Below are 72,089 nucleotides of genomic sequence, written 5' to 3'. Positions count from 1 at the left end.
AAATTCATTCTTTACAGATGAAGGACACCGAGAGCTTCTACGAGGCGTGGGAAAGGTTCAAAAATCTACTTGCATTATGTCCAAACCATAGCCTACAAGACTGGGCGGTTGTCGAGAAGTTCTACAACGGAGTGACGAACGCAACTCAGAGTATGCTCGACACAGCTGCAGGAGGTAACCTACTGAAAACGAAAGATACGGATGAATGCATTGCCTTGTTTAACGGTTTAGCCATGAGTGGATACCAGCGACCACCAGTTAAGAGTACCAAAACCATTGATTCCCTATCACGCGGCATGCATTCGGTTGACACGAGCACCGCACTTGCGGCACAAGTTGAAGCGTTAGCAAAGATCGTGAAGGACTTAAAGGTGAAAAGTAAGTTATGCGAGATCTGTAGAGGGGGACACGATACCGTTCAATGCCCCGTAGGTTTCCAGGAGGAGGCAGTCGACTTCGTTAATAATCCAAACCGAAATCAACATTGTTTCAATTCTTATAATTCGGGGTGGAGAGGTAACCAAAATTCCAACTGGAGGAACGAAAATCAGTACGGCTTCCAGCAACGTCAGAGCCTATTCCAGGATTCCGGTGAGGGACCGAGTAGTGGGGAGAAGAAGTCCACGTTAGAGGTGATGATGGCACAGTAGACACAGATGCTGTCGCAACTCATGACTCGAAAGGACTCCCATCACAAAGAAACTCAAGAGAAATTCCCGGAGCACGAGTCATTCATGAGAAATCAAGGAGCGTCAATTTAAAATCTTGAGCGTCAGATGGGAGAGATAGCAAGTCGTCTAAATGAGAGGTCGCCAGGTACACTTCCAAGTAACACTGAACAAAATCCGAAGGTGTTCGCGAAGGCTGTGACGACAAGGAGCGGTGCGGGGGCACATGGCGAACCCGTGATTCGAGAGGCGACGAGAGGAGTCGTTACGAGCCTGCGGTAGATGTAGAGGAGCAGGTAGATGAGGAGATTCAGTTGGAGTCTCCACCGGCCAGGGTGCATCAGAGGCACAGCCCAGGAAGTACAGCACAGGCCGAGAACCAACCATTACCCAGCACACCACCGAGAGTCTACAAACCTAGACTCCCATTTCCCGGGAGAGTCCGCAGGGATAGAGACGAGGAGCAAAACTCCAAATTTCTTGATCTTCTGAAGCAACTTCATCTTAATATTCCTTTCCTTGAGGAACTTACGCAAATGCCCAAATACGCAAAGTTTCTTAAGGATATTCTTTCAAACAAAGAGAAGTTAGCCGAAGTCTCTTCCATTCCTCTGAGTGCTGGTTGTTCTACAGTCTTGCAGAGAAAGTTACCAGAAAAGATGTCCGATCCTGGGAGTTTCACAATTCCCTGCATCTTGAGTGATAATACGGTCGTCCATGCGCTGGCAGATCTTGGTGCCAGTATTAATCTCATACCGTATTCCGTGTATCGCAAGTTGGGACTAGGCGAACCGACGCCTACCCGTATGAGTATCCAGCTTGCTGATCGTTCTGTGAAACACCCCCGAGGGGTGGTCAAAAACATGCTTGTTCGTGTAGACAAGTTCATCTTCCCGGTGGATTTTGTCATCCTGGACATGAACGATGACGATAGTGTCCCGCTCATCTTGGGCCGACCATTCCTTGCCACTGCACAGGCATTGATCGATGTCTGCGAGGGTAAATTAATCTTAAGAGTTGGGGATGAGAACGTCACCTTTGACGTTCGACAGTCACTGAAACACCCCAAGTCTGCTGATGACTCCTTATACTTCATTGATACAATCATGGAGCATGTCGGGGAGTTTTTCAGTGAAATTTATGGAGGATCTGCCTCCGACACCCAGATTCTCGATAGGGAGATTCCGGAGATTGAAATGGTTGCCGTAACCAATCAGTCCTTAAATGACGACACCGAGTCGCATACCCCTGAATCTGGCATGTCTGCTGAGATCGTACGAGACGATCCGATGGACCGACCTTCAGTCGAGAGTCCTCCTCTTTCCTTAGAGCTTAAGGATTTACCTTCCCACCTTGAGTATGCTTTTTTAGATGAAGAGAGGAAGCTTCCGGTTATCATTGCATCTGCGTTGACCGAGGTCAAGAAGGAGAAGTTGTTGAGGGTGCTACGAGAGCACAAGGAGGCTATTGCTTGGAAGATTATCGACATCAAGGGTATCAACCCTTCGTTCTGCACTCATAAAATCCTCATGGAGGAAAATTTCAATACTTTTGTCCAGCCGCAACGGCGGCTTAATCTGAAAATGCAAGAGGTCGTAAAGAAGGAGATCATTAAACTCCTTGATACGGGGATCATTTTCCCCATTTCTGATAGTGCTTGGGTGAGTCCAGTCCAAGTGGTTCCTAAAAAGGGTGGCATGACTGTCGTCACCAACGAGAGGAACGAGCTTATTCCCACGAGGACTGTGACGGGATGGCGAGTATGCATTGACTATCGCCGATTGAATGATGCCACCAGAAAAGACCACTTTCCTCTCCCATTCATTGATCAGATGTTAGAGCGATTAGCAGGTCAGCAATACTACTGCTTCCTAGATGGTTTCTCCGGGTACTTCCAGGTTCCGATAGCTCCCGACGACCGGGAGAAAACCACTTTCACCTGCCCTTACGGAACGTTTGCTTACAAACGTATGCCGTTCGGACTTTGTAACGCTCCGGCCACATTCCAGAGGTGTATGGTGGCCATTTTCCATGATATGATCGAGGACTCCATGGAGGTGTTCATGGACGATTTTTCCGTATTTGGGAGTTCCTTCGATCATTGTTTATCAAATCTCGAGAGGATGATGTCCCGCTGCGTTGACACCAACTTAGTCCTTAACTCGGAAAAATGTCATTTCATGGTTCGCGAGGGCATTGTTCTAGGTCATCGAATCTCAAGTGCGGGGATAGAGGTTGACCGGGCAAAGGTCGAGACCATTTCTAATCTTCCCCCGCCTACCTCTGTGAGATCAATTCGTAGTTTTCTAGGTCATGCTGGGTTCTACCGCCGGTTCATCAAAGATTTTTCTAAAATCGCGAGACCCATGACAAAACTTTTGGAGAAGGATGCTCCATTTGTTTTTCTGAGCAGTGTATCGAGGCGTTTGATCTTCTAAAAGACAAACTCGTTAACGCCCCGATCATGGTTGCTCCCGACTGGTCGTTATCATTCGAGTTGATGTGTGACGCGAGCGACTTCGCAGTCGGAGCGGTTCTTGGACAACGGAAGGATAAACATTTCCATCCGATCTATTACGCAAGCCGGATCTTAAATAGCACACAGGAAAGCTATACCACCACCGAAAAAGAGCTTTTAGCTGTGGTGTTCACTTTCGACAAATTTAGGTCCTATCTGGTTTTGTCCAAAACGATTGTTTATACTGATCATGCTGCTATTAGATATCTTTTCAGCAAGCAGGATGCTAAGCCTCGTCTTATCCGATGGATCCTGTTGCTTCAAGAGTTCGATATAGAGATCCGTGATAAAAAGGGGGCCGAGAATGTGGTGGCTGATCATCTTTCACGACTAGAGAGAGTTGATTCAGGAGATTCAGGAGTTAGGATCGACGATCGTTTTCCGACGGAGAGTCTGATGTTCGTTACTGCACAAGAGGAAGGTTTTCCATGGTTTGCTGATTTTGCGAACTATCTCGCTGACGGATACCTCCCAAAGATGTCTTACTAGCAAAAGAAGAAATTCTTTGCTGACATCAAATTTTACCTTTGGGACGATCCATATATTTTCCGCATTGGTGCTGATCAGCTTATTAGAAGGTGTGTGGATGTCAAGGAAGGATGGCAAATTTTGAGCCATTGTCATGTGGGACCGACTGGAGGTTACCACGGTGTGAATTCTACGGCAAAAAAAGTCTTTGATTCTGGTTTTCACTGGCCGTCTATCTTTAAGGATGCTCACCTGTTCGTTAAGAGTTGCGATCGTTGCCAGCGTGTCGGCAACATTTCTTCGCGAAACGAAATGCTCCAGAATGCCATTCAAGTTTGTGAGGTTTTTGATATTTGGGGTATTGATTTCATGGGACCGTTTCCATCTTCGCTTGGAAACAAATACATACTCGTGGCCGTCGATTACGTGTCTAAGTGGGTTGAGGCCAAAGCTCTACACACCAATGATGCCCGAGTGGTAGTCCGCTTTCTGAAAAGTCTATTTACTCGTTTTGGAGTCCCGAAAGCCTTGATCAGTGATCGAGGTACTCACTTTTGCAACTCGCAGATGGATAAGGCGTTGAAGCGTTATGGGGTATAAGGAGCATACGAAGGAACTGCATGACAGGAAATTGAAGGGTAATAAGCAGTTCAAGTGTGGGGATAAGGTTTTACTGTATAACTCACGATTGAGGTTATTCCCGGGAAAGTTGAAATCCCGATGGTCGGGACCGTTCACGGTTACTGAGGTTTTCCCGTATGGCACAATTGAGATACAAGATCGAAGCGGGAAGTTTAATGTGAACGGCCATAGATTGAAGCACTACATAGGAGAGCCGATAACTGATCAGACAGTCGAGGTATTCTACCTTGACTCATTCACCAAGGAATAGTCGTGATGGATGCATCACTCGAGAGACAGCCCGAGTTGTAGAGTTTGTATTATGATTCTTTTTATTATCTGTTTTTATTTGTTTTATTTTCATTTATATTTTTAAAAACATAAAAAAAATATTTAATAAAAATCAAAAAAATTAAAAAATTCAAAATCACAAAAATATGTTTATTTCTTATGTTTCTGTTTTCTGTTTTGTACGCCGCTACATGCGAGCGAGTTTGAGTTGTTACAGGTATTATTATGCGCATGGTAGCTCGGACGGCGTTTTGGAACTGGTTCACCCGAGGTTGCGGCCGCGAATGAAATGCTATACGGTCGTTCGTTTGAGTCATACACAGCTGATTAAGAATCTGCATCTAAACCAGGGGAGTAACCCGTTCTCTATTTTAATTTCTGTTCTTTCAAGTCTTAATTTTATGCTTTACGTTTTAGTTTTATTTTATTTCTTTTCCTTGTTCTCATCGAAAATGATTTCGTTCTAAGTGTGGGGATGGGAATTTATTTTAAAATACACCTTCTTTGAGACCTAGAGGTGATAAGAAGTAATATTGTCTCATTGCTTTTACTTGTTAGAATTAAGACCGCGCGAGAGCGGGTTTTTGTCTTGTCAAGTTTGAGTGTTTATGTGCAATTAGTTGGTTTAATTTGGGTTAAGTTAAATTGTTCCTCTATCCTTGGTGACATAGTATTTGTCTCCATTAGGATAGTGTGTCGGTGAGACCGAGAGGAGAGTCGACATTTGAACACGTTAATAATTTTTTTTCCGATTTATTCTTTAAATCAACTAAAATAAGTTAAAGTTTGTTAGAGAGACTGAGAGGTAATTTGACTTTCTTAAACAAGTTTTAGTTGTGTCATCTTTTATAACCGGTGTCGTGAATATTTTCAATCCATTGTCTTGTTAGTTCTGTCAACATGATTCATTCCTAGGTAGACGTTTTTATCACTGCAGTCAAAGTTTTCAAAGTATTTTGTCAAAAGTTTTCGTTTAATCAAGTTAAGTAGTTTAATCAATTTTAAGTATTAAAAAATCATTTAAATAATATTTTACTGAGTCTTGGTTAGAGTTTCGTAATTAAAAACGTTTTCACGTGTGTTCGAGTTCGATATCCGGACTTTCCTTATCTGTGCTATACGCGATCGGTACACTTGCCGTTTGTGTGAACTAGGATAGATTGTTTGGTTTTTAAAGCTTAGTTGCGATTTGCGTTTTATTCATATATATATTTTCGCACATCAATCTTCTCCCTGCTGAGACACCCGCCGCAAAGCGCGGGCACTCATACTAGTAATTATTCATAGATGTTCATTTTAAATATACACATTGGATTATACATACTATGTGTATAAATAACTAAGTATTTTATACTAAAAAGGTCAAACAGATCATTCAGATTCATAATCGTTAACCATTGACCTATACACATACATGCATATCACATTGTCATTCAAACCACTGCAATTATATATATGTATATATATATGGTTAAATTTGTTGATTTTCTCCCAGTTGGTTGGACCATAGGCGCGATCATTTACTTCACGAGCGAGATCTCTGGTTCAGGTCCAGGATGGCCCAGTTGCGTGACTGTGAGTTGAATGAATAAACGGATTATGTCAATAAAAAAATCGAAGAATTCAAAGAGCGATTCGGAACAAAAAAAATGGAAAAACTAAAGTGTATAGATTCATAAGGATAAAATAAAACTTACTAGAGTTGAGAAAACTCTATAAACTGATTCTCAACTATATGTTTTCAACTAAAGTTTGAATCTCGTGGTCCACACAATTATTTTTCTTATTTTTTGATGTTTTGTATTAAATGTAACAACATATATTACATGTGTAAAAAACATAAAAAAATGATTTTACATAGGATTTTCACAACTCAAATGAGTTTTCATTCTCTCTCGCTCTCTCTCTCTATATACATATATATATATATGGAAAGGATCAAGAAAGAATTCCTTCTTAGAAAGAGAAATATAGATCAAATAATGAAGTATTTTTAATCTAATTAAAAAAATATTTTTAATTTATTTTTTCTTTCATCCTTCTTATATGTTTTTATTCTTCACCACAAAAAAATATAAAATTAAAAAAAACCACGATGTAATGCATATGTGCAATACATCGATTTTTTTATAATGCATATGTGTAATAGTGCGCATGTTGATATTTGAAATAGTGTTGAATAGCATATATACAGTTGTTTGTATTGTATATTTGCAATAGTGTTATATTATATACAAAAATTAAAAAAAATCGATATAGTGCATATGTGTATTAGTGTTGTATTAATACATATATGCGATAGCGTGTTTTTCATACAATTATTAATGTTGTGTTTGCACATATTCAATAGTGTATACTATATAATGCATTTGTGTTGTATTATATGCTATAAAACAGTATTTTATATATGCAATACACATTAATACATATATGCATTACATCAACAATTTTTTTTAAGGAACAATATCATCTTATTATAGGAGGAAAAAAAGTCGCAAATAATATTTTAAAACAAAATTAAAAATAATTCTTTAGTAGTTCTTTAGTTCTCTCTTTAAAATGAGTTTTCTCTAGATCCCACCCATATATATATATAGGGGAAAGTTAACGTACAAATGAAATTAAAGTGCTAATTGTGATAATTACTCTGTGATTTAATTACATAATTACTCTACCTGTATATACAATTACTCTATTTGATTCTCACAATTAACACGTTGTTCTCATTGTATTTGATCCAAACCATATATATATATATATGTTTAAGTTCAAGAGAGAAATGATATTAGTGCGAGAAATGCGAGAAAATAATTATGAGCCACTAGTTTATTTTAGGTTTTAAATATTTAAAAATAAATAAAAAAGATGTAAATGCAACAATAAATGCACTCTCTCTCTCTCCAATTAATTCCAACTAATATAAGAGGAGCGGGGCTGGTGCGTGGTGGCCGGCCATCACGCGTGATGGCCTCACGCGCACCACCGCCGGTCCCCATCACGTGTGATGGGGGGGAGTGTGTGTGATGGCAATCACGCAGTGAGGGGGAAAAATATGAACGTTAGGGGGAGGGAGCCGTTGGGAGGGGGAGGTTTAAATAAAACAATTAACCAATATAAAACCAAAACCAAAACATAACCAAATCCAACTCAAAACACTCTCAATCTTCCCCTTCATTCACAACATAAAAATATGGAATTTCTGAAAGACTTGGTTCCCTTAGACACCGATAGCTCTTCGTCTTCGGACGATGACATTCTCGAATGGTTCCCGTTGTTATATAATGAACTTGAAGGCCCGAGCCGTCCAAAGAAAAAAATGGTGGAGCGTGATCGTATACATGCCCACGAAGTTCTAATGAACGATTATTTTGTGGAGGAGCAGAAATACAATGACGAGACGTTTAGGGATCGCTTTCGTTTGCCGAAATCTTTATTTTTAAAGATTGTAGCCGACGTCGAAGCAAACGAAGAATGGTTTCAAGAATCTTACGACGCGAGGGGCAAACAAAGTTTTACGGCACTTCAAAAATGCACATCCGCTATTCGTCAATTAGCGACAGGTAACCTACCAAACCAATTCGATGAATACTTACAAATGTCTGAGAGAACTTCACGTGAATGTCTACAATTCTTTTGTAACGCGATTATTAAATTGTATGGCAAAGAGTTACTACGAAAACCAACAAGACACAACATTACACGCCTTAACGCCGTGCACGAGGCTAGAAGGCATTTTCCAAGGATGCTCGGTAGCATCGATTGTACACATATCGAATGGAGGAATTGTCCACGGGAGTTACGAGGGACGTATGTTAGGGGTGATATCAAACGACCGACCATCTCATTTGAAGCGGTTGCGTCAAATATTTTGTAACATCCCAAAATTTTTCAAAATATATGATAAAAAAATATAAAATAAGAAAATAGGAATATCTTACTTTGAATAAATATAAGAAGGTGGGTTTATTCTACATTCTTGGAGGAAGAAAATGAAAACATTCCACCTTAATAGAAATAAGAAAGTGAATTCTTGTACCACGTCGCTAGATTACAAAACTTGTAAGCTCTTTATAAGAAAGACATCTCATATGATAAATATTCTAGTATGACAAGACACACTCAGTGATCCTAGAAAAGGGTGCGAAGCACCGACGCGCACGGGCTCGGGCTCGGGCGAAGTGCGATTGGCGTTTTGATGGCACACCTTTCACTTCGCACGCTTGAGAGCCGCCATAGTGTCTTTGTGGATAAAAATAAAATATTAAAATATTTTTAGACGGGTAAGTGACGGGTGAAATGACTCATTAATATATAAGATCTTTAAACGAACAGTTGGTGCTATTGTTTATAAAATAATTGATATTGAAATTAAATAAATAATAACAATTATAGAATAAAAGTGCACGTGTGATTGTGATCACGTATAGTTTATTTTAATAATAATAATAATAATAATAATAATAACATGAGAGGATAATATGAGTCAATTTTCTTATCAAGGAAGTGAAGAATATTTATTATTCTATGGATAAGATAAACTTGAAGAGTCTTAAGCAACAAGAAAAAATTGGCTATATATACATACTCTCCATTCGATGGTTTGTAAAGAAATAAAAGAAAATCAATACTCAAGTTAGGTGGGTCTAAAAATAAGCAAGACAACAAAGTAGTGGTAGTGTAATTTGGAGGCAGGTTCCATCGCAATAACGGCTCATCGTTTACACTCAAGTTACTAACACCGAGAGTTTTCCGCACTTCCTCTCATTTTCTGATATATTAAAGTACTGGTATAAAACCTCGAGTAGCTACAACGATACCTTATCCGATTGATTGAGACTTTAGTACACGAATCCAAAGCTCGGCCTGAACAAGGTGAGACTTTGTGCCATCGTGTAAATTTTTAATCTCGTGATTGTCGTTATGGCTTATCGGTTTATGCTGATACATATATATATCTTACACTAGGTGCTTCACACCAAGAAGCTCATAAACAGTAAACTTACAAGGTGAGACATTCGAGTTTTTGTACCACTCACATTTGCGTGAGACAACTGTTTTTCCGATACTGTCATGATGATTTCAAAACCTATAAAACTCATGGCAGATGGTCTAAATGTTTTCAAATATATTTTTAAAGTATTTAAATACATTACAGTGATTAAGTCTCTGTAGACTTACGGGATGGTTACTACTGGTATTGTGGGGTTTTGTATACAAGGCTTGCCTACTGGGCTATTACACGTTACTTATTGGACAAGTGTTAGCCAATAAGTAATATGACCACAGTCATAGATACGGTCGAGTGAAAAGTACCTTTCGGTAATTTGTAAGCAGGCAGGTTTAAAAACATCTTAATGTTGTAACTGTAAAAATGTGTCATTTACAAATTAATGTACTCACCAGTATTTCGTGCTGATAAAATATTTTTAAAACATGTTTCAGGTGAGATATTAAAGACAAAGGAATGATGTCTGCGGGCTTTCCAACTTATATAAGTGGCTTATCACCAGAATAAAGAAACATGTTTTGTAAATCAGGGTTATCCCTATAAAACATTTGTACACATAAATATGAATTTTATCCTAGTTTATGAAATGAAAATCATGGTGTCTTACACTCTGATGATTTTTCCTAACTACGATCCTGATGAAATTTCCGCTGCTAAATAATAAACACCGATACCACCAATCAATGTTCACGGCTCCCCTCTCGGGTATGGGGTTGGGGGCTGTGACAGAAGTGGTATCAAAGCCACTGGTTTAAGCAAGGGTATTTTGATAATACATATTCTTAAACATAAGAGTTAGGAAATCAATATGTTAACTTCTGTATGGCTCCGTTACCGGTAGCCCTACTTTAACGTTGGATTTACTCATAAACGCAGTTCTAAATATCAGAGTTAACAAAAACTTTCGCGGAATAATAAAAACCCATAACATTTTACATAACCATCAAGTCATGTCTTATAAAACATTCGTAGTCAACTAAAACAAAACATAGTCTTTAAAACATCACAACATTTCTTCGAGATGCCAGTATCTTCGATTTCCATGCCATGTGTCTTCAGTCACGCGAGCTGCCTCAACCTATTTGCCTGCGTGCATACTAAAAGTCAGCTATGCTGAGTGAGTTCTAGTTAATCACGTAACTTAGTTTTCATACACATACACGTGCCCGAAGGTACGCATTACAACATATCAAGATCAGCATTCGTCTATACAAATTCATATCTAACCATACATTATAAAGGGCGTTTCACCCTACATACCTCGAATATTTTTAGGGTCCAGTACCCTCCATCCTCGGATATTATTAGGGTCCGGTCACCCTTAATCCTCGGATATTATTAGGGTCCGGTCACCCTTCATCCTCGGATATTATTAAGGTCCGGTACCCTTCATCCTCGGGTATTATTAGGGTCTGGTACCCTTTCTTCCATAGCTTCACACTATACCTGTCCTTAAATATTTTTCAAGACAATACGTGCAATCTCCGAAGAGCGTTCACGTACCATTAACTTATCATACTTACATTATGCATACATCATAAATATTCATACATACATCTTATCTTACATCATACATAGCAATCACGTCTTTAACTACCACCTGACGGTACATGCAATATCCGAAGATCGTTCACGCACCGTCAAGCAATCATCATACATCCATCATACAAGGCATACACTTACTACTTAAGGTAAGTGTATTAACTATCACATCGAGTATGCACACAGCCCCGAAAACATAACAAGGAAGTGGGGCTAGAAACTCACCTCAATGCGGTTGCGTTCACCGTTTACGGTTATTCCCTTCTTGAGCTGTGCCCGACTAACTGTATAATAATTATACGTTTCAATAAACTATCACTACACATATCGCCTTTCTAGTTTAATTATTACCCTCAACGAACGGGGGTCCGGGGGCAGCGCCCCCGGCAGCAGGGTTCTAGGGGCGGCAGCCCCTAGCGGGGTCCAAGGGGCAGAGCCCCTGGCTGGGGTTAAGCTGTCTTAACACATTTTCCATTAGGTTTTTGAATCCTTAAATAATTTGCTACTTAAAGTCTAAGGGCTTCTTTGTAATTAAATCATTCTTTTCTAAGTCCAGGGACTGTTATTGTCATTCAGTTAAACTTCTAATTCGTTATTGGTTCATAGCAAATTGGATTATCCTAGCGAACTAGTTATTATAACGAATTGAACCCTTAACGAACTGGACTCCTTAACGAATAAGTCCATGTAGCGAATTGGACCTTCTAATTCGTTATTTCTTTTAACGAACTAATCATAACGAATCAAGGGTAATTCGTTACCCTTTTCCCTTAACGAATCAGAGACGAATCATAGACGAACTAGAGCTAGTTCGCTGTGCTATCTTAAGCGAATCAACTAATGAATCACCTTCAATTCGTTAAGTCCCCATAGCGAACTAGGGTTAAGTCACGGAATGTCAGAACATTCCCTGACATTCCTTATCCTCGTACCACTATTCTGGCGCCGCCTTTCCGGCGCCGCCTTTGCCGTAAAGCCGCCGGAAAACCGCGAACACGTCGGAAAAACGAGTTTTAACTCGTTTTTCACCGTTTTTCGTCCCGTTCGATCCAGATCTGAGCTAGGGTGACCCCTAAGCTCATCTTAGGTTCGGTTTATACCCGATTCCACCCGGATCTCATGACTTAAACGGTTTAACGGTGTTGGCTCGTCGTTTAGTGACCATCACTAACGGATTTAAGCTCATACAACAAAATACTATCATACCTTGGGTCGGGATCCGATTCTTCTTCTATATTTCGGCTAGAGAGAGGCTAGAGAGAGAGAGCTTAAGTGTGTGTGTTTGAGAGGTGTAAGGGATATGTGTAAATGAATTAAATGGAGGATTAAAGGTATATATATTTTTGATCATGGGCTTAAGCCCATGGTCTTTCCTTCATTCCACCATAACCCAAGTCCATAACCATATCCATTTACCCAACACAAGTCCATCTCGTATTCTATTCAACTAAACCGATAACGACCCGCTATAAAATAAACAAACTTTATTTTATTAATATAACCGAAAGTAGGATGTTACAACTTCTCTGTTAATTATACGGATAGGATCCTAACTATACGTGAATAATATGATATCTTTGAAGTTTGTTGTTTTATTATTTTTAATTAACAACATGAGTGGTTTAGTAGAAGTATTCTAAAATCTATCCATTACCAACGTAGATATGGGAATAGTAAAGCTAACATATGGAAATAAAAGAAAAACAAATAAGCCCATGGTGTTCTAAGCTCACGTGACGCCAAAACTAACCCAGCCTAAAAAATAAATAAATAAATAATAATAAAAAATAATAATAATAATAAAAATAAAATAAAAACACAACTAGAATAATGGTGAACAAACGATTGGCAATTTCATACTATGATGATAAATTCCTATGCACCATATCAATCTGTAACCTCCAAACATCCAAGCATGACAACAGAAATGGCGGCGGAGCTACGCCAATACGGAGAAAGAGTTGGCAGAGACGCGCAATCGACTGATGGACATCGGGCAAAGTTTTACATGGAAGTATTATCACCGGGAAACATACATCTAAAAGACAACTAACATATATTATAATATATATATTTATTATCGTATTTTCCTTCTTATATAGGTAATATATAAAATGTAAAACATAAAAGAAGCATATAAATATGAATAGAGTAAAAGTCGCAATGACGACAATTTTGATATATGCTAAATTCGCTATTCGTAAAAAAGGATAAAATTATTAGGTTATAAGTTAATTACTTAGTTGGATTCAATGTCATACTAAGAATTGACTAGTTAGTAGCCAATAATGCTTGAATCTTATGTAATAAGAACTCTCTTGAGATACGCTAATAGAAGAAATAATTACAAATTCAAGGCCTACAAAGTTGATATCAGTAATGAAAGAAGCAAACTACCTAAGGAAGCAAGGCGTAGTATATATGATTTCTGTAATCATTAGAGCCAAAGGAAATGAGCTAAAAGAAATTCCAATAGTATAGGAATATTATGATATCTTTCTAGAAGATCTACTTGGACAACCGCCTAATCGTGAAGTTGAATTTAGAATTCATATGATACCAGGAAAAGCGTCAGTTGCTAAAGCACTGTATCGACTAGCACCAACAGAAATGTTAGAATTTAAGAAGCAATTAGACAAACTGCTAGAAAGAAAAAAAATAAAAAAAATCATACGACTAAGTTTATCACCGTGGGGAGCACCGGTGTTAATTGTCACAAAAGAAAGAAGGATCGATACGCATATGCATTGATTATAGAAAATCAAGTAAGGTCACAATTAAGAATCGATATCTACAACCGAGAAATTATGATCTATTTTAAGGAGCTCGATATTTTCCAAAATCGTTTACACTTGGGATACCACCAACTGAAAGTACATGAATATGAACTCCTAAGGCTGTTTTCAGAACGAAATATGATCACTACGAGTTTACAATTATGCCATTGGATCTAACTCATTCACCAGCTAGATTTATATACATGATAAATAGGATATGGATAAGTTTATTATCATGGAAAATATACTTAATTATCCCAAAAATAGAAAGGACCATGCTAAACACCTTCATACCTTTTAACACTAAAAAAAAATGCTTTATGCTAAGGTCTCAAAGTGTGAGTTTTGATTATAGGTACAATTCCTAGGCCACCTAATTTACCATGAAAGTATTCATGAGGCTTATGCCAAAGTAGAAGCTATCATAAATGAGAAATTCCTAAAAACCCTATAGAAACTCGAAGTTTATAGGATTAGAAGGATATTATAGACGCTTCATTCAGGATTTTCCCGGATAGCGGATTTAGCGCGTAAATATGTCAAATTTAAATAGGGGATCTAAGCAAGAAAAAGCTTTTGTAATTTTGAAAAAAAAGTTTGCATTGCCAGAAGGAACCAAGAATTTCACAATGTATTGTGATCAGATTGGATGTGTGTTAATGCAACATGAAAAAAAAATTAAGAGAATTACACAACTCATGATTTAGAATTGGGAGCGATAATTTTGCACTAAAGGATCTAGAGACATTATAAGTATGGTAGTAAGTTTATTGTATTCATAGAGCATAAAAGTTTGAAACGCATTTTTGGGCAAAAAGAGCTTAACCTGAGGCAAAAACGTTGGATGAAATATTCTTAGTGAATATAATTATAAAATTCAGTATCACGCCTAATGTATTAGCAGATGCTTAAAATCATAAGCATCATAAGAAATCAACGAGTACTTGCTCTTATATTAAATATGCAAATTGATTTAATAAAGCAAGTAAGAAGTGCTCATGAAACAACCATTACTAATGTTACTAAAAGTTTAAAAGGAATGATAACAAGAATTGGAGAAAGATGATAATTGAATTTGGAAATTTCAAAAAAAAAAAAAATAATAATAATAATAATAATAATAATAATAATAATAATAAAATAAAAATAATAATAAGTAAAGCATGGATACCTATCCAAGGAAATCTATGAGAACGAATTTTCGAATAAGTAATAAGATGTATTAAGATTGAAGAAAATCTACTGGTAGATAAAAATGAATACAGATATAGCTAGTTATGTATAAAAAATTTTAACTTGTTCGCAAGTTAAAATTGAACATCAAAAGCCATTAAGATTACTTCAACAAATTAGAGATACCATGTGGAAATGGGAATTAATAACAATAATTTTTGTTACCAAATTACCTAAAACAAAGAAAGGTAATGACACAATTTGGATATTATGGACAGAATCAACTCATTTCCTACCAATAAAGGAAAATTTCAAAATGAAACAATTAGCACGATGGTATTTGGATAAAATAATTTCACCACATGAAGTTTCATTTTCTATCTGATTGAGATAGTTGTTTCACTTCTCATTTGGGAAGATTTTCCAAATAGTTATGAGAACAATATTAAACTTAAGCTTAGCATGTCATCCACATACTAATAGTCAAAGTAAAAAGACTAACATTGAAAGACATGATAAGTGCATGTGTAATATTACCACTAATAGAATCCTCCTATAATAACAGTGATACAAGAATAATTGTTGTCCCATGAGAAGCACTTTACAGACGAAACTGTTGAATTCCAGTATGTTGGGCAGACATAGAAAAAAATAAATGAAAAAATAAATAAATACTATCGGATTCTGAATTTAAAAACACGGGAAGATTGAAAACGACACGAGACCATCATAAGAGATATATGGATCATCTACGCAAGCCATTTGAAATTCAAGATTTGAGAAAAAGTGTTACCGAAAAGGTCTTCATGGAAAATACTGTTTTGATTCGGCAAGAAAGGAAAGCGGAGTCCAAGATTTGTTAGATTATATTAAACGAATTAGACCAGCAGCCTATTAATTAAAGTTACAAAAACAAAAAAAAGGCCGGTATACATGATATGTAAGCAACGAATGAAATAGACAAAAGAAAGTTGTAACTATCACATAAAGAATATAGCAACTTAAGTACGAATACTAAAAAGTCAACCAAGAATAATTCAAAAGATTTGATAAACCAAAAGTATAATCTAGTCAACATTAGTAAATATTTAGAATACATATGTAAGATAAATAGTTAAACACAACTGGCCACTGTGCTTAACAATTTACAATTACTTATGACATTTTATACCATTAACTGACTACATCATTTAAAGAGGTAAAAAAAATAAAATAAAAAAAACAAATAAATAATTCAGAACAACCACACTTAAGATCTAGAGGACGAGATTCATCCCAAGGTGGGAAGAATGTAACATCCTAAAATTTTTCAAAATATATGATAAAAAAATATAAAATAAGAAAATAGGAATATCTTACTTTGAATAAATATAAGAAGGTGGGTTTATTCTACATTCTTGGAGGAAGAAAATGAAAACATTCCACCATAATATAAATAAGAAAGTGAATTCTTGTACCACGTCGCTAGATTACAAAACTTGTAAGCTCTTTATAAGAAAGACATCTCATATGATAAATATTCTAGAATGACAAGACACACTCAGTGATCCTAGAAAAGAGTGCGAAGCACCGACGCGCAGGGGCTCGGGCTTAGGCGAAGTGCGATTGGCGTTTTGATGGCACACCTTTCACTTCGCACGCTTGAGAGCCGCCATAGTGTCTTTGTGGATAAAAATAAAATATTAAAATATTTTTAGACGGGTAAGTGACGGGTGAAATGACTCATTAATATATAAGATCTTTAAACGAACATTCGGTGCTATTGTTTATAAAAAAATTGATATTGAAATTAAATAAATAATAATAACAAATATAGAATAAAAGTGCACGTGTGATTGTGATCACGTATAGTTTATTTTTATAATAATAATAATAATAATAATAATAACATGAGAGGATGATATGAGTCAATTTTCTTATCAAGGAAGTAAAGAATATTTATTATTCTATGGATAAGATAAACTTGAAGAGTCTTAAGCAACAAGAAAAATTTGGCTATATACATACTCTCCATTCGAAGGTTTTGAAAGAAATACAAGAAAATCAATACTCAAGTTAGGTGGGTCTAAAAAATAAGCAAGACAACAAAGTAGTGGTAGTGTAATTTGGAGGCAGGTTCCATCGCAATAACGGCTCATCGTTTACACTCAAGTTACTAACACCGAGAGTTTTCCGCACTTCCTCTCATTTTCTGATATATTAAAGTACTGGTATAAAACCTCGAGTAGCTACAACGATACCTTATCCGATTGATTGAGACTTTAGTACACGAATCCAAAGCTCGGCCTGAACAAGGTGAGAATTTGTGCCATCGTGTAAAGTTTTAATCTCGTGATTGTCGTTATGGCTTATCGGTTTATGCTGATACATATATATATCTTACACTAGGTGCTTCATACCAAGAAGCTCATAAACAGTAAACTTGCAAGGTGAGACATTCGAGTTTTTGTACCACTCACATTTGCGTGAGACAACTGTTTTTCCGACACTGTCATGATGATTTCAAAACCTATAAAACTCATGGCAGATGGTCTAAATGTTTTCAAATATATTTTTAAAGTATTTAAATACATTACAGTGATTAAGTCTCTGTAGACTTACGGGATGGTTACTACTGGTATTGTGGGGTTTTGTATACAAGGCTTGCCTACTGGGCTATTACACGTTACTTATTGGACAAGTGTTAGCCAATAAGTAATATGACCACAGTCATAGATACGGTCGAGTGAAAAGTACCTTTCGGTAATTTGTAAGCAGGCAGGTGTAAAAACATCTTAATGTTGTAACTGTAAAAATGTGTCATTTACAAATTAATGTACTCACCAGTATTTCGTGCTGATAAAATATTTTTAAAACATGTTTCAGGTGAGATATTAAAGACAAAGGAATGATGCCTGCGGGCTTTCTAGCTTAAATAAGTGGCTTATCACCAGAATAAAGAAACATGTTTTGTAAATCAGGGTTATCCCTATAAAACATTTGTACACATAAATATGAATTTTATCCTAGTTTATGAAATGAAAATCATGGTGTTTTACACTCTGATGATTTTTCCTAACTACGGTCCTGATGAAATTTCCGCTGCTAAATAATAAAAACCGATACCACCAATCAATGTTCACGGCTCCCTTCCCGGGGTATGGGGTTGGGGGCTGTGACATGATTTATGGTTTTGGCATTCTTATTTTGGTGTTTCCGGCTAAAACAACGACATCACTGTTCTGTACACATCACCGTTGTTTCAGAGCGTAACAAAAGGTATCGCAGCTTTCTGTTCATATTTTGTCAACGGGAGATATTACATACGTAGCTACTATCTTTTCGATGGTATCTACCCGCAATGGTCTCTTTTTGTGAAAGCCTTTTCGTTTCCTGTCGAGGAAAATGAAAAAGCGTTCAAGAAGTTGCAAGAATCGGCAAGAAAAGATGTCGAAAGAGCTTTTGGTGTTTTAAAAGGTAGATGGTGCATACTTAGTCGACCGGTTCGTGCAATGAAAAAACACACGATCTCTAGATTGGATACCTGATCCTCCTACTCAAGTTCCCATTCCTGATGATGTGCAATTAGACTTGCGGGATGAAGATATTCACCATCGGTTGAGATGGGATCTAGTTGAGCTTATAGGTTCTTTAGGTTTTGAATTTCCGGATTCAGACGATGAGTAGACGTTTATTGTAACTTTTATTTTTTAAGTTGAATTATGTTCTAGTAAAATATTGTTTATATTTTTTAAGTTCTAGTAAAATATTGTTTTTATTTTTTAAGTTGCAAAAAAAAACAAAAAACAAAAAAAATTCCTATCACACCATAGCACACCACACCACACCACACCACCACCCCTACCAATGTTCCATCAAATGTGATGGATTTGGGGTTGGTGATGTGACACACCACCATTGGGTGTGGTGTGTGAGGAGAATTGAACCACCCCCTCCCCCCTAACCATAATAAATCTCTCTCTAATTAATATATCTAAATAATTTAACTATAATAATTAAAAGGACTATTTGTTTTTATTGGTCCTAAGTATTTCATTTTTGCCGGCGCTGGTCCCAACTATCACTTTAACTTCCGACGGTCCCAACTTTCACACATGTGTCTGCCACCAGTCCACGACTAACCGAGTACTAACTCCGTTATGGTTTAGATGACGTATCCATCCTACGTGTTAAAAAACCTTGACGTGGCTGCCTGCGTGTATATTAATAACAAAAAACCCAATTTATATGTGTTGATTGGCAGCCTCACCAAACTCTCCGACCGAGACACCCTCTCCGTCGCCTCAACTGAACTCGAATCCATCGGCTGTCGAGGGCGATGGTGGAGTCGGCCATGGAAGGCGGCGATGGCGTTGACTGTGGAAGGCGGTGAGATCTGGGTTTGGTTTTGATGGTTAGGTCACGGAGCCTGAGGCCGCCGGAGAATGAGAGAGTTGGTGAATTGACGGAATGGATTTGTGGGTATCGAGATTGAAATGTGACCGGATATTTTTGAAGAGTGGTGGTGGCAGAAGCGACGGTGACAGCAGCGGCAGCGGCGACGGCCATATGGTGAGGGGTGTTTGGGGATGAATAAAATTGGAGTTTGGAAGCATTTTGTGAAGGAGGAGATAATAGGATGGACACGTAGCTATTGATTCCAGCAGCCGGAGAGCAACGCCGGGAAACGGGGGGCCTGGGACTGGAGACAAAACAAAAAAGAGAAAAGGAAATTGGTTTTTTGTTATTAATATACACGCAGGCAGCCACGTCAAGGTTTTTTAACACGTAGGATGGACATGTCATCTAAAACATAACGGAGTTAGTACTCGGTTAGTCGTGGACTGGTGGCAGACACATGTGTGAAAGTTGGGACCGTTGGCAGTTAAAGTGATAGTTGGGACCAGCGCCGGCAAAAATGAAATACTTGGGACCAATCAAAACCAATAGTCCTATTTAAAAAGATAAAAACACTACTTTAGTTTTATTTTTTATTTACACATTCTTCATTTTATTCAACATAAATACAATTTATTCATATAATACTATTTCTTTGTATTAAAAAAATAATTTTCACTCAATTTATTAGCATATATCAACGCGTTTTTTAACACTAAATATCAAAACATAATATATATTTTTTTCAACTGGTATGCCTATAAAAATTTTTTTCATAAATAATAAAAAAAATATATCATACAAATATGTCCATTAAATGTAAACAATAAATATACAACTTACACAAAGTTATATAACCTACACTTGTTTTGAGCAATAAAAACGTAAAACGTACAAAAAGCATACAACTTACATATGTAATTCGACATCAACAATTATATAAACTACACAAAGATACGCATATCCTACACATGCGTAGGTTATATGTTTTCTTATTCTTAGAACAAGTGTAAGTTATATGTTTTTGTGTAGGTTGTATATTTTTTATTGACATTTAATGCAAACATGTGGTATTATTCATCACAATACAACTACGTGTTGATGGTATTGATATGTTGAGTTTGAAGAAATTGGTTTTGAATAAAAATAAATTAATGTATGAATAAATTGTATTTGTGTAAGATAAAATTTTCGTGTGTAGGTTATATGCTTTCGTGTGCGTGTGTATTTTATTGATGATGAATTTTGTGTGCATGTTATATGTTGTCTTATTCTATGAACAAGTGTAGATTATACGTTTTTGTGTATGTGGTATGTTTTTTGTTGATATCTAATGCAAACACATGTAAAATTGTTTTTTGGTATTATTCGTTATAATGTAAGTATGTGTTGATGGATATTAATATATTCAGTTGGAAGAAATTAGTTTTAGATAAAAAGAAATTTTAATGTATGAATAAATTATACTTGTGTAGGATAAAAATTCAAGACACGAAATGAGTTCTTAATATTTCCAATTATAATAATTTAATTAATTATATTAATTAAGTAGATAACTACTATGGTTTATTAGATATATTAATTGAAGTAAGAGAATGATTAATACTTTCTTTATTTAGCTTTAAGCATTTAAAACTTAAAACAAAACTAGTGGCTCATATTCATTTCTCGCATTTCTTGTAGTAATATCATTTCTCTCTTGAACCATCCCTATATATATATATATATATAGTGAAAAGATCCAATACACTAATGCTTATCGTACAAATACGTACGCGAATTCCGTTTTTCATGAATCAATCCATGAAATCACATCCAAACATCTCGGAATCGTCAATACATATCCAATCAATCATTGCTTCACCGAAAAAAACAGTTTTGGATGGTTAATCGATCAATTTTTCACTTTTTTTCACAAAGACGGTTTTTGAGCGTTTAAGGTTTTCTGAGCGTTTTAGGTTTTTGCCTTTGTTTTTTATCTTTGAGCGTCTCGCGTACCTACCGTACGTTAAGCATTAGCGTAGTAACTGCATCATATATATATATATATATCTTAAAGTAGCTTAACATTAATGCCAAAAACATATATTTACAAAGTTACTAATTCATAGAATTTCAAAACTAGTTAACATAATACAAAATACCTAATTTGTAGTTATTAAGTTTTTATAATACCTATATACAAATACCTATTTATTAATAATACTTAAAAGCAACTTGAAACTAATTAAAAACTACTCTAACTGATTAAGGCGTCCTGTAGAAGTGTGGATGGTGTAGATCCGGTTTGGGTATAGCTTAATCAACACGACCAAATCCACCCAGAATCGGGTCCAGGAGGCGTTAACCCACATCGCCGTTACAAAATGATAAATGGTTGGAGTATTCCATTAACAATTTTGAATTCAAGAATCAACCAACGATTATGAAAATGACAGTCACCTGAGAGTGCGATAGTGTCCACAAACAAGTCCAGTATCCATGCCATTGAGTTGATGATGATGATCAACGCCGAAGACGGAGCTGAAGGTGGTGGTTAAAAGGGATGACTGCTAGGTTTGTAAGTTGTTAACTGGCGGGGGGGGGGGGGGGGGGGGGTTGTTAATATTGACATGGGAAGGGATGTTGATCAAAAAGGCCGATTTACCCTTTAGTTTAGCAGAAATCATTAACATAGATTTAACGAAAATCCAATTGCAAAAAAAAAAAGACAACCAGGAGGAGCATAACTGTGAAAAGATCGCCACATGGTTGAAAGCGGAGTTTTAGGTTTCACCAAATAAACCGTAACTGCAATTAAATCTTTTAAATATGTTTAAAATTTAACATGACAGCTCATACGGTTTAAAGGAGTTTAAAATTGAGTTGGGTTTTGGAGACTAATTCCAAATTTAACTTCCCTCATGTCCCATCCGTTAACAAATTTCAATTCATCCAACAAATTTAAAAACCAAACAAACACATCACTAGTAGTTCATGTCTTTTAAAACTAATCTTAAATAAGAAATTTCGTCTAAATTTTCAGACAATTATCAACAACACGATCAAAATGTACTTCAATTATTAAGCAATCATATATTCATATGCCATGGCTAATAAGAGCACCCCCCCCCCCCCCCCCCACCATTATCTCTTTACCATTAACTAACACAACATGTCCAAATCCATTTCCTCTCCAAGTGAGTCTCATTTGTCAAATTCCATCTCTTCATCATCTTTTAGATCATTACAAGATTAACTATGAATCTTTTTCTTGTTTCTATTTTCTAGCAATCTTGAACAAAATACTGCTTGTGATCTTTGTGGGATTGTTAGCACTGGCTTATAAAACAGTTCGTCCACCGCCTCCAAGAACATTGGGATCACCGGATGGACCTGCAATTACTTCCCCAAGGATAAAGCTTCGTGATGGAAGACATATAGCGTATGAAGAATATGGAGTTCCAAAAGATAAAGCCAAGTATAAACTAATATACGTTCATGGCTTTGGCAATAGCAAGCATTTTAATCCTTTTGCCGCCGCAGCCTCACCGGTACGGTTTTCTTGCTAGTTTTTGATTAATCATGATTTTTTTTTCTATTAGTTTACGAACCAAACATGTATTTTAAGGGTTTTTTTTATTTTTTTATTTTACTGTACTTTTAAGCAGTTCGTTAATTATGTTAGTAAACGAAAGTTACAGAACGAGTTTGCTTGGTTGGCAAGCGAACTCCATAGAATTTGTTGACAATATGGCCAAGTTTAGTGGAATTCTACGGAGTTCGCTATGGAGGGTGGCGAACTGCTTAATAGTACAAAAATGTTTCAAAAATCTGAAACGCTGGTATTGGCAGGTTTCGAGAATCTGAAACGGTGGTATTGATTTACCCCCCCCCCCCCACCCCCAAAAAAAATGTTTGTAAGAAAAAGGTATTATCTTATTTATTTTTATAATATCATCACAATTTGGGGCAATATAGGCGATATGTGAATTGGGGACAAAAAGAGCACACTGATCGATGGCTTTTGACCACTTTTGAACCCACTCATCCCGTTTTATTTAAATACTCTCTATGCTATAAATCTTTTTGTTGAAACCCGTTTATTTATGTTCTCTTTGTATTTAAATTTTACTTTTGGTTGGCTCATACTGAAATAGAACTTTTTATTTGTTAATTATAAATTATCAATTACAGCTATGCAAAAAGATATGCTTTCAAGTATAAACTTTGGTTTGTTTGATATTCTATTTTACATAACGAAATAAGAACTTGAGTTATATGAATGCTTTGATTTTATTTCATCAGCATAGAATTTTTTTTAATATGTTCGATTTTGGTCAACCCGTGTTCTTACTCCCTACCTAAAAGTATCGTCTACTTCCATAAAAAATTCCCATTTTTGTAGGCGCTTGTTGAAGAGCTAGGGGTGTACGTTGTTTCTATAGATCGTCCTGGTTATGGTGAGAGTGACCCGGACCCTAAGCGAACTGTGAAGAGCTTGGCATTTGATATCGAGGAGTTCGCTGATCAACTGAACCTCGGACCTATGTTTTATGGGGTTGGATATTCTATGGGTGGGCAGGTCATATGGTCTTGTCTCAAGTATATTCCTCACAGGTGTGCCTAAAATCAAAATTTACAAAACCTTGTTAGTTTTAAAGTATGGTTTATAATAAGAAGGTTGTATTACACTCCTCTTAATTCTTGTACCTTCTTAGTATAAGAGCATTCTCAATCCGTTCTCTATTCATATCCATATAATTACACAAAAAATTGCTACATTTTTTTCTTATTTTCAACTAAATAATATTTTTTTATAAATTATTGGTGAAACTTACTACTTGAAATTTAACAGATCCTCTGTTTTCTTTGTTTTCTTCTTGTTCTTTCAAAAGAATTGAAATAAATGAATTTTCTTACCATAAAATAATTTGATACTCCCCTTTTTGCAGATATTGATTTTATTGATCAGTAATAATAATGTCATAAATTTTAATGTAGTATACACAACAATCATTAATTTCTTTATATTAATTTTATCAATTAACATTAACCTATTTTTGAGTTCATTTGCCTAGTGATACAAAAAGATGATACCAAAGAGTTTATCATTATAGTTCAAAAAGAATTCTTTTTTCTTATTCATTATCTATATATATTTTTTGTCTTAAGAGACTATTTATGGTTAAACTCTTCACAACTTATTAATGGATATAATCATTTTGGTATGAATAGTTTATCAGTCTGGGCATTTTTTTTCGAGTGATCGTGTGATCACTTTTTGTTCTCATTTTTCTCTCTAATTCACTTACAACCACTTTTAAAAAATATTATTAAAAAATTATAAAGTATAAATAGTACAACCCAAATTGAACTTTCACGTATAACATTTTTTCGCTTCTTTCTCACAACAGTTCAAACCACATCTGTAATTTACAAAACCCCCCTTACATATTTTTAAGGCACATGTTGTGAATGCTCTTAGGGAGGTGTGGTGCATTTAACCAATCCATATGATAATCATATGATGATTACAGGCTTGCTGGAGCTGTTCTTCTTTCACCAGGGATCAATTATTGGTGGCCTAATTTACCATCAAACTTAACCAACGAAGCATTTTATAGACAAGTTAAACAAGATCAGTGGTCTTACTCGGTTGCTTATCACCTGCCTTGGTTGACCTACTGGTGGAACACTCAAAAATGGTTTCCTTGTTTTTCTTTAATCCATGGAAACCTCGCTGTAATGTCTCCTCCAGATAAAAAAGTTATTGCAAAACTAATTTCATCGGCAGATCCACTTCAGGTACTACTTTATTTTTCTTTTTAAAATTACATAACGTTATACCCATAAACAAGATATAATTTCGCAAAAATATCATGTCACAATACTATATATGGTCTCAAATGTCCAGTATTCTAATAGTAGTAGTAAAATGCATATTCTTAATTCGTTTTGAACATAAGGAACATATCGTTCATTTTTTTTTTTGCATGATCGAGTCAATTTGAGTCATTACTTGGTTTATCATTTGAGGTTTCAGTGGGATCGGGTTTATCATTCAAAATAGAGTGGTGACGCAGCTTGTTGACCGCTTATTCAACTTTCTATTGTAATTGGATCATTTTATTTAAGCATGTATTTTCTATGAAAAAAAAAATTAAAGTTTCTTTTTGTTCAGTCAAAATTGGCTTGAAAATTTATTATGATATTCAATTGTTGAAGATAGAGTCAGAACAAAATGATGACTCGTTTACTTGTGGAAAATTGAAAAGTAATTTCTTATTACATTTTTTAAATTCCGTACAACGACATTTGACCTAAGGAAAAAAAGACATCATTCGTCTTCTTTTTTCTTTTTTTATTTTGATGTTTGTCTTCATGTATCATGGATTCATGGCACGTCTAAGAGCATCTCCATTAGGTACTTTTGTCTCCATTTCATGATTAAATTAAAAATTACTGTTTTTTCTTTATAATTTTTAATTAAATAATATTTTTCAGGAAAATTGGTTTTAAATAATCTCAACTATGCCCTATTGGTAAATAACAGTCACAACTTCACACTTGTCTGGTGGCATTCCGAACTAAATATGTATTTGTTTCTAACAGTCCGCGACTAACGGAGGACTAACCCCGTTAGTCCGATGATGATGTGGCATGCATACGTGTCAAAAACGTGCTTATATGGCAAATACGTGGCAAAATCGAGCTTACGTGGCAGATTACACAATCCCCATTACCATTACCACCACTATCACCAGTCTCTAATCACTCTCTATATCTCTCTCTTCTCTTCTCCCCCTCTACTCCAGTAACTCCACCACCACCGGCCCTCCAACACCACTTATCAACTGTCGCCACCAGCACCACTATCTGCCAGCACCTACCATCAAGCCCTAATCATATTAATCTTCATCATCTGCTTCTTTTTCTAGGGTTAGGGTTTATATGGCTCGAGAATTGGAGATCTGGCTTGATTATTTTGCGGCGGAGATAGCGGTGACGGAAGAGTGTACGGTGGCGTACATCACGATGGTGAGGGGAAATATCCACGACAGGTGGATATGTGAACTGTATGTGGAGGCAGTGAAGGATGAGACGGCGAGATCTTGTTCGCAGTCGCCGAAGAAAGGTCGTCTCCGGCGGTGGCGTTGTTAGAATTGGTGGTGGTGAATTGAGATGGCCAGTTGCAGGTGGTGGGTTCCGGTGGTGGATCTGGGTTTGTGGACTCCGGCAAGATTAGGGCAGAAATCCGGCTAGTTGGGGGTCGGAGAAGATGACCGGAAGATGGCCAGTTGCAGGTGGTGGGTTCTAGTGGTGGTTGCTGTGGATGGGCATGGCGGTGGTCGGGGTTCCGGCGATGGTTGCAGGGGTGGTGGACTGGTGGTGTTGTGGTGGCTGGGGGTTGTAAAGGGTAATAGGTTGAAGATGATGGGTTTAGTGGTGGGATGGACACAGTCAGTCGCCACGTAACGTTCCATATAATCAAGTTTTTGCCAACTGGGATGGCCACGTCAGACAAAGACTAACGGAGTTAACATCCGTTAGTCGCGACCCGTTAAAAACAAATACACAAATAGTTGGTACTGCCAGCAGGCAAATGTAAAGTTGAGACTGATATTTACCAATAGGGCATAGTTTAGATTATTTAAAACCAATTTTCCTATTTTTTATACTATTTATAATTACATTTTCTTCTTCTTCCACCCACAATTACTTACAAGTTACAACTACACTCTAAATAATAAAGCATACACTCACACAATTTAGAAAACCTGTTGTGAATGCTCTAATATTATAACAACCTTCACATCCAATCCGTCATATTTTGTGAGCGATATTTTATAATGTAGTGACTAGTTTATGGAGTTTTTAGTGGATGCGTATAGAAAAGCTAATGATATTTTTTATTTTGAAAAGTTAATATAAAATAAGAGAGAAAATGTATTAATTTTTAGTATAATTTTAGTTATGAAGATAGAGGACATCAAATCAACCACGGATTGAACATCAAATCTCATGGATAAACACAAAAACTATATATTGACCTAAGCACAATATACAAAGTTTGGGTTTAGTTTAAACGAATTTTGGTTCGTTTTAGGTCGATCATGTCATCACTCATTAATAAATGAGAGGGGTTTTTAATGAACTTTGCTCTAATCAAACAAAATTCAATTAAACTAATGAAATTAAAACAAAGGATAGGATTTTATATCATTTTGGATATCTTTTGTATACATTTTTTTTATTTTCTTATTTTCTTGCTCTATTTGTATCTATACAAAATTTATCATTGCTTTTATAGAATATTTTTTAAAATAAACCTTATGTTTACAAAATAGTGTCGGTCAACTTTGCAGGTCAACCCTTTTATTTTATAATATTTTCTTAAATGTGTTTTATGTTATAACTTAAACTAGTTAAACTAGTTACCTATATTTTATGCTATGATTTAAGAGTTAAGAAGATACTTTGTCATAAAGTTTTATAAGTTAGACGTAATTATTTATACACGCTTCTATTATTATGTTTTTGTTGAAATATGTATGTACAAAGTGTGATATAAAAAAAAAATAATTTTCTTTTGGGTAACCGGACTGTGTTCATATCAAATTATCAACTCCGGAATACACATGGCTATTTATGTTGCCATTTAGGTGTGGTAATTCCTAACATGACCCAAAACAAAAAAATATAGGTTTTGGGTCGGTGATATAACCCATTTTCTTAAACATGTTAATCCGAGCACGACCCATTTAAAAAATAGGTCAACGCGAACACGACTCATTAAAAAGTGAGTTGACCTGCTAACCCGTTTAAGATTTTTAAAAAGGTTCATTTCTTGATTTTTAAAGCTAAATACTTTATACTTATATTATTAATTTTTCATATATCGATTAACTTTTAAAGGTATAACTAATTGTATTTTTAAATTACTTTTATCTACTTCTCACCTCCAACATTTTTATTATATTATTTATAATGATCTATTCTCTGATTATTTTCATTTGTTTGTTCTTATCTCGAGTTAAATATGTAAATTCAAGTTTGTTAATTAAGATTGAGAGATAAATCCACAAAAAACAATTACATCTGTCACAAATCGCTAAAATGTTTTATATGAATAAGAGTAATTAATTGTTTAAATTGTTACTAAGTATTATTCACATTCGTAAATGAACATAAAATGGGTTGACCCGAAACACGGCGCGAACACGAAACGATTTAAATGGGTCGACAGTCGACAAGAATAACTATATGGGTTGGATTAGAGTTGAAGAATCTCAACACGCTAACCCGCCAACACAAAACACATTAACCCGTCAACCCACCAACCTAACACAATTGACACCCCTATTAACATTCATGTACAACCCCAATTAACTTTTAAAGTTTTGCCAGTAAGAATTGAGATATTTCATATTTGTACACCATGTCATAGAACTCAAAATGTATATTTTACTTAAAGTTAACATACAATTAAGCATTTGAAATTTATACACCACACACCTATTTTACTGTTTTTATTGTGTTTTTATTGTGTTACAGTTGGAAATAATCAGATCATACCCAAAACAACAAGGTGAATATGAGTCATTGCACCGCGACTTGAATATTGGATTCGGTAAATGGGATTTTGATCCAATGGATATTGAAAACCCATTTCCGAACAACGATAGATCGGTTCATATATGGATGGGGGATGAAGATCTAATCGTGCCTGTGACATTGCAACAGTATATAGCTCAACAAGTCAAATGGGTCAATTATCATGAGCTCGCCGGCACCGGACACATGCTTCCTTACGCTGATGGTGTGATTGATGAGATTCTTAAAACCCTTTTTAAAGATCAGAATTAGCTTTGTTTGGTTAAAGAATCTGGTCTTTGTTTGATGCCATGTTGGTATGGACATAATAAAATTTTGAACTATATTTAAAATGAATATTATTGTAGCAGAGCCTTTCATACTATAATTTAGTGAAGCATGTGAATTTATAAGGGCGTGAATCTAACTTGAAATTTGCGGGTTTGGGCATCGTCTAAATAATTTCGGGCCATTTTGGGTTCAAACCAGCGAACACATTTAGCTAAACAAGTTAGCCCAATAGGTCCACATGCCGACCCATTTAGCCTGTAAAGTGTAACCTAGATCAAATCAGCAAACACGTTTATCTAAGCGGGTTATGCTCGGGTCAACTCGATAGGTTCACATGTTGACTCGTTTAACCTATTTATTTTCATTTTAACTTTTAAAAATATATACCTTCTGTTAAAAATAGAAGATAAAGCATCAATCAAACTTTTAGATCTGAATGAGTCAGATCTGAATGAACATTTGTCTCATTCAGTAACAATAGTAAGTCTGAATAATTCAACCCTAATTTTAACCATTCAGATGTTTTTCTTATTGTGACCAAACAGTCTGAAGTCTGAATGAATCAGACTGAATGGTTCCATTCAGATGTAAACAAATAGCCCCTTAACTATTTTATAAACCTCTGTATTTTTTGTTGGAAATTTGTAATACTAGAGAATCAGTACACATTAGAATAACAACAAAATGAAAATTTCAGGTTAAACATGAAACCTTATATTTTGTACCAGTGTTGTGTTCGGTTTTGTGTCAAATTTTCAGGTTTAACCCGCCAATAGCGAACATGACCAATTAGAGGTGGTCAAAAAAACCGGTCCTCGAACCGGTTTGCCGGTTTTAAACCGGAAACCGGTTTTTTGTAAACCGGTTTGACCGGTTTACAAACCGGCGGTTTGTATATCGGTTACACAATTTGGAGCCAAAACCGGTTTTATAACCGGTTATAAAAAAAACCGGTTTTTTTTAATAACCGGTTATAAAAAAAACCGGTTTTTTTTAATAACCGGTTATTAAAAAAACCGGTTAACCGGTTTTTTTATAAACCGGTTTTTGACCGTTATAAAAAAACCGGTTAACCGGTTAAAAACCGGTTTTTTTCCCGTTGAGTAATGGCTATATAGCCGTTTTTTTTATTTTTTGACCGTTTTTTTTTCCCCCATTTTACCCCCACAAACATCTATATATAGCTTAGGTTGGGTATTGGTTAGATTACACTCGATTATACAACTCCAAACGCTCTAAACGTTTATTCCATACGCGATTATTTTGTTATCTCACGCTCAATTATACCACATTACCACTCCATACGCTCTTATTTCGTAGTCGATTATCATGGCCTCCCAAAGTGCTGCTTCATCCGTCAACATGGGTGCCTCGAACACGGGAGAAACGGTCGTTCGGGTCATCCCCACGAAACGAAACCATGATGTTTGGCGACATTTCGACCTATGCGAAATGTCTAACGGTAGCCAAAAAGCTCGATGCAAACATTGTTTGAAGTTTTATGGCAAAGATGCAAACTCCACTTTAAAAGCGCATGTACAAAGGCCCTTTTGCAAGGCCTTGAAGGACGAATCGGGAAGTAGTTCGCAGCCGGAGATGACGAATCAAGGAACGGTGTTTACGTACGACCTTGAAGCGGTACGTCAACAGTTTTCAAACTTTGTGATTCAACAAACACTTCCTTTCAACCACTTCGACAACCCTCAATTCACGGAGATGATGCAAAAGTATGTTCAACCACGCTACCAACACGTAAGTCGTTCGACCCTTAGAAGAGATTGTCTTAAATCATGGAAAAACGCTAAATCCGAACTAATTTCATACTTTTCAAACTTACAAACTGGTGTAAACTTAACAACGGATGTGTAGTCGGTACCTAATGGTTCGCCCGACTCATACATTTGTGTGACGGCTCATTGGGTTGACCCCGAGTCGTGGCAAATGATGAAACGAACCGTTGCGTTTCAATTGTTTGATTACCCGCACACGGGTAGAAATATTTTTAAACTCTTGGATAAAGTCATTCGACAATACAAGATTGAACATAAAATCTTTTCAATTTCGTTTGATAACGCGTCCAACAATACGGCCGCGGTTGGCCATTTAAAATTAAAGTATAAACCTATTTGTGATGGAGCGTTTTTTCATAGCCGATGCATTGCACATATTATCAACTTGGCCGTGCAAGATGGGTTAAACGTGATCGAAACGCAAAGAAACAATTTTAAAAGAATGTTACGAGATGTTTTTAGCAACAATACAACATTTTCAAGATACAAAAAATTTTGTGTAGAAGCTAATTGTCAATGGTTGGGGCCAAATTGGGATTGTCCAACAAGATGGAACTCGACTTGTGATATGTTTGAGAAAGCCATCCAACAAAAAGAATCATTAATTGCGTTTCATCAAATTTTGTCAAATAGGGGTAAATGTGCACTGTACGATCCTAGAAACTGGTTATTGATTGAGATCGTTACGAAGGTCCTTCAAATTTTTAAATCTTGCACAACTAGTTTATCCGGGGTTTAGTATCCAACAAGCCTCATTACTTTACCAAAAATTGCTGTCATGTGCACAAAGTTGAGTGAACTTCATTGTAGGGGTGCACCTTATTTTGATATGGGTGTAAAAATGAAAGAAAAATTTAGAAAATATTTTCAACAACTACCCGCTGTTTTGACATGTGCTGCTGCGTTAAACCCTTGCATCAATGTTGGTGGTGTTGAAGCTTTAATAGAAAAAATTTGTGATGAGCTAGAGTTAAACGACGATCAAAACCCCTATTATAACCAAACTTTAAAGAATGCTTTCAACACCACATTGTCAAACATGTATGATGTTTACCTTACAAAATACGGGTCGTCTTCCCAAATTCATGACTCGTTAAGAGCTGTTGTCCAATCCCAATCCCAAACCGACCTTGAAATGGGGATGTACTACATGATTTGGGAAGACGCCGGTAAACGTCAAAAGGTAAACACCCCAAGCAGTGAACTTGGAAGGTATGGTGGTACCAACTTTGTGAAACACATGACTCCGGATGAATTTAGAAGTCTTGATTTGCTGGCTTGGTGGAGAGGTAAGGAGGATGAGTTTCCGATCCTCGCCGCCATGGCCAAAGATTTACTAACGGTCCAAGCTTCCACGGTAGCTTCGGAGTCTGCTTTTTCTGTTTCTGGCAGGGTTATATCGATTAGGAGGACTCGACTCACTCCACCAGCTGTAGAGATGTCGATTTGCTACAAGGATTACTTGGACTCTTTAGATAGGGCACAACATCAACGCTCACTCGAGGGGGAAATGGACTATGAGGCGGCCTTGTATGAAGACGAGGTCAATCAAGGACACACTCAACCAATGACCGATGAAGAAGCCGCGTACGACGATTACCTAAGGAATAGCTCGGGATCGGGTAGCGAAGAAAATTAGTTAAAGAAACAGCAAACATGGAGGCAAATAATGAGTAAGAAACAGCAAGTTGTTAATGTAATCGTGTCTAAGCATTATTTAATGTTTGTATTTTTGAGTTACGAATATGCGATAACGATTTAATGTTTGTATTTTTTATGTAATCGTGTCTAAGCATTATTTAAAGTTATGTGTTTTTAATCTTCCAAGCAAAGAACCCTAACAACGAAAGCAAAGAATGGCTTCGGTCTTCCAAACTAAACCCTAAACCCTAAACCCAAAAAAAAAAAAAAAAAAAAAAACGGTTAACCGGTTAGACCGGTTATTAGAAAACCGGTTAATAAAAAAACCGGTTTATTAACCGGTTTCTAAACCGGTCCTAACCGGTTAGACCGGTTAGGGTTTTCAGATACAAAAACCGGTTAATAACCGGTCCGGTTATTAACCGAACCGGTTTTTTTCCGGGCCAAAAAAAACCGGTCCGGTTAATAACCGAACCGGTTTTTTTAAAAAAACCGATTTGTGCACCTCTATGACCAATTAACAACACCCCTAGCTAAGTAAATTGCTGGAAAACTGTGATGAGCATTGAGCATACACCAGTAAAAAAAACATATTCTAAAATGCAACAAACAACACATAAATCCTACCAAATTCATGTATAAAGTTTTAAACTAACCATAAATGTCATAAAAAGAACCATAGAATTCACATAACATGTAACAAATAGACTAAAACATTCAAAAATCAACCTAAATAAATAATAAAACCATGCTATGAATTAAGATCATCCCAAACCTTAAAATCAGAACTAGACTTATTATAACTCCCTACTCTATCCTGGCAGCCAATAATAAACGCGGTCCTCACCGAATCAACATTCACCAACGCATGAGCCCGTCCAGCCGGGCTAACCGCAACCACCACATCATCCGGCTCAATCGTCACTTGCGCAAACCCCTTCTCAACTCCCACATTCTCCAACCTAAACACAACCTTAGCCCCCCAAATCAAAAACGTCTCATTGCAATCATGGTGTCTATGGTTACCCCTCAACCCGCCCGGTTTAATCTCACCGACATGTATCAAATTACAACTACCCGCCCCACCCGATACCCCGGAGTCCAACGCGATGGAAACCGGGTCCAGCATCCACCCGCGGGTGTCTTTTGTAATTGCCGCGGATTTGAACCGGATAATATTAGCCTCTTGATCTTGATCATCTTTGATTGAGAAATTAGGGAGTTTGAGGCTTTGTTGATGGATTCTGAGGAAGACCCATGTGAGTAAAAGGAGGATTGATAGGAGTAATGGGAAAGCTTGGGGTTTCTTCAAGAAAAGTTGTAATCTTGAGAATCTTGATTCTAGGGTTCTTGAGGATTGGAAAGAAAGGGTGTGAATTGGGAGTTCTGGGTTGATTGGGGTTGATGTTCTTCTAGGGTTTGCCATGGTTTGATTGTGATGATGGGTCGGATTGGGAATAATTTGCCATGGATTTTTTGGCTTATTTGTGAAGTTTGTATCTCGTTCTATACGATGCAGTTTTGAAGGAAGTTTTACACAATTGGTGCCTCAAGTTTGGATGTGATGCAGAATTACTCTTTCTAATTACTAGTTCTTTGTTTTGGTTCACTATGAATTATGAAAACTTCGAATTTGTTTTACACAATTTGATGTTCTTTGTTTTTACACACTCTCCATCTTTTCACATTCTTTCTCTTTCTTTTTTCACCTAACATATATAGTTAACTAGGATACTTGCCCGTTTTACACACGCATTGTAAAATTTCAAACGTTATATATATAGGGTAGGGTTACATAAAAACAATAGTTTTGTGAGAGATGTAGACCTTTGGATCTAGGATCTAGTAGTTGAGATTGGTAGTTTTTAAAAGTTGTATGGTTTCCTATTTACATGGAATAGTGTCATATTTAGGTGTTTTACTTTATTTTAAAGGTCTTCTCACACTTCTCACAAAACAATTGTTTTTTATTTGAACCATTTTCTCTCTCTCTCTCTCTCTCTCTATATATATATATATATATGGGTGAGTTATTGTACAATAATCAGTTATCGTACATTAGGTACGCGAGCTTTATAAATGTCGATTTAATTTTTAGCGGTGGCATAATCGTAAATAACTTAAATCTAATTCTACGATCTAATTCATCAATTGATTCATCGGACGTCCATCCATATCAATATAATTCAATCGTCGATCCATATCAAACTAATCTACAGATTGACATCAAACTAAATTGAGTTATCTAAACCTAAAAATGTTCGTTGCCTGCGAATAAACTTCAAACACAATCGGTCATTTTTTTTTAAAATTAAACAAACGATTGTTATTTGTTCTTCAATTTTTTACCTAATCATACAAATTTGAGCCTTCAATTTTACTGTTGCAAATTATTTTGGATGTTAAACAAAACTGAAAACACTGTACATTTAAACGTTCTGACAAAAAACAAACACCTTTAAACGTTCAAGTTTAGAAGTTCTGTACCAAAACTTTAGAAGTTCTAACAAAAACATCAATCGATTATGGAATTGCAGAAATAATGCACTCAATCGAGCTCTGATTGTGGTTCAAAATATTATGTTTAAACGTTCTGAAACAAAACTGAAGACCTTTAAACGTTCAAAGAAGTTCTAACAAAAAAAGAACATATTTAAACGTTATGAAACAAAACTGAACATCTTTAAACTTTCTAATACGTTCTAAGAAGTTCTGACCAAAAAAGAACATATTTAAACGTTTCAACCTTAAAACTTTAAACGTTCAGGCTTAAAATTTTAAACGTGCAGTTAAAACCCATCACTCAAAACTCAAAATTGATCAACTGAAACTTCAAATTGATGATTGATTGGACCAATTTCAAAGTTTAATTGATTAATTAGTTCAACAATTTCAATTTCAATTGGCCAATTTTATCAACTGACCTGTGAACAAGTCGACGGAGGCAGATGGTGTACGATGGACGGAATCGTTGGATGGTGGACAGAATCGTTGTATGGTGACAGATTGTTGAACGGTCATGGTGAAGGTGGACAAAATCTATAGGAGCAGTGTATCAGATTTGATGAAAATTACAGTATTGCCACCGCGTGTTATTTGAAATCGACGGGGATACGAGTCGCGTACGTAATGTACGATTAGGGATTATTGTATTGGGTCTTTTATTTATATATATATATATATATATATATATATATATAGGAAGTGGTTATTCTAAAAACATTTAAACGTTCAGGCTTAAAATTTTAAATGTTCAGTTAAAACCCATCACTCAAAACTCAAAATTGATCAACTGAACTTCAAATTGATGATTAATTGGACCAATTCAAAGTTTAATTGATCAATTAGTTCAACAATTTCAATTTCAATTTCAATTGACCAATTTTATCAACTGACCTGTGAACAAGTCGACGGAGGAAGATGGTGTACGATGGACGGAATCGTTGGATGGTGGACGGTGGACAAAATCGTTTGATGGTGACAGATTGTTAAACGGTCATGGTGAAGGTGGACGAAATCTATGGGAGTAGTGTATCAGATTTGATGAAATTACAGTATTGCCACCGCGTGTTATTTGAAATCGACGGGGATACGAGTCGCGTACGTATTGTACGGTTAGAGATTATTGTATTGGGTCCTTTATCTATCTATCTATCTATCTATATATATATATATATATATATATATATATATATATATGGAGTGGTTATTCTAAAAAGATGAGAGTGTCTAAAAAGTGTAGAAAGAAATCTAGAGCGTTGGATCTTAGCAATCAACAGTTAAGATGGAAAGATTAGATAATTGAGGGTGTGTTTTATTTTAAAGGCATATAAAGATGTGTTAAAGAGCATAATCGTCTAATGTGTTATATTATATATGGAAATATTAATTAAAGCTTTAATTATCATATTTTCATCCAAATTTAAAACATAATACCAAGAACATCAATGAACTATATCATGAACACCAATAATTAGCACAGTAACATGAAAAAACATACATGAACCTTATTGAATTACCAGAAAAACACACTAGGACATCAAGAACACATAACATAAAACCTTGATGAATTACAGTGTGCTATAAAACATAACACCAAATTTTAGTCCAAATTTACCAAAAAAAAAAAAAAACCAAGAACATCAAGAACAAAAACACACTATATTATATCTATGATTATCAAATTTTAATATAAAATTAAAAAAAAAAACATCAATCATCATAATCTATTTTACAATGTGTTTTAAACACAACACCAAATTTTCATCGAAATTTAAAACACAACACCAGGAACATTAAGAACAAAAATACACCATGTTGAACATGATGAACAAAAACACAATAAACATCATACTAAAATATCAGTTGTAAACACTAAAAACACTACCACAATAAGGTAGAACACATCAATCCATTAAATCAATATTACAAAAAGCCTTCACAAAAATAATCCGTCAAAGAGAAAATCGAGATCTATATACAATTTATGTTCACGCTAACCCTATTATAAATCCTAAAGTCAAAATCCCAGGTGGGGTTTTACTCAATATCGATTCATCACCACCGCTAAAAAACCTATCGTGGCACCGCCACCATCATCGTCGTCGGACGCCGCGGTTCTCGACGATCCGGTCAACCAATTATTTACCCTTATAAACATGAACACCAGAATCCTTGGCGGAAGAACCTATCGAAAAGTAAAACAATTCTAATCTAGAATTAAGTTATGGAGCCTTGGAATACCCTTAACCTTTAATAGGTCAAAATAAAATAGAATTTGAGATATGAAGATGAACATATAACTGTTATTTGATTTAGTCGTAGGTTTTTTTTTAATTTGTTTTTGAGAGGAATTGGGACATGGAAGGTATTATAATAACTATTAATTCTAATTTCCAAAAATAATAAAAACCTGTGGACAATCCTATCCTTATGTATTATGTTTGATCCAATTATAACCTTTCGTTATATATATATATATATATTTATATATATATATATATATCATAAGAATTATTTACCTTGTTCTCTGCAAAACTATAAAATGTAGGAAAAATATATAAATGGTGGAATGAGAAATTGTCATACAAATCACTGAATTGTTAAAATAATAGTCGTATTAAAAAAGAGAACACAAAATTAGTTATAAATAATTAATTGTGGTCAAAATTAGTTTTTAAATCATTTGAAAGAAAATGTTTGGTTATGATTATAGAAAACATTAATTAGTGAGATTATGACTCTAAAAAACATTAATTAGTGAATTATGTGGTAATTTTATAGATGAAAACATATGACTTGAAAGCCTATATAAACATACTAGTTGAATGTCATATGGATATCTTGTATTACATTAAAATTTAATGCTAGGCTCATAGAGAATCCAGCCACGTAAAATAACTTGCCCACCCATAGAGAATCCAGCCACGTAAAATTTCGGTCCCAAGTTCAAATGATCAGCAAACTCCTCGATATCTAATGCTAGGCTCTTCACTGTTCTCTTAGGGTCAGGGTCACTCTCTCCATAACCAGGTCTATCTATGGCAACAATTTACACCCCTAATTCGTCTACAACGGCCTGTAAAGATAGTGGTTGTTACTGAATATTAAGATAAAAACAAAGAAAGGACAACGAAAAATTAGATTAAGAATGCGCACAGGTGAAGCTGCAATCGCAAAAGGATTATGTTCCTTGCCACAAAAGAAGCAATGGACGTATATGATTTTAGATTTGGCAACATATAGCTGTTGATTTGATTTAGTCGTAGGTTTTTTTTTTTAATTTGTTTTTGAGAGGAATTGGGACATGGAATGTATTATAATAACTATTAATTCTAATTTCCAAAAATAATAAAAACCTATGGACAATCCTATCCTTATGTGTTATGTTTGATCCAATTATAACCTTTCGTTATATATATATATATATATATATATATATCATAAGAATTATTTACATTATTCTCTGCAAAACTATAAAATGTAGGAAAAATATGTATAAATGGTGGAATGAGAAATTGTTATACAAATCACTGAATTGTTAAAATAATAGTCGTATTAAAAAAGAGAACACAAAATTAGTTATAAATAATTAATTGTGGTCAAAATTAGTTTTTAAATCATTTGAAAGAAAATGTTTGGTTATGATTATAAAAAACATTAATTACTGAATTATGTGGCAATTTTATAGATGAAAACATATGACTTGAAAGTCTATATAAACATACTAGTTGAAGGTCATATGGATATCTTGTATTACATTAAAATTTCTCCATCCTATACCATGTCCTCAACTAACACCTCTTTCAAAACTCAATTTAATTTGTGATAAGAATATAGTAGAACTTGATTAAGCACTACTCAAGTGGTCCAAAATTTCTAAAGATGACAATTTTCGTAATTCTTATTAAGGTGTAGATACAATACTCATAAAACTTCGGAAACAAACAGTTATGATATTCAAACCACATAGTAATCTTTCAGGTCAGCATCCTTTTAAGACAAATTTTCTTTATGTAAAATCTCTTTAAGAATAGTATCGCCCATCCCATCCTTAAATGCAAACAAGTGCCCACCAGCGATTTCATGATACTTGATCCATCCAAGTTGTTTAGCTATATGACTTTGCAATGTGGCATGCACAATCAAGTCTTCATCACCCATCCATAAATGAACAGATCCGTCATTGTTTGGAAATGGGTTGTCAAGATCGAGTGGATCAAACTCCCACTTCCCGAACCCAATATTCAAGTCACGATGGAGAGACTCAAATTCTCCTTGTTGTATTGCCTGCAATGCCATCAAATTTTCCATTAACAAACAAACACTGTATGTAGCATAGTACAAATATATGTATATTGGTGTTTTATACACACACACATATATATATATAGAGAGAGAGGGGGGGGGGGGAAATTAACGTACAAATGAAATTAATGTACTAATTGTGAGAATCAAGAAGAGTAATTAAAAATTACTCAGATGTAATTACATAATTACTTTACTTGATTATCACAATAAGCATGTTAATTTCATTTGTATTTGATCCAAACCCTATATATATATTCATAATATCCCCTCTTTAGTTGAAGGACTCTTTCGAGACGAACCTACCGTCCAATATCGTCAACCAATATTTGTTAACAAATGTCCCTCGATAAATAATCATTTGACGTGATTTTTTAGATATCACAAAATGATCATTCATGTGATTTTTTAGTTAATGTTGATACGACAAAGGGAGATCCTACCAGATTTGGATCCATGGTAGAAAGTAGCTTTATCGCAATTTCTATATCTGTTGAAGATAAATATGGGTTGCTAGTACCCGAACCACCTGGAAACCATGATTGAGTGTTCCACCAATAGGTCAGCCATGGTAGATAGTGTGCGACACGTAAAGACCATTGATCTTGTTGAAGTAGCCTAGAGTATGCTTTGTCGGTTAAGTTTGAAGGTAGGTTATGCCACCAGTAATTGATAGTTGGAGAAATAAGAATTGCTCCTGCTAGTCTGTTTGGAACAATTGATCAAAAAGAATTGAATAAACTTTTTTAGTTCATAATATTTTGTGTGTATTGAATAACATTAAATTGATATATTACAATGAAAAAGATAGTGTAAAGCTAACAAACTAATGGTAGTGCTAGAAGATTAATCAATCGAAATCAGTATTCAAACTAGAGATAAAGTAATTATAACAAGCAAAATTAAAAGTACTTAATTATAACATACCTATGAGGGATGTACTTGAGACAAGACCAAACAACTTGCCCACCGTAAGAGAATCCAGCCACATAAAATTTCGGTCCCAGGTTCAGATGATCAGCAAACTCCTCGATATCAAACGCTAAGCTCTTCACGGTTCGCTTAGGGTCTGGATCACTCTCTCCATAACCAGGCCTATCTATTGCAACGATGTACACCCCTAATTCTTCTACAATGGCCTGTGAAGATAGTCATTACTCATTACTGAGAATTAAGCTACGAAACGAAGGATGGACAAGGAACAAGTTAGAGTAAAAGAATCCACACCGGTGAGGTTGCGACTGCAAAAGGATTATGGTACTTGTTACAACCGGAGCAATGAACATATATTATCTTAGATATGGCAACATCTTTAGGAACACCGAATTCGGTATATGACAAATGTCTTCCGTCACGAAGCTGTATCCTTGGAGATGTAATGGGAAGGCCATCCGGAGATCCCAACTTGTTGGGAGGTGATGGAAGAGTTTTTTTATAAGCCCATGCAGAGAATCCCGCGACGAAGACAAGTAGTAATATCTTCAAGACTCCTAGAACCAAAAAAATAAAGAAGAAGAAGTTATAATGGTAATTGTATTAAAGTCCTTCAATGTGAAACAAGAACTGACCGAAAGAGGAATCGGAATGGGACTTTGTAGGTGGCGCTGCCGAAACCTTTTTGTTCACCGCTTCTGACATTTTTGTTGCTAATAAGCAAAATGATGATATAATATTAAAATCTGTGGGATGACAGGCATCGATCACGACTAGCTAGAACTGATATTTGCCCAACGCTCACAACGTTTATAGATAACCAAGAAACTGACTCAAAACATGATTATAGCTCATACATATGTGTGTGTGAGCATGTATACACACTAACCCTAGGAAACTTGCTTAATCTTTTTTTTTTCACAACCAACTTGTTTATGAAGTCGGCCCAACCTAAACCGCCTTGTTTTATTCGGGACTTATGCCCAATATTCACCTCCCTACTTTCTGACTCAAAACAGTTAGGCATTCAAGTATTCAACCACGAAAAGTTCCTGCATCTTCTTAAATTTGATCCTTACGAGAGCTTTTGTCAAGATATTAACCTGAAATAATAAGGCGTTGGCCATTTATCGATGATCATTCCAGGGTCTATCGCATCCCAAACCTGGTGAACATTTGAACAAATAGAGGTATTGTGTAATTCGTAGATGTTAACATCCGGCGTTGAAATGATGTTGGGTTAACGCTAGGTTCCTTCATAGGTGGTGGTGTTACCCATGGTCGATCGATCACAGGGTATCGATCGATCCTCTTTAGGTTAGATATGTGTATATACATATCTAACCTAACCATAGCTTGAAAAACAAGACATATCTCTATTAAATTTATATTGTTGTAAACTAGGACAATTGTTTAAGCTTATATTCATCAGCCAACTTGTTGATGAACTCAGTCCAACCCAAACCGCCTTATTTAATTGAGTTGGAATTAAGCCCAACAATGGATAGAAGAAACACAAAATAACAACGAAAAGAAGTTATTTATTTACCACTTGGGTATCATTAGTTTACGATTCTTGAAAGATCCTTCTACATGGACAAATTTGAAGTACTCTATTCAATATATACTCTTTACTTAAACGGAAAATAATTGAATTTGAGAGTATTTATGCATACGAACGAACTTATAAATCACCAAAAGGAATTAAACTTGGGCATTATCAGAAATGAAGCTAGCTAGCTAGACTGGTTGATGAAGTTATGGAACTTAATTACCAAATATTGCAAAGAGATGTAAGCATAAATAATAAAGATATTGACAATTTTGTACCTGGAAAACAATGGAGATAGAAGATCTTAGAATAAGAAGAGTAGATATGTTATATATGGAAGAAAGAAAGGATAAGAGATAAGTATGGCTTTTCACTTCTGTGATATAAATATGGCAAGCATGAATCTTATAAGATGAAGGTCATAATTCGGTCATTGTATATGCAAATTCAAAGTTAATATAATAGAACCTATTGAATTCAAAGTTCATGGCATGGGTCGTGTTTTATCAATCTATTCTCTGTTTGGAAGTTTCCTACATTCATTTCTTCTATATACGACAACATGCACTAATGCACCTTATTGACGGGCATTTATAATCAATCACGTCCATTTAAAATTTTCTCAAGCTTTTTAAACATAGGGTTCCAATTTTCAAACCTACCATACTTGACTACCCTTAATTCCCCTACTTAATTTTCAACCATTTTTTCTTTATAGGTTGGAGCACGTAGGTGAAGCCTATATAAAGACCCCCCCCCCCCCCCCCCAGGTACACAAACTTTTCACTCAAGCTTGTATTGATAAGGTTAAGAACTATAGAACTCTTAACTCTGCATTAATAGATGAAAATCTTACTTTTCAACCATTTTTTCTTTATAAGTTGGAGCACGTAGGTGAAGCCTATATAAAGACCCCCCCCCCCCCCCCGAGGTACACAGACTTTTCACTCAAGCTTGTATTGATAAGGTTGAGAACTATAGAACTCTTAACTCTGCATTAATAGATGAAAATCTTAGCCTTAAATGTCAGAACAATGATTACAATAAGGCTGAAATGATATTTGCCACTAGGATTCAAACTCACAATTATGATATGACTAAACTTAATGAAACACTTTTTAATTTGATAAACTAGCTGACTTTCATGAAAGATGCGTTGTAGAATTAAACGCTAAAATTGAGAAGCTAGAAATAGATTTGGCTCGAAGAAAAATAGCCATTGAAAGATTTGAGTTAGCATCTGATAAGCTTAATAGAATCATTGGGGCACATATTGGGGTGAGACAAAAGACAGGTATAGCTATGATAATACGGCTGTTTCACCTCCATTTAATTGTTGATCCTATTCTTCCGTCAGTTAGTCCTAATGGTAGTTCATCTTCTTCGGCATGTTGTGTAGAATGAAGTGAATGTATGGAAAAGGACATGGGTTATGGAGAGAAAAATATTTTAAATTCACTTTTGATTCAAGTGTGAATCCAAAACAATCGGTTGTTAACCCTGTCTATAATAATAGAACAATGAAAAATATTTTAAATGATCATGTACTTTGTGAGATTGTTGATGTTGGCACTTCTAAGAATGATTTGAATGAAAATGATGTTTCTATGTCTAATAGTGATTGTGAAACAATATATGATGAAAATTTCAACGATAGAAATGTGTAAGAAAATGTGTTTGATGAAACAAACATACCTAATTGTTCATCAAAAGATTGCAAAATTGAGGGATAAAACAATAAAAGAAATAGTTTTGAAAATGAAAAGACTAGTACATCAAGTAAATATATTTCGTCACATAAACACTCTTTCTTTCAATCAACCAATCAATATAATCATCCTCAATTATGCAATCACTTTGATAACAGCTACTATGGTTGTCATCAACAAGATTATGTCAATTCATTCTATTCAAATGTTTTTGATGATCTAGGTTACAGATCAGATAACCTATATGTTCCTATCCAAGCATCACCTTATTCACCACATGTATATCATAGTTCGGTTGAGTTCTATAGGGATACTAGAAAAAAATGTTATTTTAATTGTGATAACCCATCTCACCTTGCAAAACATTGCAAGAACTGACATAGAAAGCAAAAAAGAAATGAATAGTTAGCTTAATCAGTTTAGTTAGTTTAGTTCAGAGGCTACACCAAGCCCAAAAACAAGAACTGATCAATCTGATAAGTCTGCCTTTCACGACGTAAGATCCAAAAACAAGAAAACTAGTAAACCACCTTTTTGGATAACCAAATAGACACCAGAAAAGAAATCCAAAGATTGAAGAATCTAAGGATTTTGTTTTGAAACCAAGAAGAAGACAATTCAAAAACACTTCTAAAACCAGGATATTTGCATCTGCATGGGTTCCTAAGGACTGTTCTTCTGATTCTGACACATCCCAACACTTCATAACTTATAACCAGAAAATAATATTTGGTGACTTTACGGTCGATCTTCCCGAGACAACTAAGTCTCAGGAACCCATGTCTAATTAAACTGTTAATGTGTGTAGAGTCAGTGAAGAAGGTCTATCAACTGAATCTGGTACCTAGACAGTGGCTGCACCCGGCACATGACGAGAGACGAGTCTTTACTGTTCGACTTTAAACCGTTTGATGGTGGGCATGTTTCATTTTCCGGTGACGTGGAAGAAAACATCATAAAGAGGGAAGAGTGTCAAATGGAATCCTGACGTTTGATGATGACAATTTGGTAGAACAATTGAATCTCAATCCGCTTAGTGTCTCATAAATCTGTGATCGACAGCACTCCACGTTATTCACAGAGAATGAATGCTCGATTCTAAAACTAGGTTTCAAAGTCCCTGAGGAATAGATTTTGATGCGTACTCCGAAAAGGATTTTAGATGTTCTCGGAAAAGGATTTTGTTGAGACTAGCGATTGAAATCATGAATCGAAAAAAATAAGCTTTATTCAAGCGGAAACATGAAAATATCATAAGAAAATAAATAGAGAACAAGATCGGGACAGAGTGCGGCGCCGCCCAGGTTTGGAAACAGTGGCAACAACTATGAGTTGTTTGTGTGTGGGGCATCGAGAGTGGTAGTGGTTGGCTATGATACCATGTAAGAAAATAGTAAAAATACTAGATTGATTATTTCTTGCTACTGCATTACAATATATAGAGACGATATGCAAACCCTAATCATTTAAGGTGGGCTCATGGGCTCACACTACATAATATTATCCAATAAACCTATCTTATTGAAACAATAAACACAATGTAAATAAACTAACGAATAGAAAAAAAAGACTAGGTCTTTATAGACTCGACACCAGCTTCCAACGGCTGCATGCATAAACGGTAGCCTAAAAATAGTGAATACAATACTCATAAAACTTCGAAAACAAAGAGTTATGATATACAACCACGTTTTAATCTTTCAATTCATCGTCATTGCAAGACTCTTTTTGTGTAAGATCTCTTTCAAGATAGTATCGCCCCTCCCATCCTTGAACGCAAACATGTGTCCTTCACCCGTGATTTCATGATAACTGATCCATCCAAGTTGTTGAGCTATATATCTTTGCAAAGTGGCAGGCACAATCAAGTCTTCATCTCCCATCCATAAATGAACAGATCCATCATTGTTTGGAAACGGGTTTTCAAGATCGAGTGGATCAAATTCCCACTTCCCGAACCCAATATTCAAATCACGATGGAGAGACTCGAATTCTCCTTGTTTTATTGGCTGTGATGTCATAAATTTCTCTATGAATAAACCAAAATTGTAGCATACGCATATTATACAAACACAAATATAAGGCCGACTCAGGCATAGGGCAATGTGGGCGACCGGCCGGGGCATTTAATTTTCGGGGGCACAAATTTTTTAGATATATATATTTATGAAAAAGAAATATGTATATTTAATGTTTTGCTCTAATTATACTATGATTAGCTTGGTCTAGTGGCAAATGAGCATAACTTCCTATTCAAAAGGTTGCAGGTTCTAGTCTCACTTGAGACATTTTTAAGTTTATTTTTATACACAAAATTATCTACACAACCTAAATCATAACCATATAAGCCCATTTAAAAATTTAATTGTTTAAACCAAACAAAAAACAATTTACATAAGGCCTAATTTTATATATATATATTTTTTGCTTATAATATTTCGTTAATCGTTAGAGTCTACGAGCCTTTTTATTTTAGCTCGGCCGAGGCATATAAATTCTCGGAGACGGCCTTGATAAATGTATGTATATTGGTGTGCTTATGCACTTACACATACTTCAAATGATATTGTAGCTTTGTTGTGGATACCTTATTTAATTATATAAAATCTGTCTTATCTTCTCTTTTAACATAAGCGTGTGTGTTTTGGCCAACTAATTGATTGTAAAGTAAGCAATAGACCAATTCTTGGCTATCTAATTATAACAAAAACAAATAATCACTTTTGGCCCAATTAAAAAACTTAAAATAAATTTTAAAGTTAAACTCAGGCACGTATTTCACTCAATAAATTTTAGTATTCTGTATAGCATTGTTGAACAAATGGGATTTGGTGCTAAATGGAGACTATGGGTCAAGATATGTTTAAATTTGGGCATATTTCTCCCCCTTTTGTTATATTGGAAATAAATAATGAAAGAATATTATAGGTATCATGATCGTGCATGTGATATTTTTAGTTCATAATGATATATACAATTATAAAGAGAGAGCTACTATACCAGATTTGGATCCATGACTGAAAATAGCTTTGGTTCAATTTCTATATCGGATGAAGATAAGGCAGCAGGGTTTCCTGTTATAATCGAAAAACCTGGAAACCATGTTTGAGTGTTCCACCAATAGGTCAGCCACGGAAGATAGTGTGCGACACGTAAAGACCATTTATCTTGCTGAAGTAGCCTAGAGTATGCTTCGTTGGTTAAGTTTGAAGGTAGGTTATGCCACCAGTAATTGACAGCCGGAGAAATAAGAATTGCTCCTGCTAGCCTGTTTGAAGTAATTCAAAAGAGTTGGAAGAGTCATTTACCCATTTTAGATGATAATGTTTTATGTTTATCGTATCATGAAACATATATCATCTCTCTATATTGATGTACTACAATGAAAAGGATAATGCAAGTCTAGTGTTAGAAACTTAATGAAGTAAAATATTGATAAAATAATCAGTAACAAGCAAACATAAAATTGTAAATAATAAAAACTATATATAATAGATAATAAATTCAACTAACAAAATTTAACATGAAAATTTAATATATATTTTTTTCTTACAATTTTATATTTCCATTCATATACTAAGCAAAAAGATCCGGTTACAATAGAGAGGTGGGTAAGCGCCCCAACAAGCTGTGCCATGACCCTCTTTCGAATAACAGAACCGATCCTACTAAAAATAAAATTATAGTTCGTTGGCGTCGATAAGTTATATTATAACATGCCTGTGAGGGATATATTTGAGACAAGACCAAATAACTTGCCCACCCATAGAGAATCCAGCCACGTAAAATTTCGGTCCCAAGTTCAAATGATCAGCAAACTCCTCGATATCTAATGCTAGGCTCTTCACTGTTCTCTTAGGGTCAGGGTCACTCTCTCCATAACCAGGTCTATCTATGGCAACAATGTACACCCCTAATTCGTCTACAACGGCCTGTAAAGATAGTGGTTGTTACTGAATATTAAGATAAAAACAAATGAAGGACAATGAAAAATTAGATTAAGAATGCGCACAGGTGAAGCTGCAATCGCAAAAGGATTATGTTCCTTGCCACAAAAGAAGCAATGGACGTATATGATTTTTGATTTGGCAACATCTTTAGGAACACCGAATTCTGTATAAGACAAATGTCTTCCATCACGAAGCTGTATCCTTGAGGATGTAATGGGAAGGCCATCCGGAGATCCCAACTTGTTAGGAGGTGATGGAAGAGTTGTTTTATAAGCCCATGCAGAGAACCCCACGAGGAAGATGAGTAGCAATACTTTCCAGACTGAAGATGTTTGAGAAACATTAAAAATAGTTATAACTTTATTAAAGTCCTTAAATTGCGAAAGAAGATCTGAAATGTTTGAGAAACATGGCATTAAAAAACGAAACTGACCAGAGGAGGTATCAGAATGGGATTTTGTAGTTGCCAAAACCTTTTCGTTCATCACTTCTGTCATTTATACTCTGCTAATACGCAAGACAATGATATGATATTAAATGGGACAGTTTTACACACATCATTATAGAATGGCCGTCGGCCGTCCGGATATATTAGCAAAGAGATATGACTGAATAATACATAAGAACGATAGAGGCAACTTACCTAGGAAACAATTAAGAAGAAGATATAAGAATAAGAATATATATGTTATGGGAGAAAACAAGGAAACTAGGTAAGTATGGCCTTTCACTTATGTGGTATACTGGTATATATATATAATGTAATTATTATGTGGATGCCATGCATTAATCTTAGTCGACGGAGGTTATAATTAGTCGGTCATTGTAATATTTAATAGATAACTAGCTTTAGAGCCCGTGTAACACATGAATTGATTTAAATATTAAGTTATAAATAATGCAATACATAATATGTATAGAAATATGCATTACATTTATGCTTGTATCATTATATATAAACTGATTTAATTTATATCTAAAAATGATTTTTTCAAAAAAAAGTTAACTTAAAAAAATGTTACACGTGCAAAAACATACTTAAGAACACTCTATCTATTATATATTGAAAATTTATTCTTAGTATCGTATGTGTTTGGTTTTTGAACCAATTTCAGATAATACTTCTCATATAATAATAGTCTTTGGCTTCATCATAAAAAAGATTTTGATAAGTCTAAGGGGGCTTCTCGACTTTGCTAATTGACAAAAAAAAATAACAGATTAACCCATTCAAGTTTGTGAAGTTTTGCTTCACTTAAGAAAAATTTTGTACGACATGATTCACATACAACATTCTCATCACTATTCAAGGAAAAATCAATGCTGGCACACATGCTTAAAATTTAATAAAAGTTAGAAGCATTTAAAGGCCTGGAGGTGGCATGTCGGAAGTGTTTGACATTTTTTCATAAATTTTAATAGTTATGGGAAAAATACTCAATGTGCAAAATCCTGAATCTTTTGACTATGTCCAAAAATGTCCTTAAAATAATTTCGAAACTCAATCACATTTAAAATTCTAACTTTCATTTGTTTTACATTTCCAAGTCAAAACTTTGAACTCGTAACAAGTTTGACGATAAATTTATTTGCATTCTCAAATTTTAAAAATATTCGGATTACCCTTTTTTTACCCGTAACAAATTTTAGTCAAATATGGTTAATTTATACCAAACTATCTATTTATCAACTTTTAACCCGTAAAAATCAAATTTAAGTTCCACAAAAAACTCGAAGCAATCCTTGATAAAAAAAACCCAAGAAACCAAATATGATAAACTTCATTGTATTTAAAAGTGATCGGTATATATTATCCTTACAATTTGACACATATATGTATAATTTACTAAATTAACCGAAAATATAAATAGATAGATTTAATCATATATTATAATTTATAAACTTTTATGACAATATACAAAAAAAACAATAGATAAATGGATTTATTTTAAAAAATGGATCAATTAGCATATATTTATAATTAATTTAATAATTAAAAAATTACTTCGTAAATTGAAAGCATATTAGAGTTCTTTTTTTTTATTTACAATCTTCAACAATCACATAGTATAATATGTTAATGATATCATTTATTATTATATATATTTTTTTCAATATTTAACGAACACAATTTGTTGTTCATTTTTGAATTTCATCAAATATGTTGTAAATTATATTATAACAATGTATAATATTATAATATGTAAATATTTATTTTTATAAAAATGTGTAGATATAAAATAAATAGAGTTTAAAAAAAAAATAATTTAATCATGTTATCATAGATATAATATAAATGGAGTGTAAAAGGAAAGTGAATAAGTATTGATCTATGACATATTGGATGAAAAAAATTGTGAAGATTAACCAAAAACCGACACGTGTCTACGATAATTTTATTTTATTAGAATATTTAGATTTCATTTCTAAATTTTCAAAGAATTTCAAAGAAAATATAACTAGAAGCTATGGAATTCAAGTTCATGGTTCGTTTTCATTAAATCATTAATATATTCTCTGTTTGGAAGATTCCTCGATCCATTTCTTCTATATATGACAACATGCACCGATGCACCATATTGACGGGCATTTCAATATTGACGGTCATTTCAAAATTAATCAGCATTTCAAATTCTCTCAAGTTTTTAATTCATAGGTATCCAATTTCCAAGCCTACCATACTTGACTGCCCTCAATCTCCAAATTTTTCTTTATTTGGAAGTCCATCGTAAATTTCTCCTTAACAAGCGTTTTATGTGTGTCACTAGCTATCAATTAATCAGATATCAATCAGGGTAACTACGCAGCGGAATATAATCTCTCTCACACGAAAAGTATATCAAACAACAACACGAGAGTTCCGCCGTTTGGCCAAGCTGACCTACAATGGTTCGGGTCACGAGTTTAGGGTTATAATGGGTCAATTCAAAAGGGTTAATTTTGATCTAAGGTTCATGTCGAAAGAAGTTTGGTCAAAACGGGTTTCAGGTTAGAATCAGAATGAGTTTTCGGTGAAATGGGGTTGGATAAAAAAAAAGGTTTTTTTTAATTACTCTACATTTTAACCGGTTACATGTACCAAGGCGAGAAACGCGACTACAGCATCACATAACACGCACCACCCCAGGCGGCTCGTGGGTCAGCATTTTAAAGTTAGGGCTTTAGTCCCAATATGTATTGAGGCCTCATTTAAAAAAAATCTGAACTTGTGTGTTATTATGAAACTGGGTTTTTTAATTGATGAAAGAATCAGTTATATAATGGTCTTTGTGATACTTGAAATTGTGAACTGACAATATGTTTATGAACTTTTGATACTTGGTTAGTTGGTTAGCGATTTTGTTAATTCGAAAAGATTAATTTAATTTACTTATGAAAAATTTTACTAAACATTTTGTATCTAGTAAAAAGAAAAGTTAACTTAATCTAAACATATTTAATTTATACACATACAAAAAAATATATAAAAAAATAAAAAATGCCTCAGTTTTAGAGCTTGTTTGAGGCCTCTGTAAAGGTTGATCACCCGACATTGGTAATCACTTAACCCAACTCACCGCACAAGTAACCGACATCTTTAATGCAACCCACGCCATGTTACATGCATACCAGCAGCAGTCACGTTACACGCAGATCAGCGCAAGGTTGCACGCGTACCGACGTTGGTTACTTGTCAGATACCGTGTTATGCGCATACCAGTGTCGGGTTATGTATGTATCAGTCCCGTTATGTGTGGTGTTAAAATTCGGTTGGCCAGACTTTAGTTTTTAGTTCTTTGTAATTTAATGTTTACGAAAATTAGGTTGACATACTTAGTTTCCTTCAAATCAGAAAAAAAAAGAAATAAAAGTTCATAATGTGCTTTATAAGTTAATATATTGTAAGTTAGAATTGTGACATACTAACTTTTGATAAAAAAAATCCTACAGAGGTAGAGTACCAAAAATACCCAAATACCCTTAAGTACCACCCGCGGGTCATAGGGGAGCCTCTCATATACCACCCGCGGGACATATGGATCACCCGCATATCACGGTAGAGGAAGAATGTCCTCGTACCACGCGCGGAAGCATCCTGGCACCCTCAGAAGCCATCCGCAGGACAGGACATCTGTCCGCCAAAATGACCAGAAGACAATGCCAACGGGACAGCTGTCACCAATTAACTATCCTCTAGAAGAATGTCCACGATTGTTACTTGAAGAATACGTGATCTACCAGCCAATGAGCAAAGGACACCTGGCCAGGTTGTTATAACAGTGCACATGGCCAATGTGCAATCCGTTCTATCATTGGGCGACGCGTGTCCAGGTTGTTATACCCATGCACGTGGGACGTATAGCTCAACCTATCACAAGAGGACACGCGTCCAGGCAGTTATCAAGATATTCTAGAAGAGGACAGCTGGCCCAATCACTTTCCTACATCCTTCGGCTATAAATACCTTGCCAACCTGCATGAGGTAAGGATTCATTCACAATCATTCTGATTCACTTATACTCTTACTACATTTAGTCTGTTTACTTCAGTACTTTCTCCTTTACGAAGGATACTGATTCTCACGCCGGAGGGTGGTTACAAGAAGACCCCCCCTCTTGTCCTTCCTGTAACGAGACTTACGGTGTCTGTTTTGCAGGTTCCGGTCACTGGACTTTGGGAAGTTGTGGTCATACTGTGTTAGTACTTATCGTATCTTACCCTGTGGACTCATTGAATCCAGGACCCATACCAGGGGATTGGATTCGTGTCTCTTCAGTGGCGCCATCCGTTTTGGTGTTAGAACAACACAATCTTTTCGTTGGTTTTTCAGTTCGTTTAAAGTATGAGTAAACTTCCTGAGGGGCCGACGGGAACTCCTGCACAAACATCACGTGTCATTAATACTGAAGCGCCTGAAGGTTTTGCTTCCAGTATATTTGCACGTGGTACAGCTACGGGTTCACGAGCCACTGATACAACACTTGGTGGTCGTACCCTTGAGCGTGTCACTGCGCCAACTGGACCGACTCCTACTGATTTAGGACGTGTTATGGCTCCAGAAGGCTCTAATTTGGGTGACCTTGGACGAATCATGAGGGAGACTCACCAAACTCGTTCAGTATTAGATCTGGAAGATGTTCTGGTGATTCTGATAAGTCGAGGTCTCACCGTCATAATTCCAGATCCGGCGGACTACTGTCCCCGGAGGAATGGCTTCATGCCCAACAAGAGAGCCTGAAAGCGGAATACGAGTGTAGAGTGCAGAATGCACATCTTCACGCTCGTGCTCTGACTTACGAACTCCCCGGAGATCTCTTTCTCCTCCTCCAACGGTGAGGGGAAGTCAGATCCGCTACAGTCAGCAAACCGAACAAGAAATTACTGAACCACGAAGGTTATGCCCTCGTCCTCGTATGGACATGCGAATACCTTCTTAATTTGATGAATATGATAGTTATGACCCAACTTACCACCCGGGAAACTACAGTTTCTACACGGGTGATAGCAGGATGAGTTCGAGGGCAAGAAGCAGTCGTTCGCGTGACGTCGTCCGCCATACCGAGTATCACAGCGACGCTGAGGAAGATTTCACCAAGCCATACCGTCCGACAGCCTTTGCCGAGAAGTCCAAATTCATAGTTAGCATTGCGACAGCACCCTTTCCTGTCAATGCTAAGATACCCACAACGGTGGGTAGATACAACGGCATGACTGATCCAAGTGATCATATGCAGAACTTCGTGATGGTAGGTGGTGTGAGCGGATGAACGCTCCCCTATTGGTGTCACATGTTTGCATTAACACTGACAGGGGCAGCAAGGGAATGGTTCGAAAAACTACCTGACGGTCAAATTTCTAGTTGGGATGATCAAGTGAAGAAGTTCTCACAACAGCTCAGCCAACAGAAGAAGCACACGCGTGACCAGTCAGAGATTCTGGATGTTATCCGCCGGGACAATGAATCCATAGAAGATTTTATCACCAAGTTTAATGACGAAAGTCTGAACATTGGTGGGATAAGCAGGGATATGCTCCGCGGTGCCTTCTGCAAAAATGTCAAGTGTGACGAGATGATCCGCACACTCACTGGTAGAGATGGAATGCCCAAGGAATGGGACGATCTTATGACCGCGGCGAAGTTATTTGCCAATACTGAAAAAACATTGGGGAATAACAATTCAAGACAAAAATTCAAAGTTGAGTTTCAAACTCAACCACCTAATAAACAGGCAAAAGGGCCAATTTGGTCAAGACTTCAGCCAAATACGGAAGCATCAAAGCCATTCGATGCATGATCTCTCATCGGCAACAAGAACAAAGCAGGACCCTCGAATCGAGGTCCCAACAGATGGACTCCTCTTTCAAAAACTCCCGCTGAAATTCTCACCACAGAGAACGTGAATTTTCGGAAGCCACAGCCACTCACAAGGAGGTCGTTCCTTGATTCCAAAAACATTGTTCGTATCATAATGACTTTGGTCATAATACGAACGAGTGTAATGCTTTGAAAAGCGAAATTGAGGTGGCTATGAAGTCCGGGAAACTTGGACACCTGGTGAAAGATGGGAAGTCCGGTACTGATAAAGCTCACATGCGGGACAACCAAGGCCCATCCAAAAAGCAAGTCAAGGACTTGAACGTCCATATGATCCAGGGCGGACGAAAGATGAGAGGAAAGAGAGGAGAATGTGAGGAAGAGGAGTGGAAAAATGAACCAGTAATTTTTCCACGAGTCAAGGGTGGTCCCAACAACAAAAAACCCCTGATAATCACTGCCCTCTTCTGTCAATATCGCTCCCAGTACGTGTTCTTCGACACTGGTAGTACATCGGACATCATGTATGAACAGTGCTTTAAACAACTGGATGAGGAGGATAAAGAAAGACTGAAACTCATCAATGCTCCTGTGTCAGAATTTGGAGGAGAGATAATGCACCCGCGAGGGGTGATTTCTTTCCTAGTCACCTTAAGTGATGGAATTCATTCAAGGACCGAGGAGGTCGAACTCTTAGTTCTTCCAGCAACGTCGAAACATGACGTCATCCTCGGACGAGAAGCCATTGGTGACTTCAAAGCTCATCCGTACACAGCTCACGGTGCGGTAGGGGTTCCAACCCGCACTGGCGTAGCGATAATTCATGGCAATCGACACTGTTTCGCAACTAAAAGTTCAAAGCCCAACAAGATTCCAAAACAATCTCAGCGAACTGAACCGGAAAAATGGGTTTTGAACAAGAAGTTTTCTGAGCAAACTGTAACAATTGGATCTGCTATCTCTGAGATAGTAAGGACTTTTTTTGAAACAGTTGCTATCAAAGAATGTTGATGTCTTCGCATGGCAACCCGCGGACATAACTGGTGTCCCGCGGAGCATTACGGAGCACAAATTGAGGGTAAACCCCATGTTTACACCGATTGTTCAAAAACAACGTAAGATGGGTCCGGAACAAACAAAAGCAATGAATGAGCAAGTTCTAGACCTCTTACAGGCTGGAATCATCCGACCAATTCAATATCAGACTTGGGTCGCCAATCCGGTTATCGTTCCTAAAAGCAACGGCACATGGCGGATGTGTATAGATTTCAAGGATCTAAACAAGGCGTGTCTCAAGGACTGTTATCCATTACCAGAAATAGACCTCAAGGTCGATGCTGTGGTACCGTTCAAATTCAAGTGTTTTTTAGATGCTTACAAGGGTTATCATCAAATCCGCATGGCTGCGGGTGACGAAGATAAAACTGTTTTTCGTACCGATCAATGCACTTTTTGTTACAAAATGATGCCTTTTGGACTAAAGAATGCAGGGGCCACATATCAGCGTTTAATGGATATAGCGTTCAAAGGCCAAAATGGTAGGAATTTGGAAGTCTATATGGACGATCTTGTGATTAAGAGTGTGGAGGAAGACCAGATGTTGAGGGACATAGAAGAGACGTTTGAAACCCTGAAAGGTATCAACATGAAGCTGAATCCAGCTAAATGTTCATTTGGGATGGAGGAAGGAAAGTTCCTCGTAGTAATTGTCACGGGTGCAGGTTTTAAAGCTAATCCGAATAAAGTCCAAGCTGTAGCCCGCATGCTCTCTCCCTCCTCCCTCAAGGAAGTTCAGACGCTCAATGGTCGTTTGTTGCTTTGAATCAATTTTTGGCGAATCATGCAACCAAATCCTATCCTTTTGTTTCAACACTAAGGAATTGCCTCAAGAAAGCACAATTTAGATGGACCGCGGGAAGCGGAACAAGCTTTCTTGGAGGTTAAAAAATGTTTGATGGAAGTACCCACGTTGACAGCACCATATACGGGGGAACCTTTAACGATGTACTTGTCAGCATCAGACATTGCTATCGGGGTTGTCCTTCTGACAGATAGGAAAAACGTTCAAACACCGATTTACTACGTCAGTAGAACACTGTCTGACCCGGAGACTAGATATTCAATGCTATAAAAACTTGTCCTAGCATTGGTCTATGTTGCCCGACGCCTCCGCAGGTACTTCCAGGGACATCCCATCAACGTTTTGACCGGATATAAGCTCAAGAACGTCCTCAGCAAGCCGGAATTGTCTGGGCGATTGGCAAAGTGGGCCATCGAGCTAGGTGAACACGCGATAAAATATAAACCTAGGCCAGCAATTAAGGAACAGGTGTTAGCGGATTTTGTCACTGAAGTCCCGCAACACAAAGAGAAAGAATGTTTGATTGAGCAACAACCCCAAGCATCTCCTGAACTGGGACATATTTGGTCTTTGTTCACGGACGGGGCTTCAAGCAGTGAGGGTTCTGGCGCAAGCCTTAGGTTATTCAATCCCGAAGGTCATGAGTTTACATATGCCATAAAGTTAGACTTCAAGAGCACGAACAACGAGGCAGAATATGAGGCTTTCCTGGCAGACTTACGGATAGTCAAAAAGCTTGGGGTTAAACATTTGGAAGCCCGTGTGGATTCCATGTTGATGGCGGGACAGATCAACAGAACATATGAAGCAAAGAATGACATAATGGCTTCATATGTGTCACAGGCGAAAGATTTGATGCTTCAGTTCTCCTCATGCAAGGTCATCCACATAAAAAGAAGCGAGAACAAATCCGCAGATGCTCTTAGCAAATTGGCTTCCACAAAATTTGAACACTTTGCTAAATACATCCGCATGGAAATATTAGACCGACCGTCTGTTCCGCAACACCAAGTTTTTGTGATCCAAACGGGAGTGGAATCCTGAATGACACCCATTATAGCATACTTGTCATCCGGAGCTCTCCCGGAAGGAAAAGCCACGGCCCGGAAGATAAAACACAAAGCCTTGAACTATCAGTTGCACGACGGTGTTTTATACCAACGCTTCTTCGTCGGACCATTACTTCGATGTGTGGATGTAGAGGACGCGAACTATTTAATCAGAGGGGTTCATGAAGGCATCTGTCGTCTTCACGCTGTCCCGCGCATGGTTGTAGCGAAATTGATGAATGTCAGATACTATTGTCCGGGGATGCACCTGGACGCTGTGCACGAAATCAGAACGTGTGATTCATGCCAACGTCATGCTCCTAACACGCTGCGACCAAAGAACGAACTCGTTCCAGTCACTTCAGCTTGGCCGTTCCAGAAATGGGTTATCGACATAATGGGACCTTTCCCTGAAGCCCCGGGATGCGTCAAATTCTTAATAGTATCCATTGACTACTTCACGAAGTGGGTGGAAGCCAAACCGGTTGCTTCCATTACAGTAGCAAGTGTTAAGAAATTCCTGTGGGAATTCATTATATGCCGGTTTTGCCTTCCTCTGAAACTTGTTACTGATAACGGGACTCAGTTCGTGGACAGTGGGCTACAGGAATGGTTGAAAGAATTGCAGATTTCTTAAATTTTCACATCCGTAGCCCACCCGCAAGCAAATGGTCAGGTTGAGAGAACCAATCGGACCATCAAGGAAAGAATCAAAGCAAGGTTAGGGACTAAACGGACGGGTTGGGTTGACGAATTGCCCCATGTGCTATGGGCCTTTCGCACCCAAAAGAATTCCAGTAATTCTGAAACCTCCTTTAGTCTAACCTACGGCACAGAGGCCATGATTCCGGCCAAGACTGGGATTCCATCCGCCAGAGTTTTATTGATCGATGATAATGATCATGAACTCCGGATGAACCTTGACCTCCTTGAGGAGAGGAGATAATTAGCATCAATCCGCGAGCATAATTACAAACGCCAGTTGAAAAAGTATTATAACTCATGTATCCAAAGATGTGAATTCGATGCGGGAGACTTTTTCTTCCGCAATAATGAAGCCTCCGGACAAGAGCCTCCGGGCAAGTTGGCCCCAACTTGGGAAAGACCTTATAGAATTCAGAAAGTACTATCTAAAGGTGCCTACAAGTTAGAAAAGTTGGATGGGACTGAAATCCCTAGAACTTGGAACGGGGCCCAACTGAGAAAGTGTTACATGTTGTATGTTTTTCTTTTTGGCCTGCGTGCCTAAATAGATATTCACAACCTATGTAATTTCATCTTTTGTAATTCGCTTATGCCTCATTTATGGAAATTTGCATTTCAGTCATTTACGATTGTATTGTTATGTAATCCTTTATTGGCATACAAAGAAGATCCTACAAACACTTATATTATGAAAAATAAAACAAAGTGTATCGGATGCAAAAAGAAACTTCTTTATTCATACAAAACGGATTACAGCAAAGAGAGATTAATTACAAAGAAAAATTAAAATCTATCTATGACACAACATCATGATGTCCCGCATCCTTGCCTTCCGCATCATCAGCATCTTCTTCATCTTCTTCATCGAGATCAAGAAGGTCTTTTAGTTGCTCAATACTGTCCTCCTTGTCCGCAAGCTCAGAAATATGCTCCGCCAAAGAAAACTTTAAAGTATCAAAATCTTTAGTCTTCTGGATAAGGACAGCAGCAGTATCTTGGCCTGCCAAAATGTATTCCTCAGGAAGCTTGGAAGTTGAACCAAACTTATAACCTTCCTGGAAACCTAGCTGGCGGCCAGCTTGTTTGGAAGCTTTCAGGAGAACAGCAACACGGTTCCCAAGTTCATCACTCGCCCGGACCTCGGCAATGACCTGTTGGAATAATTATATATAAGTAACTTTAAAGTACTTAGATTATTTACAAAACAAAACAGGATACATACCTTGGGAATTCCCTCCGCTAGCAGCCATTTTTGGTCCGCCTTGGCCCGGACAAGTTCCATCTTATGGCCGGCACACTCCAAGGCCTGATCTCGGATTTTAGCAGCAAGATCAGTCAAGCGTTTCTCCTTAGCCGTTGATTCAGTATGCAAACTCTTTATCAGCTCAGTTTGTTCATCCAGCTGCATTTGGAGAGCAGCTTTGGCTTCCTCAATATCGGCACGAGCGATCTTCTCCGCTTCCAGCGCTTGACTGCTCTCCTGGGCATCATTGATGGCCTTAAGAGCTTCTTTCTTTGCATCAGCCGCTACGATCGCCAGCTCATCCCACTCTTCATTCATCGCCAACTAGTCCCGGGTTATTTATTGACTGGTGGAGATCGTATTCGCTATATGATAAGAGTTGGAGTTTAACAACTCTTGGCGGATACGATGGCGATGACGCTCCTTCTCGGCGGGAGGAAGGCTCTCCCGCAGATACTCGAAACATACGTCCATGTCGCGGAACGTCGAGTCCCGACGTAGAGACCAACGTGGACGATGCGGGGTGGGATCTTCCTCTTGAGGAGCCGGGGAGGTCCAAGGACCATAGGGAAACATGCTCTCACCTCCTTGATCCCTAAAGTGATGAACGTTGTAAGAAGGTGACATACTAACATATTCAGTATTGTCAGCTTCCTTATTCTTCATAGGGGAATCATCTGCCACAAATATCGGATCTTTGGTAGTGTTGGGAGGCGGAGATGATGGTGGCGGAAGAGGAGTCGAACTCTTCAAACCTGAAGCACCTTCAATAAGGTCATCCATGTCCACTAAATAACGTTAACAGTTGATTAGAAATATATTTAACTTATAAAAGTTAACAAATGTGAGAAATATTTAACTTACCCAAGGAAGCGTCTTCCGCGTCAAGTTGGTTTAAACGTGCTTCCAAGGCAGCAGACTTGGCCTTCTTGGATTTCTTCTTCGTAGCAGCCTTGCCGGGGTTAACCTTACGCTTACCAGCCACTTTGGAGGCACCAGCATCACCAGCCCGATGAGTATCTTCAGGGATGACATCATCAGGCGCGTTGCCTTCCGCAACAGTGACAAAATTTTCTTGCTCCATCGCATGGCTAGTAGAGGCTCTCTAGCGGGTGAGACCTGCAGTTGAGTCCACAACGTTAGTAGCATCAATGGAAAAACTTCCTCCGCAGAGTGACGACACTTCGCTGGACGAAAAGAGTACAATCACTCCACTGGAAGTAATAGCAGTCACAGGTCGAGGTTGCAGAATGCTCTCACCTTTCTGGATGCATTCCTCAACATAATCCTCACCTTTGGCGAACATCGCCTCGGAAACTATTGATTCCGAGCGAAACGCGGTGGAAACAGGAAGTTAGTACTGGTGCGGTCCAAAAAGGGCACATCCCTCGGATCGATTCGGCGGCGCACCATCATTCCGCCTTCATGATCCAACAAAGTATCAAAGGCGGAACCCTCACCTGTACAAATAATAATACGAGTCAGAATCAGATGTTTATTAAAGAAAGTAGAAGTAATATGAGGCTTACTCTTGTCAGTCCTCTCATAGTAGGGCTCCAACTTAGGGAATGGCAACAGACGGCTCATTTTGCACTCACCATCGCCCCCTCATGGATAGGGCGCATAGGAGTTGGCGTGGCAGTCAGAGCCGTAAACTAGGAAAGACCCTCGTGAGCAGCAGCCGGAACCACTGGCATGGCCTCTTCCGCCTTACGAACAATCATTGGGAACGGGAAAACATCTTCCCTAATCCAGAAAAACTTTGGCTTCCAGCCATGTAGGCTACGGATCCATTCCGTACCTATAACGTTCTTCCCGGTGGAAGCAAAACTGCACCATCCATCTCGGAAGGTCATATTGTAGAACACGGCAAACATGCCAATAGATGGTTCAAAATTTCGAACTTGACAACAGAATTCGAAGTGCCAATCCTTAACATCCCAAAAGGATGGATCTAAGATATATGAATCCCATAGGTCTTCAAGATCGATCAGACGAACTTAGTTATCGGGATCCGGAAGTTTCCCATTGTAAAATGGTCTATGTATATAGCCATCTTCTTCGGCGGTGGACTGGTAGCAACAGAACCCTTCGTTGGACGTTCTGGTTCCCATTCAGACGCCAGACCTTATACATTAACAACGTCATCAAAATCCTTCTGCTTAAGGTTTACAACGACCTCACAAATGGTAGGGGTACCCTTTTTCTCTCCGGCCATTTAAGTAAGAAGAAAAAAATCTCAGAAAGTTTTAAGGTTTGAATATTTGAAAGAAGGAGAATTTGAAAGTGATAAAGAGTTAAATGGAATCAAAAGTGATCTATTTATACTCATCGCAATTAATGCGACTGATGGAGTGCCAGAAGAGAGAGAAATCGCGGACCGCCAGATGACTGACACGTCAGGCGGGAGATTCAAGAAAGTGCAAACAGGCTGTCAAGGGCGTCATACACGTCTTGTCAGTTGCCTCTAAGAAGTTTCTCTCTCCGCCACGTCATCATAATTATCCAACTTGCAAGAGTTTCAAATTTCAAAAATATCTTCTAAGGATATTTTCTTCAAACAGTTGAATATTCACAAAAGATAAGAAAAGTTCATTTTCAATTAACATTCAAAAGATGGTTACAAAACAGATGGAAAACAATTACAAAGCTTAAGAATCTAGCCTACCCTAGTCTACGGATTTAAGCTGTTGTATCTTCCGGAGCCTTTGGTGAAGTGTCCTCAGAAGAGTCATCCTCAGACTCATCACCTAGATAGCTCTTCAACTACTGTACACGATCAGCGGAGGAAGCAAACTCCGGAAGCATATTCTGCAATGGGAAGACCAGGTCATCATGTTCTTTGATCCGCATAGTATGTTCCTGCTTGACTTCAAGGCCATGAAGCGGATGATCCTTAAACGTGCGATTACTATGAGCATAGGTCATCCCTTAATGAAAACCTCTCACACGTCCGAGCGAGGAGGAGGTAGCCATCAGATTGGCAAAGCTATCCGTTAGCTCCGCACTTCCCTTGATGTGACGGACGACCTGTCAAAATAAAAACATAAGTCTTTAGCATCAAAATGCGAGATAGGAAATGAACATTAAAGTGGGAAAAACTTACAGCATCAACTCCCCGAGTAAGAAACCACTGATGGTCTCCTCCGCGCGTTCAGCTCGCATCCGGAGTTCTTGAGATTCCGTCGTCGCTTCCTCACGAGCTTGCAGGAGGGAGTCATAAGCAGCTTGAATCTCAGCAGCACTTTTGTCTCTAAGCTCAACTTGCTCCCTCTGCAACTTCAGCTCCGATTCAAGCTCTTGGATTCGAGTGCCTTGAAAGGTCACTTGATTTTCTAAAGCCAAATTTGCTTCTTGAGCCCGGGCCAAATCATCTTTTTCTTTCTGAGCCTTAGCCTGGGCAGCCTCAAGAAGAGAGTTCTGTTTTTCCAGGCCTCCTTCCATTGGCGAGCAACGGTGGCATTCCGGTCCTGCTCACCCTTGAGGGCGATCTTCGCGTCTGCCTGCTTCCATTTAGCAGTACTAGCCGCCACACGATGCTCTTCAACTTATTTTTTCACAGCCTCGGTGGCCCGGTAAGCTTCACCCAGCTTCCCGCCCATAGTTCGCCATTCGCGCAAGATTTCCTGGCTACATGCTAAAGAATTAGCCAAGGAAAATGAAAGATCAGTGTGGAGTTCATGGCGGGAGCGGTCACGCTGATACACCATCTCGGCTGGCAGCACACATTGTTTGACAAAGCTCATACAGGTCCCAGAATCAGAAAACCGGGACCCATTAGTAATGTCCCATGGAGGGACAAACAAATCAAACTTATCTCCTAAGTTCGTGTCCCCATAGTAACGGGAACCTGAAGGTTCAAGGCGAACTGGGATTGAGGATGATTGTTGGGGAGGTGAACGAGGAGGAGACTCGTTAATCCTGAAACCCTCCGCATTCACGGAAGGGTTGTCCCTTTGGAAACCAGTAGCACTTCCAGTCTGAAAAAGATAGTCATAACGATTATCATTACCAGACTGGATGTTTGGTTGCTCAAATATAGTATCAACCGGAGGAGTCGGTGGCCTTTCTTCTGTCGCTGCCTCAATCAGAGGAGATGGTGGCCGATCTTCCGTAATCCTCTCCAGATCAGGAGACGGTTGCATCTCATTTTGGGGAGTTGGTGTAGGTAACCTCTCGGATACATCATCCCCAAATATCAATGGATCTACAAAAAAGAAAAGCTATACTTAGCTAACATCTCAAATAGTAAAACGCAGAAAAGGGAGATACATACCTTCTATTATATCAATGCGTTCAGCAAGACTGTACTGTGGCTTCTTGGGACGATGAGTTTTTCGTTTCTTCTTTGAAGATCCCGCCTCAGCGTCCGCAGTCTTTGTACCCGCATGACTCGCTTGGAAAGCTGAAAAAGCTCTCTTTTTCTCCAATTCTGCTAATAGATGTGAGATAGAGGAAAATTCAGGGGCATCGTCATCAGAATCTTTCTCCTCTTGAGAGGCGTGCAATTCAAGGCATCGCCATCATCATCACTTGATAATAAAATGGTGATCGTTCCATCAGAAGTAACAGCATTAAGCGGGTGAGTGTTTAGAACATACGCACCTGTTTCAAAGGTTGCGTCCGAGACAACGGGCTCAGCTCGCACCTTTGTTGGAAAAAGGAACCGATCTTTAGTTTTCTCAAGGATAGGTCGGTCGCCCGCATCCCGGATGCTTTTCCGAACACAAACCTTATCCTCAAAAAGGGCACTGAGCATTGAACCTCGACCTGAAAAGATAAAAATTAATCATAAAAAAGTTTCGAGGAAGAAAAAAGGCAACAAGGATAATTTACGTTCATCCAAATCAATGAAGACAGGCTCCATAAATTCCGATGGCCATAAACGGCTCATGTCTACCCACATTAAGGCTTCATCAGGCAACGCCCGCATTGGTGTAGGCTCTGCCATCAGAGTGCGGAACTAATCACGTCCCTCATGAGCAGCCGTAACAACGTCCACAAGAGCAGAATTAACCGGACGGCCAACCATGGTAATAGGTACCACGTCCTCAGAAATCCAAAAAAACTTATTTCTCCAGTCGGCGGACCCCTTCTCAACTTCGTATCCGATACTCCGATCGGAGAACCCTTGACACGTATACCAATCGTCATGATTGGTAAGACGGTAGAAGACGGGGAATCGGTTAAGGTGTGGCACCATATCACGTGCTGTACATACAAATTCGTAATGGCGAATTTGCATTACAGTACGTAGATGCAATTGGGATAAGTGAATCCGTAAGGCCCCGTTCTCGGTAACCCTACTTTAGCGTCGGATTTACTCATAAACACAGTTCTACAAATCAAAGTTTATTAAAACTTTTGCGGAATATAAAACATCAATCATTTATTACGAAACATTCAATCTTTCCTTTTAAACCACAACGTAAAACCACATATTTAAAACACCATTTCTTCTATCTTCAGATGCCAGCCGCTCAATCCATGCCATGTGCCCTTCTCATGATATCTCATTAAACATATTCACCTGCGTGCGTACTAAAAGTCAGCTACGCTGAGTGAGTTCTAGTTAATCAGGCGACATACAATACATACACATATCATACTTACATACATATCTACAATCACTAATCCTAGTCTACCGAGAGTACGTTCATAGTCCGCTGTCTATACCTATACTCAAGATTGTGAACACGTAAAAGGTCCGCAGTCCTTACCTATGTTCACCAGTTATGGTACGTGCAAGGTCTGCAGTCCTTCCATGTACCATCCTATATTGACAACACGTACAAGGTCCTCAGTCCTTCCCTATGTTGTAACCTAAACCATAGCACGAACGAAGTCCACAGTCCTCCCCTATGCTAACACAAATATAGCACGTATAAGGTCCACAGTCCTTTCCTGTGCTGACGCCTATCTACATTATGTATAAGGTCCGCAGTCCTTATCTATGTTGGCGTCTATCTCCTATAACACGTATAAGGCCCACCGTCCTTATCTACGTTTACATCTATCATCTACATCACGTATAAGGCCCGCAGTCCTTAACTACGCCATCACCTGCCAAGTATATGTCCAACCGAAGTTAGAGGGATTCGCCATCCTAACTTACTATGTCGGACGTAGAACTCACATATCTTCTAGGTACCTGTATACAATACATATATACAATAATTACATTATAGCATAAGAACACTCTAGGCGTTCTTTACATCATTCATTTAACAACCATACCCCTTGTCGATACGTGTAATATCCGAAGATCGTTCACGCCCCGACAAGTGTTCATTTGTAATGTTCATACATCTTCCATATATAATATTCATACCTTTATTTATAACCTGATAGTACGCGCAATATCCGAAGATTGTTCGCGTAGAAGACAAGCAATCATTCATATCTATCACATATATCACATATGGCATACACTTATCACTTAGGGTAAATGTATTAACAACACATCGAGTATACACACAGCCCCGAAAACATAACAAGAAAGTGGGGCTAGAAACTCACCTGAACCCGATTACTTCTTCAATTAATGGTTACCTCTTCCTTGAGTAGTGCACGACTAACTGTATAACAGTTACACATATCAATTAACTATCACTACCCATATCGTCTTTCTAGTTCAATTATTACCCACAACGAACGGGGGTCCGGGGGCAGCGCCCCTGGCAGCGGGGTTAAGCTGGAATTTTAAGTTATTTCTCAGCGAGCTTAACTTTTGGCGAACTTAATATTAAACGAATTTGGCATTAAGCGAACTTATTATCTTAGCGAACTTATCATTTAAGCGAACTTAATCTCCAGCGAAGTTAAGCGTTCAGCGAACTTAGCTCAGGCGAAGTTAGCATTGAACGAACTTATCACTAGGGGAAGTTATAGCTTGGCGAACTTACTCAGCGAACTTGGCTTAGCGAACTTGGCTTGGCGAACTTGTGCAGCGAGCTTAGCTGCAGGCGAAGTTGCCCAGCCGCAGCCACTGTTCACTCTAATCCCCCCATAATCATCTCCGTTTAACACGAAATCCATGGATATGGTATTTAACTAACCCGCAACTATTACTATGGTCGTTTTTGGTTATGATTTGACCCGAAAACACGTGAAGTTTGGACCTTTAAGTTCAAAAACGTTCAATACAAGATCTATGGTTTATTTTAAGAGTGCCGTACATAACCGCAGGTCCATTAAGTTCGTTTTTGCATCAAGTTTACAACTTTACGTTTCGTTTATCCCCGATCTATTCTCGTTAAGCGTTTATAAAAACGTAAACTTTAAGGTGAAAGACAAACCTTTACGTGTTCGTTTGATCTTGGTTAGCTTGTTTAGGAACTCTAGATCTTGTATAAGACTCGAATAACAAATATCTAATCATAACCGACGTTTACTCGCTCTCGGATCTCGCTCGTCTCTCTCTCTCGGCCGTATATGGGGTGTAGGATGTGTGTGTTTTTGAGTGTGTAGAGAAATATGGAAAGATGGAATGAGGATTATGGTTTTAGGGTGGTTTAAGGGGATATTTATATCCCTTAAAGCCCATGGACCTAAGGCCCATTACCCTTTAATCCACCATCGTTAATCCAAGTCCATGATCTTTCTTCATTTAATATTAATTAAATATTAACACTCGTTTTTAAATCATAGGCCTCTTTTATTTATCGTTACAGAATTCGGGATGTTACAGAATCCCATAGGCAGTTAGCACCTTCATGAAAAATTTCGTTATGGGAAAACGGAAATTCCATAAACGAAATAATCTGAATAGACAGCCATTTTACCTGGCGGTGGTAGACTGGCTATAGACCCAGGAGAAGGAAACTCAGGCTCCCACTCCGGTGGAATGCCATAACTCACAAGCAGCTTCTCGTACACCGAGCGATCCCAGGAAACTTCTATTTCATCAACTTCGGTCTGAACGCTCGAAATTATAGAAAGAATTGGTGAAAGAATATACGAGAAGGTTCAGTGCTTTATCAGAAAGAAAGCAAGAAGATAATCAGGAATTCAAGACGATAAAACTTCGACTAGAAGATATCTCTCCCTGTTTATACCCATCGCAATTAATGCGATGGGATATGAACAGTGGAGAGAGAAAATCATCACCTAATCAGCAACCGCCACGTCACATGGGAAATTCAAAAAAGAGAAAAAGTTGCACAGTCGGGTACAGTGACAGCCTTCATAAACGTTCCATTATCTGTTCACGCGCCTGCGAGTGGTCAACTTGTCCTTTTTTCATGATTATCTACACCAACAGAAGATATTTTCTACCTAACTTCAAAATTCAAAAACCCCCAACATACATTAAGTCCAGAATTTCACCCGCATAAAGACTTCACACGGAAGAAACACTGGACTGGGGGGGACTTATAGAGGTAGAGTACCAAAAATACCCAAATACCCTTAAGTACCACCCGCGGGTCATAGAGGAGCCTCTCATATACCACACGCGTGACATATGGATCACCCGCATATCACGGTAGAGGAATAATGTCCTCGTACCACGCGCGGAAGCATCCTGGCACCCTCAGAAGCCATCCGCAGGACAGGACATATGTCCGCCAAAATGACCGGAATGCAATGCCAACGGGACAGCTGTCACCAATTAACTACCCTCTAGAAGAATGTCCACGATTGTTACTTGAAGAATACGTGACCTACCAGCCAATGAGCAAAGGACACCTGGCCAGGTTGTTATAACCGTGCACATGGCTAGGGTGCAATCCGTCCTATCATTGGGCGATGCGTGTCCAGGTTGTTATACCCATGCACGTGGGACATATAGCTCAACCTATCACAAGAGGACACGCGTCCAGGCAGTTATCAAGGTCTTCTAGAAGAGGACAGCTGGCCCAATCACTTTCCTACATCCTTCGGCTATAAATACCTTGCCAACCTGCATGAGGTAAGGATTCATTCACAATCATTCTGATTCACTTATACTCTAACTACATTTAGTCTGTTTACTTCAGTACTTTCTCCTTTACGAAGGATACTGATTCTCACGCCGGAGGGTGGTTACAGGAAGACCCCCCCTCTTGTCCTTCCTGTAACAAGACTTACGGTGTCTGTTTTGCAGGTTCCGGTCACTGGACTTTGGGAAGTTGTGCTCATACTGTGTTAGTAGTTATCGTATCTTATCCTGTGGACTCATTGGATCCAGGACCCATACCAGGGGATTGGATTCGTGTCTCTTCAAATCCTTTTGCAATTAAATAAGAAATTCCCAACACCTCTTTAGTCAATTTATATTCTCACGTCTATACCCTTACCTAAACAAAGTTGTGATTCGTACAAGAACTGTTGATTTACGCAACCGTTTCATTTAAGTAGGTGGATATTATATCCCTTAACAAGCTTATAACATCGTACGTTTCATATTTGTCAATCCAAGGTTTTATTCATACACCATTATACGCATGTTGTAGATCCTGAAACCGGATCCGACCATAAACGGATTTTGTTTATTATAAGTGTTCGAGACGGGTGCGGTAAATCAAATGATCGAACAAAAATATAAAGATAATAAGTAGTGAACGACTCCATAATCGGTTAAAAGATTTATAATATTAAGAACGAACCGACTGCACCCAAGGTGTGCTCCCCTTGGGTGGGCGATTTACACTTTAGTAACACACACCATAAGCATGACATACAAGACATATTTATAGCAAAACACATTCTATTTAGAAGCTTTCACCCCATTGAAGCTAAACACATGAACCGAAGCTCTCGTCTCGTATTCAAATTTCTCGCCCACTTTAATTATTAACTTGGCCATAATTATATTATGAGTTTCGCATTTTGATATCGCAAGTCACAAATTATTGTCCTTACAATCACCTCCTTGACTTGTGATATCAAAACTTTGTTGAATCGTGTATCGCATCTTCACAAATCACCCGATAACCGAATCCTCTTCGTTTCAATTCACCGCTCAATGTATGACCCACAAATTTCATTCATGAAGGAATTCTTGACTCTTTATTCATTCTCTCGGATCTTAAGCAATATAGGTTGAGATGAGCTCGAATATCCACAAATCGTTCTCGGAATACCGACTTCAAAGTTCGAATGAAAAAACTTATTAATTCGTTAGAAGTTCACATTTCGGATCCAACTTCTCAAACGTAATATAGAGATAAGAAGCTTTGAACACGGTCAAACAATGACGACACCCGAACAAGTTTGACTTTCTTCAGTTTGGTCAATACAAAAAATAATTATTTTTTGGCCCAAAATAATCTTGAAAACACATGGCCAATGCCCAAGTAATACCCAAGTATTAGTTCATATGCCCAAATAAATCATCCCATGATTTGGATGTTTAATTTCTTGACCAAACTTAATCAAGCTAAAATAAAACTTTGATGCCCAGCCCAACATAAGGTATCCTTAAACTCAGCCACCAACTTGTCCAAAATGATCTTCGTCGGCAATTTGGTTGCCAGAAAACTCATAATCCGATCAGCCACTCTCCAACCACCTCCATCGTCATCTCTGATAGCTGCAAATATCCACCACCGTTACCCACTACCCGTTGCCATGTTGGTTCACACCACCATCATAGATCACTGGTGTCTGGTTCCTTCGACGAAAAAACTAGCCTAAGCCATCATCGACGCCGTCCACATCCATCCTCAAACACCAGCCCCCTTAATTATTTATCGCCGGAAAACCAGTCACCCATGACCGGCTCGTTTCGCCGAAAAAACGAAATCCGGTGACCTGCCACCCTGTCGGAAAATCATTACAGATCTGTAGCCACCGTCCACCCTAACCTACCAGTTCTGTCATGTCACAACGGATGCCAAAACCTCCACGACCTCCAAACTCATCGTACCTCTAACCACCGCTTTCGGAAAATCATAATACTCACCATATGCCGCCGCCAAGAGTCACCGGTGACGCCAACTGATCGGAAAACACCCAACCTGTCATCACCACCCGAGACCCCAACCGATAGTAAAATCCAGATTTGTCATTGCCTCTGGCTCACCATTCACCAGAATATCCACCTCCTTGAACAAATAGAGACAACCGACACTCATGTTGGAGTTTGATTTGTACATCTTCAATCTCCAATATTCAAAATCGTCGATGGAGAAAATTTGTAGGCTCACAAGAATTTTGGCGCATGGCGGAACGGTCCGAAACGCCGATTCTACAAAGACGAACTTATAGCACGATGTTTCCAACTTTATTTCCAACTATATTTTCAAGATATTCAAACTTTATTTTCAAAATTTCAATGGGTTTTCAAGAAATTAACGACTCAATTCAGGTAATAGCAGAAATAAAACTCAAAAAATATCAAGACAAAAGTTGAATCAATTGATTCAAACCCGCTCTATTACCAAGTGTAGGCCCCGAAACCGGATCCGGCCACAATCGGATTCTTTTCTTGATAAGTGTTCGAGATGGGTGCGGTAAATCAAACAATCAAACAAAAATATAGATATAATAAGTATAGTGAATGATTTCGTAATCGGTTAAAAGATTTATAATATTAAGAACGAACCGACCGCACCCAAGGTAAGCTCCCCTTGAGTGGGTGATTTACACTTTAGAAGACACACACCATAAACATGACATACAAGACATATTTGTAGCAAGACACATTATATCTAGAAGTTTTCTCCCCGTTGAAGCTAAACGCGTGCATAGAAGCTCTAGTCTCATATTCGGATTTCTCGTCCACCTTTAATTATTAACTTCACCACAAATATATTACGAGTTTCGCATTTTGATATCGAAAGTCACATATTATTGGCCTTACACTAGGATATAACCCGTGTTACACACGGGTTGAAATTTGATATGTAACAAAGTGTATATAAACAACCATAATAATAATATATCAGAAAATTTACCAACAAAAAGATATCGTATATCTCTGTACTGGAGATATAGAAAATAACATTGTCTACATATAAAGTTACTAATTAAACAAACTTAAGTTTATAACAAAAGTCATGAAAATATTAGATATTAACAGTCTTATACCAACATGATCTTCATAATTTCCGTCCTCCAACAAACCAATATAGAAAAAAGAAATAACATCATATAAATTTAATGAAATGCAAATGTTGTACTTGTAAACAAATGATAATTTTACATGAATTATAAGATATTATAACTTATTGAATCATATATAGAAACATATAAAGAATAACAAAAATAAATAAAAAGTTAAATTATTTTATAACGTATACCATTAGTACAATAATAAGCAAACAACGGAAATTAGTCTCCAAATCAATAAAACAATTTTATAATGTCGATTCAACAAAACTACTATCTCAATGTTGATTCAAAAGATGAACTCTCTGTAAGACATTTATTACACACCAACAACCGTAATGCTTATTACTCTAAAATAGTACCCGTGTTTATTTACACATCAATTTAAAACATTTATTACACATCAATGTTAAAATGTGTTAAAAGATGAACAATATTTAAGACAATTCTTTTTATAAGTATAATATAAAATTATGTTACAAAACAAATTGTTATGACAATCAAAAATCTAAATTTAGTTTTTCATAATACAATAATTAATTGATCTTTAAAATAAAGTGTTAATCAACATTCAATAACATATTAAGTTTCATTTAAGTATAGTTGACATATGGTTGATTCCTAATATATATCATTCAGGAAATATGAAAAACCTTTCTTATTCAATTTTTATAATTCTTTTGTAGATAAATTGTGTTAAATAATCATTGAATATATATAATAATAATCTTATATTATTTTAATAGATTGTGCTCTTTACCTTTATGTTTCTTTCAATATGTACCCATTTAACTCGTTTTCTTTGTAGCTATATTTTTTTTTACCCATTTAGAGAATTGCATCTACTCAGGAGATTAAATTTTTCTTCATATCTCGTACATGCTAATTTAGCAGTGACGAAAATAGAAATTTTAATTTTGTTTCAACTTTAAAATTATAAATAATTAATAAACTTTTTTTCTTTATGGGAATAACATGAATAAATTAAGAAAACATTCCATGTTCATTAATAGTTATTTTACGGAGAAAAATGTATAAATTGAAGAGAAAACATGTTTTATTTTTTAGCAACCACTATTTGTTTGACAATTATGTTTAAATAATTTTATGTCGTATTTTTATGTGTTTAAAAATATAATATTTAATGTAAATTAATGGCTGTCAACTTAAGAATTGATTTGAAGTCAAAACTTATATTAGGTCAAGAAAAG

The 72,089-nt window shown here is 37.2% G+C and overlaps 4 protein-coding genes across 4 annotated transcripts; 1 reads left to right on the top strand and 3 right to left on the bottom strand.

Annotated features, from left to right (window-relative positions):
* Nucleotides 1-22,597: 22,597 nt before the first annotated feature.
* On the top strand, nt 22,598-29,502 carry LOC143635913 (uncharacterized). Its single transcript, XM_077103625.1, has 5 exons — nt 22,598-22,622; nt 22,714-22,976; nt 23,831-24,042; nt 24,963-25,230; nt 28,981-29,502. Exons 1-5 carry the CDS (start codon nt 22,598-22,600, stop codon nt 29,290-29,292), a joined length of 1,080 nt encoding a protein of 359 aa, XP_076959740.1. The 3' UTR covers nt 29,293-29,502.
* Nucleotides 29,503-33,468: 3,966 nt separating this feature from the next.
* LOC143635912 (uncharacterized) lies at nt 33,469-34,274 on the bottom strand. The gene has a single exon (XM_077103624.1). It carries the CDS (start codon nt 34,165-34,167, stop codon nt 33,493-33,495), a length of 675 nt encoding a protein of 224 aa, XP_076959739.1. The 5' UTR covers nt 34,168-34,274; the 3' UTR covers nt 33,469-33,492.
* A 4,962-nt stretch (nt 34,275-39,236) lies between these two features.
* Nucleotides 39,237-41,186, bottom strand: LOC143635899 (uncharacterized). The gene is made up of 5 exons (XM_077103614.1): nt 41,117-41,186; nt 40,776-41,038; nt 40,476-40,687; nt 39,992-40,253; nt 39,237-39,530 (listed from the first exon to the last, which is right to left on the bottom strand). Exons 1-5 carry the CDS (start codon nt 41,184-41,186, stop codon nt 39,237-39,239), a joined length of 1,101 nt encoding a protein of 366 aa, XP_076959729.1.
* A 4,256-nt stretch (nt 41,187-45,442) lies between these two features.
* LOC143635898 (uncharacterized) lies at nt 45,443-47,676 on the bottom strand. The gene is made up of 3 exons (XM_077103613.1): nt 47,463-47,676; nt 46,743-47,010; nt 45,443-45,751 (listed from the first exon to the last, which is right to left on the bottom strand). The coding sequence occupies exons 1-3, from the start codon at nt 47,507-47,509 to the stop codon at nt 45,443-45,445; spliced, it is 624 nt and encodes a 207-aa protein (XP_076959728.1). The 5' UTR covers nt 47,510-47,676.
* Nucleotides 47,677-72,089: the final 24,413 nt, after the last annotated feature.

This window comes from Bidens hawaiensis, unplaced genomic scaffold (genome assembly GCF_021521415.1).
Source record: "Bidens hawaiensis isolate Kalapana, Puna unplaced genomic scaffold, B.hawaiensis_p1.1 tig00007738_1, whole genome shotgun sequence".
NCBI lineage: Eukaryota > Viridiplantae > Streptophyta > Magnoliopsida > Asterales > Asteraceae > Bidens > Bidens hawaiensis.
Note: the sequence above shows the minus strand (reverse complement) of the source record. Positions and strands in the feature narration are given on the sequence as shown.

What these genes read in the sequence shown, in the direction of transcription:
- LOC143635913 (XM_077103625.1), top strand. Translation starts at nt 22,598, where the DNA reads ATGTCCAAATCCATTTCCTCTCCAA. An exon ending in TTGCCGCCGCAGCCTCACCG is followed by an intron (nt 22,977 to 23,830) that starts GTACGGTTTTCT and finishes CCATTTTTGTAG; the next exon opens with GCGCTTGTTGAAGAGCTAGG. An exon ending in CATCGGCAGATCCACTTCAG is followed by an intron (nt 25,231 to 28,980) that starts GTACTACTTTAT and finishes ATTGTGTTACAG; the next exon opens with TTGGAAATAATCAGATCATA.
- LOC143635912 (XM_077103624.1), bottom strand. Translation starts at nt 34,167, where the DNA reads ATGGCAAACCCTAGAAGAACATCAACCCCAATCAACCCAGAACTCCCA.
- LOC143635899 (XM_077103614.1), bottom strand. Translation starts at nt 41,186, where the DNA reads ATGTCAGAAGCGGTGAACAAAAAGGTTTCGGCAGCGCCACCTACAAAG. An exon ending in TTGCAGTCGCAACCTCACCG is followed by an intron (nt 40,688 to 40,775) that starts GTGTGGATTCTT and finishes CTATCTTCACAG; the next exon opens with GCCATTGTAGAAGAATTAGG. An exon ending in CTCAAGTACATCCCTCATAG is followed by an intron (nt 40,254 to 40,475) that starts GTATGTTATAAT and finishes TGTTCCAAACAG; the next exon opens with ACTAGCAGGAGCAATTCTTA.
- LOC143635898 (XM_077103613.1), bottom strand. Translation starts at nt 47,509, where the DNA reads ATGGGTGGGCAAGTTATTTGGTCTTGTCTCAAATATATCCCTCACAG. An exon ending in CTCAAATATATCCCTCACAG is followed by an intron (nt 47,011 to 47,462) that starts GCATGTTATAAT and finishes TACTTCAAACAG; the next exon opens with GCTAGCAGGAGCAATTCTTA. An exon ending in CAGTCATGGATCCAAATCTG is followed by an intron (nt 45,752 to 46,742) that starts GTATAGTAGCTC and finishes ATGACATCACAG; the next exon opens with CCAATAAAACAAGGAGAATT.